This window comes from Chenopodium quinoa, unplaced genomic scaffold (assembly GCF_001683475.1).
Source record: "Chenopodium quinoa cultivar QQ74 unplaced genomic scaffold, ASM168347v1, whole genome shotgun sequence".
Lineage (NCBI taxonomy): Eukaryota > Viridiplantae > Streptophyta > Magnoliopsida > Caryophyllales > Amaranthaceae > Chenopodium > Chenopodium quinoa.
The window spans coordinates 328,812-400,900 of record NW_018744878.1 but is presented as its reverse complement, the minus strand read 5'-3'; the positions used below and the strand labels follow the sequence as shown (position 1 = coordinate 400,900).

Here is a 72,089-nt window from a genome sequence, read left to right as displayed (position 1 = left end):
ATAGTTGAAATATGCATTATTATCAAGCATGAAAATACAAGAAACTCAAGCACTATATAATATGATTTCAAATTTTGAACGGTTAATCAGGTTGATAGAACTTGAACTAGTTCTACAAGTAGTAATCCTAGAATTAGATAATTTGTCAAATATTTAACCCTTTTATCAAGCTAAATAAGCACTTTCAACAGATGATTTTGCCTCGAATACTAATACTATTGTGCATAAAAGTCAACATGCAGGTTGAACACTGCCTACTATATATGATTGTTAATTGTCATTAACAAAAGCCTACATTTATCTGTCAAGATACTTCATCATGTTTATTTCTTTTACCAATTAAAGGGGAAGATAAGTTAGAGTTCACAACACTAGCACTAACAGCACAATGCTGCAAATCAGCAAGGGAAAAAGACCGCCAAGGCGCAGGAGGCAGAGGAGATAACGGTGAGGAGGGGGAAGTGTTCCTCGCCTCGCTCCTCCCATTCGTTTCAGTAACCGAACCATCTTCATTGGCATAAGATTCACAATTTTTCATAGCGACAGCTAGTGCTAGTGTGCTCCGACTAGAGTTGGTTGGTCTTTTCGCTATGCCACCTCCAATCCCGGAACCTCCTTTCAACAACGATGTCCTGCCATTGTCACAGAGAAGATTATATGCAAGAAGGTTTTTACGTTTCCTTGAGTAAGCATTCTCTGGTTTCGTAATCTCTTTGATAGACGAACAAGCTGCATCACCTAAACTCGCAAATGACTTTGATTTACCATTGTAGAAATTGGATATTCCTCTCCTGCAAAATTGGAAAAATAATTTCAAACATGTTAGAGAATATTCAAAGAATATATACCATTCAACAACAGGCAACGTTATTTAAAACAAAAAAGAACAAAACACAACCAAATATGAGCAATAATAGAGCCTAAAATGAGGCATTGAAAGTTCTTTTCCTCAAAAATAATATTCTTTGAAGACCTTTTCTTAAGAAGGCATCATTCCTTGAAGCATTTTGATGGATGCTCTTCAAATTAGTAGTGACCATTTAGACCATAAATGGTCAGAATCAATGGATTAAACAATACCCAATATGAAATTATACTAAATCTTTTCGCCGCGTCGAATCAGAATCATTTAGAAGGATTCCTAGTAATTTTCATTTTCAAATTCACAAAGAAGAATCAAAATGAAGGACATTATCACTTCAAAGATCTCAATTTGATTGTGAATTCCCAGTCCAAATTCTGGGGTATAGATAGAACACCTTAGTACCTTACTAAACATCAATTAATTGATTATGTAGTAAAGTTGTCACCTTTATTTTGACTATTGTTATCAAATAGGTAAAATTTCAACCACAAAATTAACTATCAGTTCAACTTGTTCTAAATCAGCAAAATTCTAACTTCAAGTAACCCTTCAATTCTATCAGAATTTAACTCCAATTTCACAAAATTAACACTCAATTTTTCTAATTAAACCTACCCAATTGAAAGAAAAAGAAAAATAAAATAACACGACAATTAAAACAATTCAGCCCCATTTCAGATTCAGACCAGCAACCAAATTAAGAACTAATTGGAAAATATAAAAGGACAGCTTAATCAACTCTAATCATACAATAAAACTCAATAAGACAATCAATCAAACCAAACAAATCTAACAAAATCAAATCAAAGCAAATCACAAAAAATTAACTTTAATTCCAAAATACCCAGGAAAAAAAAATCACTTCAATTTTACAGGATAAACTTCATTCAATACAGTAAATTAATTAAAAAAATGAAAAAAGTACTGTAATAAACAAGCAAGATCAAATTTTTAACAAAACCCCAAATCAATAAAATCAAAATCAACCAAAATAAATAAAAAAATTAAGAAAAAAACCTGATGGGTAAAGCTTGTTCTAAAGCATCAACAGCAGAATCAAACGAAGTATTATTTAATTTACTTTCAACTTCATTTTCTTCATCAATTTCTTCATCATCACTATTCATTCCAATCGAAGAAGATGAAGAACTGCATGGATCTGAATACCCATTTTCTCTCTCCTCCTCTTTCACAACCACCCTTATCGCCGTCCGATCGCCGGAATCTAAAATCGACGGCAGATTATACGGCGGAGACATTTTGTTATTCCGCCGTAAATACCCACTTGAAATCTGTTCAACCCGATTATTACCCAAAGCAATTGACATGATTTTTTTGGATAATTTATAGATAATAATGAAATAATAATAAAAATAATTTTGGAAAATATAATAAAGTTGGGATTTTTATTATATTTTGGAGGAAATGTTGAAGAAGAAGAAGAAGAGTAAAGAAGAAAAGTTTACTAACATAATTTTATTTTTAAGAGAGAGAAAGAGAGGAGAAAAGTGGGATAATTTGAGGATAAATGTAGGGTGTGAGATATATTCTCAAAAAAAAAAAAAATATAGGGTGTGAGATAAAAATCCAAAAGATTTATGTAAAAGAAAATAAAAATGGTAGAAATAAATATTAATTGCAATAAAATAAAAAAAGAAAAAGGACACGATGTGGTGTTCTTATCCATTAGACTTATCCACTTGCTTGCCCCATGTTAGACGGGAATAAATTAATGATGATTTTTATTGTTTTTTTATTTTTATTTTTTGAGGTTTAATTTGATGGATTTTTTCTTTTTTTTTTTTTTTTTTTTGAATTGTTGATTTGGTGGATTAAATGTTAGGTTTAGGATGATTGATTGATGAGTCATTAGACACATCGAGTCGTTTTTAAATTTTATTTTTGGAAATTGTCTTAAGCAATTAGGATTATTTCTTAACATATCTTATTGAAATTATATTATCGACACGATTATTATATCCGTATATAATGGGAAGTTACATTTTTGGATTGACTTGTTCATATTGTAGGAGTATTGACTATGGAGTACATAATTAACTGATGATCCTAGGATAAAATTAAAAATTAAAAAAATATATTTTCTTGTGAAATATGGAAATTATTATGGATTTGAAAGTTATTATAGATTATTGATTTGATTCCAAAAATATCAAAAATTTATGGAAAAATATGATGGTTCGCATATAACCAAAGTTATTGATAACTTTTTATTAGGATATTTTTTTTCATCATATTTTAACTTAGGGTTTGTTCTAATAGACTGAAATCAGCTGAATTGGACTGAATTGAACTAAACCGAGCTGAACTAAATTGAACTGAATATTTTATAAGAGAAGGAAATTAGGAGCTGAACTGAACTAAACTGAGCTGAGCTGAACTGAACCGAACTGAACTGAAAATAAACGTATGAGAACAGACCCTTATTTTATCTTGTTTAATCCAAAGTATAAAAAAAATTAACATGAACAAGGGCTTGTTTATTTCACCTTTAAAAAACATTATTCATTATTTACTTAAAAAATTCAATTTAGTAAAAATCAGTAACTTTGAAGAAGAATATAATAGAGAATCAATAAAATAATTTCAATTTAGTAAAAATTATTTACGTGTAGCAAAATTAATTTCAATTTAGGTCCTGTTTAGTGGTAGCGTTTGAGGTAGCGGTTAGCGTTATGACTAGTCAAAACACTACTTGAGAAAATTTGAGAGTGCTTGGCAAGGTAATGATTCCAGTAGCAAATAGCGATAGAGGTAGCGTTTAGGTAGTTTTTTTCAAACGTTAAAAATAGTAGCATTTAGAAGTAGCGGGTAGCGTTTGGCAAATTTTTTATTACTTTTTAAATAATATTATATGATTTTTGATATATTTTAGTATTGCAATCGCTACTTTTTTTCAAACACTCATACTATCAACCGTTACTTTGACAGCTAGCCTCTAACCACTACTAATTGACAGTTACTCGCTACCTTAGCAGCTACTCGCTACTCGACCGCTAAAAGCTAACAGCTAACAGCTGCCGCTACTTTTGCCAAATGGGACCTTAAAAAAAAATAATTTCAGTCAGCAAAAATAAGGTGAAGTGAATAGGGCCTTACTTCGGCTAATTAAGTTCAATAAAAATAAATTAAGAAAAAAATAAAAATAAATAATCAGTAGAATAATTTCAATTCAGCAAAAATAATTTCAGGTCAATAAACATAATTTCAGTTCAGTAAAAATCAGTACCTTTGAGAAGACATTATAACAAATAATCAGTAAAAATAATTTTTCAGTTCAGTAAAAATAATTTAAGTTCAATAAAAATTAATTTCATTTTCTTTCAAAAAAAATAAAAAAAATTAATTTCATTTCAGTAAAAATAATTTAAGTTTAGAAAAAATAATTTCAGTTAAGTAAAAATAATTTTAGTTCAGCAAAAATAAGGTGAAATGAATGGAGCCTAAATGTAATAAGTAGTTCACCTTATTTTTACTTATTTTACTTACTTCATATCTGATTAGAAATAATAAGTTTAAATTATATCAGAAAAAACGATTTCAAGTCGATTAAATAAGTTATGATAGATTTTATCATCTTATGTGTGTTTTTTTATCTCAAAATATTTTTATTTATTTGTTTTTTACCTTATTAATGTTAATTGTCTCTTTTATAAAATTATACCTCGATTTTTTTTGGTTTGTATATTTTCCCTCATTATTGTCTTTAACAACTAAAGTAATGCATGCCATAAGAACAACTAATAAAGAGTTCCCTGGACATACCTTGCACGCATCACATGTTAATCACCCTAGTAATCTCAAGTTTTTGAGTTACAAGTACAATTCTTACCTCTATTAAGGAAAGGATAACATGCTAATTAAGAATGTTAATGAGGCTTTCATAAAAAAAATGTTGTAATAATTACAGTAGACTGTTACAACAAATTTGTGTCCAACTACCGCCACAAATTCTTTTAAATTTTTAAATTGACTTAGGTCATATTTGTTCACCTTATTTCCACTTATTTAAGGAGAAATAAGTTTAGATAAGATAAGTTTTAAAAAGTTCAGATTAGTTGTGATACGGATTAATCAGGGCTACCCAATGTCAATTTATAGTTAGGAATTCATGACAAAATCACGCGTCGTTCGGTGTAATTAATGTTAATTTTACTCTAATATTTACACTTTAATTCTCTAATCTAACGCCACGGGGGCGCTCATTAGCTTTTGCCTTTATAAATATATTAGCTATAATAAGGGCTAATGAGTTTAGATAAGAACAAATAAGTTCAGATAAGTAAAAATAAAAGGAATAAAATACACCTTATATTATTAGAACTTATTTAGTTAATACAAATATCTAACATAATCTAAAATTTGGTGATCGCAACAAATCATTTATAACTATTTTAATCAACTGTTCGGTTAAAATTATCACCTGTAAATATAACGAACATTTTTATTTTACATGAGATTAGAAATCAATTTACTTTTTATTTTTTTTTAATAAAGAAATAAATTTACTTTGAATATCTTTTATTGTTTTAAAAAAATATATATTATTTTTTTATAAATAAAACATTTATATGCTACACCCTTTGTGTAAGAATATATAGTACAGTGTCTATTTCTATTTAAATTTATTGTCATCAAAGCTTAAAAATTTTTAATAATGAATTCTCTTTAATAATAATAATAATAATAATAATAATAATAATAATAATAATAATAATAATAATAATAGCTAGAGGAGTGGGGGCCCAGATTGTATCTCGACTTCCCACTAATTTATTGTAGGTTGTATGACTTTTTGTTTTTGAGATATAATAATAATAATAATAATAATAATAATAATAATAATAATAATAATAATAATAATAATATATGAGATTTGTTATATATATGTTTTAATTAGATTTATAATATCAATATGTTAGAGTTTGTGTTAATATGTAGGGAGTAATTGAAGATATTAATAGTCAAAGAAATTAGCATTATATTATGGAAAGTTATAGGATGAAGAGAGTAATACAAAGTATTTTATACAATGAATTTCTTATGTCACTCTACCACATGCCATTTAATTTTTTTTTTTTTTTTTTGGATTGTGTCTTAATTATGTGATTCTTGTTGTCTTCCTTCAATTCTTAGTTCATCTATCTTCCTTAACCTTTCAATTCGAACTCGATCTCTTAGGGTTCGTTTGGCATTGTTGTGGTTTTCTGTTTTTTGGTTTTTTATTGTATAAAAGTATATGATATATGTCACATAATAAATCAAAAATTATTTAAACTTATTAAAATCATAATAATTTTGAAAACTGACAACAAAAAAGTGAAAACACCTTTTTTTTGTTTCCTTTTTTGATTTTTTGTTTTTTTTAAAAAAAAAAACAGGAATCTGAAAACCAAAAATGATGCCAAACAACCCCTTAAATTTTGGATTTAATTTGCATCTAATGAAATTCAAGTTGAGGAGTAATGATTTTATTTTATCCTTCGTAATTAGAATTAAAATTATATGAAAGAGAAAATACGCATAAAAAAAAATAAAATTATTGGGACTTTTCACCAATAAAATTCAATTGAAACCCCTCCAAATTAAGGAGTACAACATTAGAGGCTATACGTTAAGAGAGTGGAGCTGTGGAGAGAGTCATTTAAATTTTAACGGATTATTGTACATATAATTCAAGCTAATTTTATTTTTTAATATTGTGGCCTTTCTATTACTAATGTTCTTTTAAGGTTTGTTAAATGCAAGTGCTAAAGGGGATCCATAATTTGTTGTCCCTTTTTTTCGGTTTTGTAAAGATTATATTGTATGTGATTTTTTTTTTTTTTTTAATTTTTTTTTTCATAATAAGGATCAATCAACTTTTACAAATCACTGAAAACCAATGGCTTCCGCCCATCGGTATGCACTATGCAGTCATGCATCCAATAATACTTCCTATATAAATTCAATAATGTATAAATAAAATAATTGTTTTATAAAGGTACAACGTGATTAAGATTTAAGAAGTATATATAACTACTAATTATATTCAACTATTTCTCTAAAAAACTAAAAAAACCTATCCCTTTATATTGGTATGCATTAATTTTTATCAAAAAAGAATAATTCATTGTGCATTTGTGCCTTTAGTCTTTGTAGTCGAGATGAAAAACTTTTCATTATAAAGGTATATATACTACTCGTATATATATATTTTTTTCAAATGTCCCACTTTGATTAGGCACGTTGTCACGAATTAAAAATGATTACTTGTAAGTCATAACATACGAATTTATGTTGAATTCATGAGCAAATGTCCATACATGTGTGGAAATGTTATCCCATATTAAATGCGTATAAAAATAAGAGTGAGTATTAACATATGTATCCCAATTTCCACATTGAAGAATAGAGACAATTGTATTCACTTAATAAGGCTACGCATCCCGTCAATAAATAAATAAATAAATAAGGCTACACTTACTCCTTAATAAGGCTATGGAGCTACTTTATGTCAAATTGTTTTTGAGATGGAAGATGGTGAATCTTCTTAGATGGACACTTGATCTCGTTCAACAATTTACACTTTATATATATATATATATATATTAAATGTTTGCACTATAACACGAATGCGCAAAGTATTTACTTATTACACTTGTGGACAAATAGTAATGGTCTCACATAGTATAATTCTTTTTTAAAAATTAATTTTGGCACAATAAAAATTGATTTTCGTACACCCATTGAAATAGTAATATGTATATTTTTTAATGCTCTTCTTGTCTTTTTGCATGGGATGCCAATATACATTTCCTTTTTTTTTTCCTTCATATATATTTACTCTCTTAATTTTACAATCCTATTATTGGTTATCCTAAACTAAAATAGACACCAATAAATAAAATACTATCTTCGTTTCATATTATTTATAACGATTAGATATTTTTCTTCTCTACTCTACTTTATGTCAAATCGTTGCAAATAACATGAAACAGGTATAGTATAAAAAAATTATTTATTTATTTTTTTTAAAAAAAAAGAAAAAGGTTGAAAGGATAAAGTAAATGAGATTAATCATGATTAAGGTGGTCCCTTTGTATTATTGATGATAATTGATAAAATGGTAATTTTCGATGTAAACATTTTGGAAAGACATGAACAAAAGAAGCAGCCACCTGTCCCAAAGACTAAGGAACTATTCAACTAACTATCGCATATTCGTTATTTGCTTCTAAACTATTAGGTCTCTTTCCTACCTCTTCTTTTTGGCTTTCATTCATTTTCTTATCCCTTCTTTTGAAAGTTATTAGACATTGCTGTTTTTTCTTTTTTGGTGTTTAGGGATTGGTGTAGTTTTTATGTGGTTTGGAATCGAAGCTATGATATTGGAGAGGGATAATTAAACATGTTGTATACAAATATACTGACCTTGTTTGGGAGAAAGGTGAAAGCTAAAGCTGATTGAGTTAGCTGATTTTGACTAGCTGATTTTATTAACTGATTTGACTAACTTATTGTATTAACTGATTATATAAAAGTGTTTGATAAATAGTTGATAGCTTAAAGGTGATTGAGTATGTGAAATGACCAATAAGCTAATTGTGGGGTAGGTAGTTTAAATAGGATTTTAAATTAAATGAGGTTATAAATGTCATTTCACAATAATTAACGAATAAGCTAATTGAAAAAGCTCCTAAAATGAGCTTTTTCAAAAAGAGCTTATTTAGTGGAATAAGCTCTTTCAATAAGCTTACTACCAAACACTTGTATTAGCTTGTTTGACTAGTCAATCAGCTAAAGTTAGTCAAATAAGCTAATATACCCCCAATAAGCTTTCTACCAAACAGGGCCACTCTTAGATAAGACATCTGGATTGTATTGGGTTGATTATTGCGTCAATTATATTATATGAATACCAATTGATTTGATAAAGTAGGATAAAGTTTTTAGAATGAACCTTTTTTCTATAGTGATTCCTAATCTATGCAGCAAAACTAAAAGCCTTAGGAAAGATAGGAAAATATATTTGTAAATGTAAAATTGGGAAATTACAAGTTAATCTGTCAGATAAATGAATTTTTGTTAATCTGATGGCATATTTGTAAATATATTGAAAAAGCAGGGTCATTTATTCAGTACTTTTGGTGAGCTGTACATCAAATTACTATTTGCTTTTTGCTTTTACTGTTTGGTGAGGAAATTACACATGTACTCCTCAACTAGTACATGATGAGTACATGAGAAGACACATATACCCTCCACTGGTACTTGAAAAGACAATTATACACCCAGATAAACAAATTTTATTGGGCATCCCTCTATATAATTATAAAGGCATTATTGGGAATTTTAGTTTAATTTTCCTTGTAATTGAAGAATTCATTACTTTCCTATCTTTTCAATGATTGATACAAGAAAATATATTTTTCTCTGATCTTTAATATAGAGTAGGGAGTATCATCTTAATTCTCAAATATGTAACCTAGGTCTTGTTTGACACCATTTTTAGTTTTCGGTTTTCTGACTCTTTGAAAACAAAAAAACCAAAAAAAAAAAAGAAATAAAAAAAAGGTGCTTCCACTTTTCAATCGTCGGTTTTCAAAATTATCATGATTTTAATAAGTTAGACCAATTTTGTAGAAAATATATTGAATATTATGGTGAATAAAATTGATGAATTAGGCTAATATGGCACCATTGAATGAATGCCTCATCATATAATGACAACTATTTATTGTTTTCAATGGATCCTAATTTTCTAATGTCATTATTCTTCTTTATATAATTCAAAAATATAAAGTGTAAAGTTAATTATTTTCTATTTTTATCGCAATATCAGACTAACCATTTGCAAATGAGATATGGTATTGTAAATTTGTAATACATACTCTTATTAAAACCGCATTACCATCATACAAGTGATTTAACCACTTTTGCGAGTTGTTAGAAGCAGAGATAGATCTGTAGTGGGACTTGAGTGGCACAAGCCCTAGGTGCCATCAAAATCAGTTAATTTTATTTTATTTTATTTTATTTTATTTTATTTATGTAAGGTGCAATTCAATAGTTTAATTACAATTTCAATGTAATAGAAAACATGCTTTGGTTCACTAGTATTGCTCTTATCTTGCCTTTGATCTTCAGTTCAACAAGCATTTTACTTTACTTATTTATTTGCGTTTATTTATAAACTAAGTGCCTTCTCCAAAGTAAAATTTCTACAACTTTCAATTTAGCAAAAAAAGGGGGGGGGGGGGGAATTTACGAACCATACATAACAAGTACTTCCTCCGTTTTCTTTTACTTGCAACACTTTCCTAAAAAGGAAATGTCACAATACTTACAACACACTATAAAAGAAAAGTTATTTTAGGGAAAAACTATACTATATCCCTTATTAAAAACGCATGGCCCACTAAATTATACTTCTAACAACCACTCATCCTATTTTAAAGTTTATTATATCATGTAAACCCTACCTTTCTTAATTACCGCGCTAAAGGGTGTGTTGCATCTAAAAGAAAACGGAGGAAGTATAATCTTAGCGTACGAGTTCCCTAAAAATAAGATGCACCTCGTTCATAAATTTGTTTCTTTAAATTACCATTTTTTTTTTCAAGCAAATTGTGGGCTGGCTATTACACAAAAAGTATTTGGGCCAACGCTAGAATGATAAAGGGCCATGAGTTTTGGCAATGGGTCAAATAAGCAAGTGGCAGGCTTAATTCATGACATTTACTTACGTAGTATTTATTATTATTCAGAAAAGATGCCATCACAATGAGAGTCATGAGATATTCATAGAATTAGAGAGCTTTTAAACCACAATACCGCAAATCTGCAATTGGTACCAAACTAATTTAAGATTGTAAGCTATGTTTGTGTAAACAAGCTTCGTTTTATCCAAATTTCTCTAATTGCATGTGTACGAGCCCAAGATTATACACAAGATCTTGAAAAATGCATGCATATTATTCATTTTGTCCCGAATTACTCGCATTAAATAATCATCTTGTTTGAGTTATAAAACAAATTAAACAAGTGTTAGATTAGAGAAAAATTTAAGGTGAGCACGAGCTGATGCAAGATGTCTCCTTATTACGTACATATCAAAGCGCACATCATTTGAAAAACCCCAAATCGGGTTTAATAATGATAACTTAAATGTGGAAATTACATATTGAAAATTTGAAACAGAAATAAATTATAGTTAGTTTTTGAATGCTATTCAAACATGGTAGTCTCATTGTTTGCAATTTTGCACGCATTATCCATATTTTAAAACTCGTCTACATCATATGATTCATACACAGTATCATATTAATATACAATTTCGTGATACTTTTCACCTTAACATTTGACATATGTGCAAGTATACAACAACATTACAACAGAATATATTGAAATTTGTTGTGAAATAAAGGGAATAAGAGAAGAATTGAGGAGAGAATAAATCTGTGTATCTTATTCCATATGATAAGGTGTATATATACATACAATATATTAGGGTTTGATTGGATAACCTTAGATTAAGATTGTTTCGGAATGATACAAAGGAGGATAATAGATATCCACAAATATTTCATAACACTCCCCCTTGGATGTCCATTATCGAAGATTGTGCCTCATTAAAACCTTACTAAGAAAAACCCTGTGGGATAAAAACATAGTGAAGGAAAAAGAGTACATCATTTTTCGTAATACGCTCGAGATGCCGCCTCATTAAAAACCTTACCAGGAAAACCCAATTTGGGACAAAACCATGGTCAAGGGAAAAAGAGTGCAGCGTGTATTTTCTCCCCCTGTTGAATACATAACTGTACTTGAGATCTTCTAGTATCGCAACGATGAATCCAATATGTTTGGATATTTTCTAATATGTAGTAAGTAAAGTATCATCCGTTGATCTTCGACTCTCCTAAGTTGAAGTTGCATCTTCAATTCTTCAGGTCTTCACGTGAACATGTGAAGTGTCTTTATTTCACCATACTTGTGTTTATCTCTAAAAATTAAACTTATGCAGTTATGACTTCTTCTGGAAGTCGTTAATAATATAAATTGATAATTATTATTTGATCAAACATTCATTAATAGACAAAACTTGACATTATTAATGTCGTTCTTCAATCTCATATGAATTATAATATAACATATGCAATTATATACATTAATCATGGTTCTTCTGGACCATAAGAAACAGTCTCACGCATAAGTATCCCGTTTCTTTAGAAGTTTCATAATTAACTACACGATAATTTTTCTACGTATAGAAATAGTAAATCTCACTAACTCTTATATACCCAAACTTCAGGTTGAGATGTCAATGATGTAGTCACATAAAATTTTCAAGAGTTTGATAATTGTAATATTCAAAAATTTGTAGGGCCGATTATTTAAAAACGTCGTATATAAGTTCTTCAAGAACTCTTCTTACATGATTCACAACATGTTATTAAATCGACGTTTTCAATATTTTCATCACAAGTATAAGCCCATAGGAACATAAGTATTTCTTTCTAATTTTCCATCAAAGTTGTAAATATGTCTTACTATACTTTGAATGAACATTGACATACACCACAATTATTATATAGAAAATAAAGCATGCAATATGATATATAAAAATATGATAAACAACTTATTTAATGAGTAATTCATTTACAACTTTGAACATATGCAATGAATAATCCAAAAACCTAAGACTCACACATGCATATGAACATAAATAAGACTCGAAATAATGCAAGACACTGTACAGTGTGGATTTTAAAATTTCTTTGGACTTCTGGTCCATGATAAACTTTTATTATTATCATCGTGTCGACATTAAAATGGACATATATTCCAAATCCCTTATTCACTAGTCCATTATATCATGCATATGCATTATTTATCGATTCCATCATATACCGGTATCATCATATAATTCCTCAAGGTACAATTTTAATTTGCATGCTATTTTGACAATGATATCTGAATACATTTTTCATTGGTACCATCATAATTTTTCTTACATCATAGGTCATCTATAATAATAATTCAGATATATATACCACTTTTAGGGTATTTCATTCACTTTGGTATTTATATACTATTACACTATTAGTGTTAACTGCACTATCTTGCCAAATATCATATCTATTAAACATATTTTATTTTGGAACCGATCATATACAACCTACACTTCAGGTGTAGTGATTCAAGTACAATTGGCAAGATTTTATCTCAATGTATACACATAATTAATATGACCAAAATGTATCTTCAACGCTATGCAACATGAGTCATAACTGAATACAAATCAAATCATAAATGTGCAACATATCTTGATAGCATATGGATGAAAGTTGGCTAGAAAACATTTCAAATTACCATTATTTATATAGGGATCATCAGTTTAATTAATTTTTGCCAACTTACTCCAATTCTCCCCCTAAGTTGGTAAAATATCTCATATATAGGGGCATCACAGTTCTTCACCAACTTAGTATACAAATTTACAATAAAATTCATTTCATGGGAGGATCATAATCAACAAAATTTATCTCTCAGAATAATTATATTAAAACAATCTTTTATCTCTTCTAGAGAGCAATTTTAAATTATTTCTTCATTAACTATACATTGCATAATACATATGTATTTATTATTAAATCTTTCACAATTTGTTCTCTTCAGGAGATCAATAATTCAACATCAATGGGGAGACATATGTTGTGCAGTTGAATTTCCTTCTTTTCTATTTCTTATGTGCTGACATACAATAGCCCCAATCAAGAGAATTGTTATACAAATATAAACTTTTTTTTTTTTTTGTAATTTCACTAGGTGGTGATCTTCGGGATCAGCAGAAACATTGATAGTAACACTAGTTACTTAAAATTTTCACACATAATTTGTACGTGGTGAGCTTTTGGTCACCTAATATTTGTCAACATATAAATTATTCTAGTGAACTTCTGGTCACCAATTATTCAGATTGACCAATATATTATCTCTTGAACTTTTCTTTTTACACAAACTATTAAAAATCACAATCTAAATATAGCTCAATCTCAATGTTATGTATTGCCATTCAATTTATTTCATATATTTAACATGAGAGAGCGTCAGCACATTATTTCTTTCATATCAAATGAAACTTTAGGTTTTCATAACGGGAATTTATTAAACCCCGGATGGCCTAATTATTAATTATCACATCCAATCATTTTTGCTTTAGTATTTAAATTATGATCAGTTTTATAATATTGGTGATCACCTTATTAGAGATACTTTATGAATGGCCATGAAAATGATGTGATATAAGTACACCAGTGTGTTTCTTTCTACGATTGGCAAGACAATTAACTAATACTCATACTCCACTGGAGCATTGATTGTAATCTTGATACATGTTAACCTTGTTGGACAACATTTTATACTCTTCTAGAGTACTTTATATAATCATATCACATTTTAATGTATTATAAATGGTCTCTTCAGGATATACATAAAATGTGTCACTTAGCTTTCTCAAATTTGTCATTGTCAATTAGTGCTTCTTTCCTGTTCCAAGGATTCTTATCGGTGTAACCTTTTGCATTACCACACTTCAGGTGTGCTAGTTCAATAGCAACTGATCTTGTCCACCTAGGACATCAACTTAATATGTACATTTATAGCTATTATATAGGTAATGACATTTATTCATATCCATCTTCAGGATGGTATCATGCTAAATATTTGATTATCATGTGGCCACCTCTATTAAATAAATTATTGATGTTTAGGCTAGTGTATGTACCAAACTGACCATTAACATATTTAATTATTCATATGCAAGGATTACATAAAAACAGTGGAATAAACACTATCTCCCCCTTCTCCTTGCATATGGGGGTATAAAACTAGTCCAACAATCTTTAAATCCATCTTCTTCTCAAGCCATAAATTCTTTTAGCAATGCATGTATCAAACAAAGCAAAGTTATTATTTTTCTCTAGCCCAATTATATTAATCATATTAATCTCTTATAAGTGTGGGCATAATAAATATACTTTTAAATAAGTTGCTCACAAGTAATGTCGTGGATTAATTTCTTGAACTCATAACACTATTTCTTGCTCAAATAGCTAATATATGTAATCGTTTTGGTAATTCTCATGAATTTCCAATGAATTATATCAAAATAACATCATGCAAACATGCTTATATTATTATTATTGTTTCAATCTTGAGATTGCTCATTCACTTCTGGGAATGAGCTAATAGTCTAGTTGGGATCAAGGATCTCCACTTTTAACCCAAAGTTGGAATCAAGGATATCCACTCAAAGACCATATAATAATATATCGATTGTTCAAAGTATTTATTTATGTATTTATTTTCACTTTACATACATTGGTTTTGCTTACGGAGGATAATATAGCCAACAACATACCATAGAAACCATTGTTGGACATTTGTAAGTCATCATGTACATGTATGTTTTCATATTATACTTAAGGAAATAAAATTACTAGTAATACACTCCTTGTCTTATTATCCACTTCAAAGTAAATCATAAGTATCTCATATAATAGCGGTGTCATGGTTATTAACCATTATAATTAATTATCATATATAAGAATCTGATGTCATATATAAGAAACATCATATAATAACTTAATCATGCTTATAAAACCATCTATTCCGCAAACAATATACTTGCTCGGTTTTATTTATCTAATTTTTTTTTCCAATAATTTCTCTCTCTCCAATCACATAATCATGAATGAAAGTAATAGGTTTAATAGAGTACTATAAGTATAATGCTACTGCATACATGGTAGAATTATAAACAAATCGAATAATTAACCACATCAGGTACATAAGATCATGAGAGCAATGCTAAGTAGCCATCACGAGTCATTAGACATAGAATAAAATTGACACATAATGACATCCATAAAGGATTAATAATTGCAACAGTGTTGGGATATAGTTCATGATACATGTGTGTGAATTAAAGAATAATCAAGTACGAGCAACATAGGATACAAGTGTAGAGAATGTTTTATTGATGATTTCCTTCATAAAGCTTGAGAATATAAGTCAACATCAATCTAAGGAGTAATGGTAGCAACAATATATGTACATCTAGTTTATAGGAGATAATTAAGGAGGATAATAAAAAGATATTATCACTAAGATTATGTCAATCCTATTATCAAAATCATGACATGATTTGAAAGATACCAAACAAATACAGTAAATAAACATTGTCTAATATGAGGCTAAAGGCAAGCGACACGAACTAATATATATATATATATAAACTATTTAATCTTAAACATGGATCCAATTAGATATAGTAGATAAAATTTGTGCTTAACTATATAATATACTCTGGCAAAACGAAACAACAAACATACATAGATTATGAGGAGGCGTAATGGTCATTATTATTAATTATGCAATTTGAATGGATGAAAACCATTGTCAGCATATAATATTGCCCAAATTAAATCTGATCCAAAATTTTATCTTCAAGGATACCATCACTCAAGAAATTATTATCAATCAAGAAATTATTCAGAACAAATTAATTGATGAAATAATAAATCATATGTGGACCTTTGACTATCAGATCTAATACTCTAGGTAATCCATTCAATCAATTAATCATCAATAATCTAATTCTAAATTCTAATTGTGGCTTACATACAAAAGGTGTATAACTACTAGAGTATGATTTTAGCATGTCGTCAAAAACAAAAATAAGCGTACCTTTGGCAGCATTAATATTTGCGGTTAATCAATCAAACGAGTCCATCGTATTGAATTTTACGGTTACTTTGATTGCCAATATCGAGATTAATAATCTAAGACTTCCCTTGATATTATGCTCATTTGGTTAGATTTGGTGCTGATAACGTGTTGTGAAATAAAGGGAATAAGAGAAGAATTAAGGAGAGAATAAATCTGTGTATCTTATTCCATATGATAAGGTGTATATATACATACAATATATTAGGGTTTGATTGGATAACCCTAGATCTAGATTGTTCCGGAATGATACAAAGGAGGATAATGGATATCCACAAATATTTCATAACAAAATTAGCTTACCAATTAAGTAGTAAAGTACATGTTGATGCAACTTACCATTGGATATTAACGTACTTTAGAGGCAACCACAAAGTTAGTTTACTCCAAATTAATACTCAACTCTAATAAAGTTTAATATTCCCAATAACCTACTCTGTATTAGTAATATAATGAAACTTCTACATTTGGAAAGTATTGACTGTTCAAACAATCAACTTGTTCATTAAACGCTTAATCCTCGGGATTTTTATCATTACTAAAAAGATCTAATTTTAAGAAAGGGATTAATAAAAAGTACTTACGAATAACATTTCCTCAAAAAAAAAAAACATAAGAAAAACACCAAAGTTGCCGTTGAAGTTGTCGTGCCGTTGTGGTCTAGTTGGTTATCACGTCAGTCTAAGACACTGAGGGGGCGTTTGGTTTGTAAAGTGGAAACGGAGTGGAAAGGAAACAAATAAAAGGAGGGAAAGGAATCATTTAGCTATTACCTTTTCATTTATTTGGTTTAACTATAGAAAGGGTATTTGTTACTGTCAAAGTAGGGCTTAAATCTTACCCTTGTTCATTGATTGATCCTCAAATATATAGAGTACATAGTTTCCTAAAGCATAACAAATTAATATCTTCAAGATATATCTTAAGCCTATAAACTAGGAAACTAAGTATATGATAATAATCACAAATATATGATAAGATTTCCTAAATATATTCCTAACACCCCCCTCAAGTTGGAGCAGGTGGAGTGAAGATGCCCAACTTGCCAAGCAATATATCGAATTGAGCCTTGCCTAGAGCCTTGGTAAAGATGTCGGCTAGTTGTTCACGTGTAGTAACATAGGATGGATCAATCAAACCTTCAGAAATAGCATCACGAACGAAGTGACAATCAACTTCAATGTGCTTCGTTCGTTCATGATTCTTTGCAATGTGCAAAGCGGATTGACTATCACAAAATAGCTTGATAGCCTTCGGATGTTGTACTCCTAAGCTCAAAAGAAGTCGTTTCAACCACTTTAACTCCATTGTGGTAGCGCACATACAACGATACTCGGCTTCCGAAGAGCTTATAGAAACCGTCTTCTGCTTTTTGGTTTTCCAAGAAATAGGTGACTTTCCAAGAAATATTAGCCACCCAGTCAAAGATCTACGTGTCAGGGGACACGCTGCCCAATCTGAATCGCACCAACCCTGCAAGGTTAATTCACTGTCCGAGCGTAGCAAAATACCTTGACCCGGAGTTCCTTTATTTCAAATATCTGACAACTCGCAGAGCTGCCTCCCAATGTCCAGTCCTTGGAGCATGCATGAACTGAGACAAAATATGAACAAAGTATGCTAAATCGGGCCTAGTGACAACAAGATAGATCAACCTTCCAACAAGTCTGCGACACGGTTCCGGATCATCAAGAAGAGGACCATTAGCTAAGCCGAGCTTGTGATTCTGCTCCATGGGAAAGCCGACTGGCTTTGATCCCAATAATCCTGCTTCTGAAATGATATCAAGAGTATATTTTCTCTGGCATAGGAACAAGTCCGATGAACTACGAGCCACTTCAATTCCCAAAAAATATTTCAGAGTACCAAGATCTTTCATATGAAAACAATCACTAAGATATGCCTTGAAAGCCCTTAACGCAGCGGTATTATTACCAGAAATAATGAGATCATCCACATATACAAGAACATTAATTTGCACGGCACCCTTCGTATACGTAAACAATGAATAATCAGAATACGATTGTCAAAAGCCATACGCCTTCAACAATTTTGTTAGTTTGGAAAACCAACATCTAGGAGCCTGTTTTAGACCATACAAAGATTTCCGAAGGCGACATACCTTATTCGGATGAGATGATTCAAAGCCTGGGGGAAGCTTCATATAGACTTATTCTGCATGATCACCATGAAGAAAGACATTATGAATATCCATTTGATGTAGCTCCCAATTTTTCGAGGCTGCAATAGCAAGAAAAGCTCTAACCGTGACCATTTTATCCACCGGAGCAAAAGTTTCGGTATAGTCTATACCCTCTTTTTGATGATTACCAAAGACGACTAATCTGGATTTTAGCCGTTCAATGCTGCCATCGGAGTTATATTTGATTTTATACACCCACTGACTGCCTAGAGGACGTTTGCCAGGAGGAAGATATTCCATTGTCCACGTGCCATTTTTTTCTAGAGCCTGAATTTCATTTTGCATTGATCGTCTCCAATGTGCATCTTTCATGACCTCCTTAAAATACCTTGGCTATTTGCCAGAAGTAATAGCTGCAATATAATTTCTGTAATGTGGAGAAAAACTGTCACAATTAATATAATGCGCTATAGGATAGGGAGTACCCGAGGGATGCTCTGGAGACGAAGTGTTAGGAGAGAAAGTTGGAGATGAACTGTTTGTGATAATTGTATGGGTAACATAATCTCTCAATTTGATGGAGGGAATTTTCGGTCGCATGCCCCGGCCTAATTCAGCTTGTTGCTCGACGTTTGTAGGCGGCTGTGTTGCAACTGTTTGCTGTCGTAGGTCAACCGAAGGGGTCGCACCCCCCTTGCGATCAATAGGCTCCAGCCGTGGGCTTCCTGCGGTCTGGTCTGCCTGCTGTCGCAGCAAGGCAGGGGATGCCGCGCCCTCCTCGCGGCCAGCAGAGTCCAGCCGCTGCTTGCGTGCGGTCTGCTCTGCCTGGCCGTGGCTTGTCGCAGCTGACTGCTGTGTTGCGGGCTGCTCAAGCTCGTGGTGCAGCACATGTCCTTGACCCTCACTAAGGTCTTGTAACCCAATACTCACTTCATCAAAATCATACGACACATCCGTATATATCTGAACAATTTTTTCCGGAATGATATTGGTGGAAATAGGATCAAGGAACGGGAAGACATCTTCAAAGAATTTAACATCACGAGACACAAAAAATTCCTTTGAATCAAGATCAAATAACCTCCAACCTTTCTTCCTAAACGGATAACCAATAAAAACACATTTACGACTCCGACTTGCAAATTTATCACCCTTAGCTTTTTGGTTGTGTGCAAAACAAAGACACCCAAAAGTACGTATTGTAGAGTAAGATGGGTTTGTGCCAAATAAAATTTCATAGGGGGATTTATTTTGCAAGAGAGGGAAAGGAGTTCGGTTTATGAGATGAGCGGGCGCAAGAACACTTTCACCCCAAAAATACAAAGGCAAGCTAGCTTGAAATCTCAAAGCTCTACCTACATTTAAAATGTGTTTGTGTTTCCTCTCAACTCGACCATTTTGTTGCGGGGTTCCGACACATGATGTTTGAAATAGGATGCCAGTTGCATTAAAAAAATTACGCAAACAATTAAATTCGGTGCCATTGTCACTTTGAACTATTTTAATTGTTTAGGAAAACTGTCTATCCACCATTGCCACAAAAGACATAAACATACGGAAAACCTCCGTTTTATCAACTAGCAAATAAATCCAAACAACACGAGAGAAATCATCAACTGTAGTAAAAAAATAACGAGCACCACAAGACGATGCATGTTTATAAGGACCCAATAGATCACAATGAATTTTTTCAAATATTCTAGAGGCTTTATTCTCACTTAAAGAAAAACTAGACCTAGGGTGTTTAGCACGAAAACAGACGTCACATGCTTTATTTAAACTACCCTTACAATTATGAACATGAGGGAGAAGTTTTACGACTTTTTTCGACGGATGCCCCCATACGCTTGTGCCATAACTCTAACAATGCGGAAGACTCAGAAACAGCCACATGTTGCACCGAAGCACGTCCTTCGAAATAAAACAGTCCATCTCGCCTAACACTCGTTCCAATCAGCTCCCTCGACTGGTCCTGTATAGCACACATATTAGAGTTAAATTGGACAGTGTAATTTGTATCATCGATTAATTGAGATACAAAAATTAAATTGCAACACAAAATCAGGAACATATAGCACATGATGAAGAACGATTTTAGACGATAATCGAACCGAGCCTTCTTTTGTGGCGTTTACTATTTTGCCGTTCGGAAGTCCCACGGGACAATGAGAGATGGTTCGAGTATCAAATAACCATTTGTCATTGCTTGTCACATGTCTAGATGCACCTGTATCAACAATCCATAAATCGTTGTCAAACTCACCATTCAAGCAATCATCGGGAATTTTTGTATTACCAAGGAAACCGGCAATTGCTTTCCATTGCTCCGCGGTAAATGTTTGTGATGAACCACTCGAAGAGTCCATGTTGCTTGAATTAGACGCCCCTGTTGTTGTTGCATTTGCCTGAGCTTGAGGTCTCCCTTTAGCGTCGGACTGTGACTTTCCACGCTTAGAGGGATTCGGCCACCACTCCGGGTAGCCTTTTAATTCAAAACAGCCCGAAGCTAAGTGGCCTTGTTTCTTGCAGTAGGTACATAGGAGACTTGATCTGTCGGGTTTGTCCTCCGTGGCTGCGGACTTGGACTTCCCAGTGCTCGTTCGAAGCGCAAAACCAACTGCTTCAGGGGGTTGCTCGGCAGGAACCTGTTTAGCCAACCGAACCCGCTCATCCTGGGAGACCAATTGATATGCTCGATCAAGAGATGGCAGAGGGTCTTGAGACAAGATGTTCATTGATTGATCCTCAAATATATAGAGTGCATAGTTTCCTAAAGCATAACAAATTAATATCTTCAAGATATATCTTAAGCCTATAAACTAGGAAACTAAGTATATGATAATAATCACAAATATATGATAAGATTTCCTAAATATATTCCTAACAGTTACCCCAAGTTTTTGAGAGGTAACAAATAAGGGGTAATCATTACCCTTAGGTAATGGTAATTGTTACCATGCCTTCAAACCAAACACATGGTAACAGTATTGGTTTAATCGAATCCGTTTCTAATTCAAAAAATACACCAACCTACGCCCCCGAAGGTCTTCGGTTCGAGTCCGGGCAATGCCACTTTTATTTGCCTTTAAAAAAATCGTCTCATAAAATACTTCATAATATCAACTTTTTATAATTTTTATTCTTACACAACAAGTATAGATATTTAGCATATAAATTCTCTTTGGGATGTGTAATTTCATCCTTGTTACAATATTAATAAAATAGAAAAAGTACAATCCTGAAAGTCTAACTGGCTAATACAAGAGGGGGGGTGAATTGTATTTGAGGTGAAATCTAAAAACTTTTTGCGAAATTTAACTAAATGAAATAATAACGAGAGAAGATATAGGCTTTTCTAAATTTCCACTATGTAATCAAACTCTTTACAAGTGAAGATTCAAACCCGTTAACAAGTTCCACAAATCAGGAACTTGTTCCCAACTCTCACAGAAGACTTCAGCAACGAAGCTTCCTTGACCTCACTTTACAAAAACTCACAATCCCAAACCCCAAAGTACTTGACTACAATCTGTGATTACAAATACCTATTGCACTCAAGAATATAAGAAGGATAATAACTCTCTTTATGTTATTAGATGGCTACTGGAATTTTTATGCTCAAGAGTTATGTTTTACTGAGATAGTTTGCATGAGTATTTATAGAGAAGGCTTAGTCATTAACCTCCACTATAATCACGTCCACATGCCAACACCCCACTAACAACTTGTGGAGTTATCTTGACAGATGGTGATCATGAAGGAGGTTTCCTAGCCTTATCTCACTAATCCACTATCTCGACAACTTGATAAACATTAGCTATACTAAAACCGTATAATCAGAGATTTTCACAGCTTGCTAACTTTTTCAAAAGTTTGTTAAAGATTTTAAAAAGGATTTTATTTGAAAAGATAATTTAATTATTTATATTAAAACAACTAGATAATTATCTTCGATAATTATCTTTATTTGAAATTAAATTACTAGATTATCTTTTTCCTTAATAAATTATCTTTTAAAAATAACTTTTATTCCAGTAGTCTTTTTAATAACATAAGTCATTGAGTTCCTTTCCGACTCTATATTATTGAGTGCTCACAATTAAAACTAGAACGTGAGATTTGCATGAGGCTTTTTAGAGAATGCTACTCCGCATCCAAGTTCCTACTCCGGAACAAACTTTGCTTGAACCTTTTATTCACCAAAGACTCAAAACATTCATTAGTCGAGTTTGTCAATTTGTCCATCAAAACCAAAAGGCTCAACAAATCCAGAGGGCAATGGACTTATTATTAGAGGTTCCAGTCCAATAAGACCTTCTCCTTACCAAATAAAATAAAATAAAAATTAATAAATGAAAAAAAAGAGCGGACATTTTATTATTTTTACACTATTATAATGCTTATGATCACACTTGTTTACAAACACGAAACATCAACAATATTCCTCCATAAAAATGAATATCGGCTACATTTAAAAACACTTCATCAATTTACAAACACAAAAAAAACCTTACATAATTACATAATCATTATTATTCATATACGGAGTACTTTGTAATATAAATATTTCGAACAATTACAATAATTTAATACAAACATGAACAATAATTATGGATATTGAATGATCAAAGGGCGATTACAAAAAGAGCAAAGAAACTTGCGTTTGGTACGGGTGTACAAAGGGACGTACCATAAACGCCATGCTTTTTCAACATCTAAAGCCTGGACTTGACCACCGCAGTAGGGGCACGCGCCGCCTGCTGCGTACCGCCCGATCACCTTCTCGTCTTCGTCTACAATAAACACCAAACACATAATGATATTTGAATTTGATCGTCAAGTTTTGTTTGATTTATTTGAAGTATTCCTTTATGTAACGAGTTAATATATCACTGTTTTATTGAAGTTTTCTATATGTATGATATGATGGATTTGTTAATGGGAAGAAATAATCTGGAAGGTTTGAAGGTGAGTCTAGAAGATTCTCAATTCACAAAGATAGACACAAATTAGGATTGAAATTAAACTTGGAAGCGGTGTTGTTCTTATTCGTGTTGTAACCGTGTTAGCATATATTCTTATGCTGACTAGCTAATGATGGAATATGTCCAATTTCAACTATTTATTGAGTAAAACAAGGTGATTAATGTTTCAAATAAAAATAAGTTGATTAAGGGCTTGTTTATTTCAGTTTAATTTTATTTCAGATCAATTTAGTTCAGCTTTTAATTTCCGTCTCTTATATTAGTTCCAATCAGTTCAGTCCAGCTCAATTTAGTTCAGTAAATGTCAAGATAAATGAACAATTTAGCTAATATAATTTAAACATTGATAAGAGAGTCATGCTGTAAGTTGTTATAATTACTTTGTCCGATTACTTTATCTAATACATGGGTCGTATCTGTATCAAATATGATGTAGGAATAGTATCTTATGGTTATAAAAAAAAATTCGAAGAATTATGAAAATTAGATGTTGTACAAATGTACAATATAGAGGGAAAGAAATACTGATAACTTGTGTGTTTATGTACAAATACTACTGTGTAACATTGAAATAGATAGGTGATCGAGCTAGTATATAGGGGTGGCAAGAAAAAAATTACTAAGCATTAAATTTAAATGAGACGTTAGTGAATACAATCAATGCATACATTGTTTTTGACCATAACAGCATCCTAGCTTTGAATGTTCATACCTTTTTGTTTTCTTTCTTTTTTTTTTTAATTTTGATTTTGACAAAGATGTTCATATTTTAATAGAGTACATTGAAATCTTCGATAAATAAAATCTTTTGGGATAAAACAAAGGGATCACACACTATCTCGATCTCATGTTTCTTATTCCTCTTGCATTTATAATTGCTTTTATTCTCTACTTGATTGGATAAATTTATGGGCCGTTTGGTTGGGGGTAATAATCAAAGGAAAAGGGAATGAATAGGATTCATTCCCTTTGTAGTTGTTTGTTTGTCACTTTTTTTCATTCCCATTACCCATTTTTATTTTTGAGTTTACCCAATTTGATTCCCCACCCCCTCCTAGCCTTTTCCATTCCCTTTCCATGGCCATCACCTTCACTCTCTCTCCTCAACCCTAGAAAACCAGAACCACCGGCAGCAACCACTAAAGGCCACCAGCAGCGACCATTAAAGGCCACCGGCTCTGGCAGGAACTCTGATTAGCCTCCTTCAGACCAAACCCTCCGTCAATTTCACTTTTCCGACCATCACTACCACTCCCTACATGCGTATGTTTCCGCCGACCACCATGAATCGCTGCCCTCCTCTCTCCTCGAAAAGCCCCCCTTGTGAAACCGCCAGGGGAATCGCTGCCCCTTCCCCTCGAAAAGCCCTCGTAAAATCGTCAGGGAAGGGGTTTCTAGGTTTTTCGCAGGTGGTGAATTTTTTCAGGTGAGAGGGAAGGCTTTTCGGGCAGAGAAGATGGGCGGCGAAGGGTGGGGGATGTTCGACAAAGGGTGGCGAGTGAGGTTGGGAGGTGGTTGGGTGGTGGGTTGGCCGGGAAAGGTTTCAAAGTGAATGAAGTGGTTGGTTCTATGGTGGTGGTATGGTGGTTCGATTGATGGTTTGTTTCTTTCTATTTTTTGTAAAACAAACAACATTGTTTATGGAATGGTTTTTCATTCCATTCTCTTTCTTTCCCTTTGTTCATTCCATTCCGTTTACCCCGTCCAAACCAAACGGCCCCTTAATGGATTTGATGGAATTGATAAATTGTCAAGTTTAAACGATTTTCATTTTTACAATTATTAGAGAGATAGATGGATTTTTGGGTGTTATTTAGAAAAAGTTGGTTATTATAGGAATATATACTTAACTTCTGGCAAAATGAAGCATGCATTGATGCAAAAGAAAGATTATCACTTTATAATAATTAAGGTTTTATCATTTTTTTTTCTCACAAAAAAATTTCAAATGTAAAGATTAAAAAGTGATAGAGGGAGTATTTAATAATTAATTATAAGAGTTCATGACCATAAATAGAAAATAGTGTGATCATGAATTCTAAATTCAGTAGAGTTATTGTCCACTTTGTTGTGAGAAAATCATCTGTCCCATAATTTGTGTCCCACTGGTGTTCCACTAAATATGATTGGTTCTTCAAAAATTTATTTGCCTTTTAAAATTTGAGAAGTGGGACCTTGTAATTATTACAACCAATAATATTAAGTGGAACACAAATGGGACAGAGGATTTAAACCCCCTTTGTTATAGAGGTTGAATTACATACAAGAGCATGATATGTCGGATTTTACATACATTAAAGTAAGGATCATTGTTTATATCTGATTTTCAATTTAGGGGGCATTTTTAACATATCTGATTTTCAATTATCCGAATTGAATTACATACAACAATTGGACTTTTTAACTCATATTGGTTTATTTTGAATGTAAATAACTAAATAAGCCATTGCTTATATAAGTTAAATAAGTCATTACCTAAATGAATAGAATAAGCATATATGAGTTAAGATAAAATAGGCAATGTATATCTTACTAATCTTATTTTTCTATATAAGCAGGCAAAAATGAATAGAATAAGGTAAAGGTTCAAAATCCTTTGATTTATACTTCATAAAGCATAAGGGATTGGAAAACTCACCTAAATTTTTAACATTTTTCTCACCACATCTATATCTATATCTATATTTAATATTTAAAAAAGAAAACCACAATCACCTATATGACACATGTCATCATAATTCACCCATATGCCACATAACACATCCATTAATATTTCTTCTTTATACTCTCTTTTATAGTAAAAGATAAAATAAAATGTTATTGAATGGTAAAGTCTTTATGCATTCCTAATAACTAGCAAATTTGAGTAAGAAAATGGAGTGTTGCATTTTCATTATAAAAAAAAGTTGTACTCCTCTCTATACCCCTTTTAATGTAAAAGTTAAAATACAAATTATTTAATGTTAAAATATTTATGTATTCCTAACTTGCAAATTATAAGTAAGAAAATTAAGCAAAGTATTACGAGTATAAATCACCGACAGATATAACACAAATAAGCAACACATTTCAAGAAAAATAAAATGAGCTACAACTCGTTCATTGAATGGGCCAAAAGGCTAGTTATCTATTATATATGTACTCGGCATTCACATTTACACTTTTTGAGATTTAACTCCTCACGTGCTCTACACATGATGACATGGAGGGGCCCTGTTGCTCAAATGGAGAAACAAAAATTACTACCTCCGTTATAGGTTATGTGCAACGATTAGACATTTTCCCTCTCTGCTTTATGTCAAATCGTTGCACATAACCTGTAACGGAGGTAGTATTTAATTTTTCAAAAGGTAATTAAGTAATCTCAACTAATTATTGAAAATAAATATGTAATTTGCTTTGTACTTTAGTTAACATTATGAAACTCAAGCTAACTTGCTCCTTCTTCCTCAATCTCCTTTCTTCACTCACACCGTCAATCTCCTTCTTCCTCCTCCTTGCTCCTCCATTGAAGCTCCCATCGAAGGCAACGAACACCATTGAACACCACTGAAGATGACCCTATCCAGCGTCGATATAAATGAAAAATCCTAGAAAAGGGGATGAAATTAAGGGCATGGTCAATTCCAAAGGGTAAAGGTGACCATGCCTTCCATTAAAACTAAAATTGAGCTTGAAGTTTGTTTTTCTCCATTATAATTACCTAAAATTTCTCCATTACAAGTAGTTAAATTGAATAAACACAATAACTTGATTCTCATTAATGATGGCCATAGCCAATATATAATACAAGCAGTGGCGGAACCAAAAAATTTATATAGATGGGGCCATAATTATAAATTTTAGTTATATTTCCTACCAAAAATAAATAGTTCATGAAAATAAAAAAGAAAGATGAGAACATGAAGACAAAATGAATTAAAGTTTTGTTTAAATCCAATGAAAACAATGTAAATGTTCTTTGCAAGGATCGAACACAGCTCAGCAAAAAAGTTCAAAACTAATTGAACCCCAAAGAAACCAACTTTGCCAAGTTTACCACTACATTTTATTCAACAATTAATAAACTTTACCATTTACAGGGGTGGCCATGGCTACCCCCAGCTACCTCCTAATTCCGCAACTGAATACAAGAATACCCTAATAAGATAGAATCAGGAAAGTAATCAAAAATACCCCAAAAGATATTCTAGCCATAAAATATGGTCACAAAATATATCCCATGATTTCCTAAATATATCCTCAATACCCCTTCAAGTTGGAGCATAGGGATAAAAAATGCCCAACTTGGAAAGAAAAGTATCAAACTGAGTCTTCCCAAGCGCCTTAGTAAAAACATCCGCCAATTGCTCCTTAGTGGAAACATAGGATATGGAGCAATTAAGCCCTTTGTAATAGCATCACGAACAATATGACAATCAATCTAAATGTGCTTCGTTCGTTCATGAAAAACTGGATTTTTGGCTGTATGTAGGGTAGATTGACTATCACAAAACAACTTGATCGCCTTAGGGTGTTGAAGCCCCAAACTCAATAGTAAGACTTTTAACCATTTCAACTCATTTGTGATCGATGCCATGGATCGATACTCGGCCTCGGCAGAAGATGTAGATACTGTAGGTTGTTTCTTGGTTTTCCAAGAAATAGGAGAATGACCAAGAAACACAAGCCAACTTGTCAACGAATGACGAGTAAGAGGACACGCTGCCCAATCTGAATCACACCAACCCTGCAAAGTCAGGTCACTATCTGCACTCAACAAAATACCTTGCATTGTCCCGGGGTGTCCTTTAAATAACGCACTACCGTCAGAGCTGCCTCCCAGTGCTCACTGCGAGGCTCTTGTATATTCTGCGAGAGAATATGAACATAATACACCAAGTAACCGAGAGATAAATAAACCACTCTACCAGGAGTCGCAAGTAACTCACCACTAGCAAGACTAAGCTTGTGATTTTGCTCAATCGGAAAACCACTTGGCTTTGCCCCTAATAACCTTGCTTCTGAAATAATATCCAATATGGTCACAAAATATATCCCATGATTTTCTAAACATATCCTCAATACAAATTTATTAATTTTCTAGAATTTTCACCATTATACATACACTAAAGTGTTGTCGGAGATTGTTCCTCGCCCGATTCAAAAATCAATATTCACTTGCCGTATCGAGCTACTGTAAAAAAAAATACCTCGGCTACTAGCTCCTTCACTGCTTTATCAAGCTTCAGACTTGGTTTAGCTCTTAACCAAGGTTACCCTGAGTTACTTGCCAGTAGCAATTTTTTAATTATTTTTTTCGTTTTCCAAAGTAACCAATTTACACAAATTGCCACTTGAGAAACATGTCTTATTGTATTATCACCTATTTAAATATAAACAAATGACTATATGATGGGTCATTAACATATTTTATTGGAATTACTTGAACAGAATTCTTCCAATCAAACTACTCCACTCAACAATAATAAAAAGTTTGACAGTTACTTGAACATAGTTGACATTACAGCCTAAGGCATTTCTTCAATTTATTTATTTAAGAGTGGTTTTTCCCAACCAACTACTGTCTTAGATCAGACACACCTCATTAGTTTTGTTTGAATCCTCTTTCAAATTATCGTTTCTAACTATACGATTTTAGGTTGGATTACATAGTTTCAATATTAAAATTACGATTGTATTTTATAATTAAATATAAAATTCAACAAAATAACATACTTTCTGGAAAAGAAACTTTTATTGAACTAAACAAAAAAGGAATACTATGCCTAAAATTTACTCTATTTAGATATCTGATCTGATCATAATGTCATTTTTATTTTTTATACAAAGACGACACAAAATATATAAGCATCAAGTTAAATTAGATAATGTAAGAATTTGGAGAACCTAATACTAAGAATGTTAAATCTAAGTGTGTGTCTATTGAGTAGTCTTCCCTTTGTCTTTGTTTAAATTCTAATAAGCTAGGTTGAGTATTTACTTTATATAATTGTAATCATTCTAACATGATTGATATATTTTTATCTTATTTGATTGGTTGTATAAAGTAAATAAATGTATTTGTTTCACATCTCAATAATAAATAATCTATTTTATTAATTGTCCATCGACTCAAACTTGTGTGTAACTCATGTGATTTTTTATAAGGCATGATCGAACTTAAAGTGGATTCGATAGTGCTGAAAAAAAAAATAAGACTTCATAAATTTTAGACATTATGAAGCTTTAATTACAAGTTTAAATTACGTGAAATTTCTTTAGTATTTGTTTATTGCATGCTACCTTAAACATGCAATTAGAAGACCAACCAAATTTTGCCTTCATAGAAAATGATTCCACTCAAACCCGAATTGCTCTACAATTTATGTATCAAAATTGGCCAAAATAGATGAACTTGGCTCAAGGACAAATCAAACATTTTATAAGAAACTAGCTAATAATAGACCAACTAAAAATGGTTTTATGTCGCACTTTGTATCTCTTATCAAGTTTAGATGTCTTGATGCCTAATAGGCTCGGTTCACAATCTAAATTATTAAACACATATCATACCGTGAGCAACTCAGATGAAACTAAGCCTCAAGCATGTGAAACCTGGTGCTTTCATCAAAGCCAACTTTTAGTTATTTCTACGTGATTTATCATCTAGCTCATGTTGCATCATACGATCGATCATAGCACAAGTCAGTCCAATCGAGTGCCACAAGCTAACACACAATTAGTCAATTATTCAATGTATTTCATTCCAAGTCAATGATATCAAATCCTACCCAAACAAATACTAAACCAATTGACTATCACTTACTACAATCTAAACTAAACTCAATCTAATCAACTATTACTTGAGATAATTCAAGCCAACATCAATCCAAACATCTCATTTGCAAATTTGGATAACTTCTTTCAATTCATTCCTCCATTATAAAACCAAATTTCAGCAGAGCATTCTAGTTGAAATCAAATGTCTGTCCAACTTAATCATGGAACTCATGTTATTCAACATTCAACCGACACCCCATTCCAAATTATTATGAGCAAAAAAGTAACTATGCACATGTTCACATGCCATTCCCTTGAATTTTCAGTCCTAAATCCTGACATCATAATTCATATCTTCATTAATTACTTTACCTAAATATAACGCCAATTTAATGCAACCAAAATCCATTTTCATCCACCAATTTTTCCCAATTTTACTAATTTAATTATGTAAAAAAATTCACTAATAATCAAGTAATTAATCAGTTATATATGTAAGTTAAGAAAAAATAGCAACTTTTTTCTCTAACATGTTCTTTCCCATTTTATTCGCTCCCTAACATGGGAAATTGGCTCATTTAGCAACTAAACTTTACTCCATTATTATTATATAAACCTTGATTACAACTTGCTAAATTACAATCATTTCTAACCTCAAATTCATTAAAAAAACATTATTTTCCCAATTTTTTTTTTTTATAAAAAATCATAGAAATTCCACTATATATATACCAAATTTGATAATCAAATACCAATATCAAAACCATAAAGTAACACACATTATTCTCCTCTCAATTTCCTCAACCAATGGTAGCTAAGCTAATAATTGCTTACTTTTTCTTGGCAACATTATTAATATTATTTTCATTGCCTAAACAATGTTTAGGCTTAGAAAATAGAAGGCTTTTAACAACTTCTAAGGATACAATAAACCATTACTTAATACCACACAACATTGTTAGAGCAAGACTAGGCTTGCCACCCTTAAAATGGAGTGAACAACTAGCAAGCTACGCCCGGTGGTGGGCGCACCAACGGCAAGGCGATTGCGCTATGATACATTCGGGTTCCGATTACGGGGAAAATCTCTTTTGGGGGAGTACCGGGAGGCAATGGGGCGCCGAAGACGCGGTGGCGTATTGGGCGGGTGAGTATAGATTCTATAACTATTACACTAATACATGTGCTCAAGGGGAGGAATGCCTGCATTATACACAGATTATTTGGAAACAAAGTAAAAGAGTTGGTTGTGCTAAGGTTATTTGTTATAATGGGTATACTTTTATTGGTTGTAATTATGATCCTCATGGTAATATTCTAGGACAAAAACCTTTCTAATAGTTATATGTATGTATCATGAATTCATGATCCTCTGTAACAATGTATCTGTACTGTATTAGATGATTTAGATCCGCTCTGATCATGAGTCGTGGTGATGATGCTTGTAGTAAAGATGGGTAAAATCGATCAATCTTAGGGGCTATTCTTTGAATATACAACTCATCACCTTTGTAAAAGGTTGAGAATGTATGTTATTTGTATTTGTTTGAGATGGGTTTATTATCATCCCTGTCTATCCTTTACCATGTAAAAGGAGTTGTCTCAAGCATGAAAGTAAATTGTTACCTCAACTTTTGTCTATAATTGATAATTACTGAACATCCGTTATAAAATGACAATAAAATGTGCAAAAGTTACACTAAAACGCACAAAAGTTACCGTGACATATATAAGAGTTATTTATGCTTTATTGATAAATTTGACAAAAGTGACACTAAATTTGACAAAAGTGACACTAAATCTGACAAAAGTGTACCCGAGGTACAGTAAATTACTGAAAACCGGGTGTATACAAAAGTTTTCAATAGCGTTTTGTTTATGCAATATTTAAAGTTTCACAAATTAATTAACTATAATTTGTAACGACCTGATATGTTGAAAGTATATATATAAAGAGACAAGCTAATAAAATCTCACGTGACAAAATAATTCCGTGCGTATAAATCATAAGAAATAGATGATCAAGGGATGTTGGATGAATAACGTAACAGCTTGAATGTGCAATTAAAAAAGATTAGGGAAATAGAAGATTGTAGAAGCCTGTAGGAGTGTATGATGAATATATTGTACTAGCCTTCTTAGCATTTATCATTCTTCAATTTAAACTCTAAAGATTCATACAAATCTAAGGAAATCTTTGAGCATCAACTATCTTTTTTCTATTCAATGCTGTAAAAAATCTGCTTTTAAGTTCAAGCAACAGTAACAATTAGGCATTCTCACAGGGTAGGCAAATGGCGCTCATAAATACGAGCTTAATATTTGTGATGATTAACATAGGCCCGGTCCGCTAGCCCGGCCTAAAAATAGGGCGGGTTTGGCAAGTTTAAAAACACAATTTAGTTAAAAAGCCCAAACTTAGCCCAAAAAGCCCCCTTTTTTTTGTGGGTTTGGGCACGAAGAATTGTGTTAAGGCCCAGCCTGACCCAAATTTTGGTCACTTCTACGAATAGAGCTATTAAAACCACCACCTACTTCATAAATTTTTGGAATTTATAAACACTTAATAGGTATACATATAAAGAAAAAATACAGCATCAAGTATTAAGATGAGTCTAAAGTTGGATCTTGAATTTTCAAGACTCCATTCAAGACTTTGCTTCATAAATGCATAAATTTTCTTAAGTCTTGTTTTAAGACAATTTAAAAGTGATTGCTGATGTCATGTATAGTATTAAGACCTAGGGCTAATATTGCAAGGCTTCATAATACAACGACTATAATACGGAGTATTGGAGTAATTTAACTAATAAGGGCAGTGGGTTTTTGGCCTTTTGGTTTGTCAATTTTCAATTCTATTCCATGATTTCCATCTTACGTTTCCTTTTCAATAATTTTGTCCAAAAAATATCATATATGTTGAGTGCATATATAACAAGATTGGTTAGTTGAGAAATGAGCTAGTTTTTTAATAATTTTGCTTGAAAATTTTAATCACTTGTTATCTTAATTAACGCAATCCTTTCACTAGGTCACTTGTAATATATGTAAGTCTGTAAGCTGTAACTAACAGTCTAACACTTTAATTTATGCACGTTATACTTCCAAAAGGCTGGTTTCATATGCAAGCCTCCCTTTCTTTGGGGAAAAAATAGCCTACCTTCAAAGGTTTAAGCTTCATGTTTTTCGTGATATCAAGGTTATAGGATTAACCCCTGACGTTGCCTTATCTTTCTATATCGTCATTCTCAATGCTTTGACCTGTAAAGCTAAATTGAATTAACAACAGTGAAAGGTGTTACTTTAATAGGATATTCTTTACCCACAAATATTCATCAAGCTAAATTAATTAATCTATGAAATGTGTCAATTTAGTAGTAAATATTCATGTGTGATTTTAGTAGATTAATTTAAGTGTATAACTCCAAAATATTAGGTAACCTTTTAAAGTTTTTTATAAATAATCATATCTTATGTTGCCGATAAGACGTGGAATATAAACTACTCTGTACAAAAAGTGACAAACACTATGGAGTGGAGGTAGTTATTCTGAATATGTTGTATTGGTTAATTTGTTTTTTTTCCATATTAAACGGACATGTAATAATGTAGCTCAATCACATGCTAGTAAGATCGGTAATAACCTTAAATATATACTTCGTAAGTATATTGGTTCGTTTCCTCGAACCTTAATGGCTTATTAATTTTTTCGTAATAAAAATCTTGAATTTTATGGTTCACAAAACATCATCACAATTCACAAAGCACAGTAGTCTGTCTCTAAACAGTAAACAGTAAACAGTAAACACTACACTCCAACAGTTGAGCAAAGGTGTTTTGGACCCCACAATTCCCCGCCAATTTCATCAGCATTATCTTCTTCTCCAGATTCTCTCTATCTCTGTTTCTGTTTCTCCAAACTTCTTCAGATTCCGATTATGGGTAATGGGTTAGCTTCAATTTCATAAAATGCATTCTCAAATTTCCAAATTTCCAACCCATAAATTCATTTCAATTTCTACCCATTTCCCCTCTATTTCTTCCCAAAATGATTATCATTTTTATACCCATTTTTCTCCAATCTTCAATAATCTTTCTCCTAAAAAACCCCGCAAATCCAATCTCAAGCGTCTTACTTCTCGCATTGTTCAGTTAACTCGTCGCAGGCAACTCAATCAGGTTCTAATTTTTGTGAATTTCCCATTTTTTTTTTTTTTTCTGGTATAGATGTGAATTTTGAGTTGAAAGTTAAAGTGGGTTTTTTGTAATTTGACGTGGGTTTTTGGTAATTTTTGTGATTTGGGTTGTTTTTTGTGTAGGTTTTTGAAGAAATTGAGGTAGCGAAGAAAAGATATGGAGGGATTAATACAATTGTGATGAATGCAGTGTTAGAGGCTTGTGTTCATTGTGGTGACATTGATTCTGCACTTAAGGTGTTTGATGAAATGTCCAAGTCAAGGAGTTGCCGTGTTGATAGTGTCTCTTATGGTACTTTGTTGAAGGTATTGAATCTTACTTGCGTAGTTACTTCATATAATTTTATGGGCTGTTTTAGTTGCTTCATCAAGGTTGATCATTTCATGGTTGTATGTTGTATACCAATTGACCTATAAAGTAATTTCCTTTTATAGAATTAGTACTAATTATGACTTATGAGATGATCTTGTTAAGTAACTCTATGGTTCGAAGTTTAAGGATGGCGGCATGTAAATAAGCATGATACATGATACCAAATCATGGAATAATAATTGAAGTCGATTGATGGATAATCTACCTTAGTCTGCCTCTCATGCCATTTGATTGAAATCCATTCTCTTACCCTTGTTCCTGATTAAAGTGTGGTCAGCGAGATATTATAGGGAAAAAGCCCTTGACCCTATAATCCCATATGCATGTATACTTCATACAATTTGTAGTTACATTGTAAAGGGGTTAGGGTGCTTGAAGTCCTTCAAACGTACAGGTTAGGTAGTAGGAGTATTGTGTTGTTTGATGTCTAAACCATACATGCATGATGCATCCAATGGTTTTTTTGGAGGGAATCAAGGGGTCCCCCCTCCTTTTTTTGATGGGGAGGAGGGTGGTGGAAGTGGGAGATGAAGGTTTATGATGTGACTTTGTCACGACTCATGAGGTAGGCATAATTTGAAGCATATACCTTGATCGTGATTACATGTTAAGCCACGGCCCACAAGTCTGTATTAGGACTCCGACATGGGACCTAAGGTATCTGATATTTCAGTCTTGACCACTGGGCCGAAACTTCTTTGGTGAGTTTGGTCAATGCTGATATATACTACGTATATTTTTTGGAATTGACGTCTCTAGTGAACTGTGTGTCTTTACACACTTGTAGGAAGTTTTAAAAAATAAAACATGAAGAACCGTTATTTTAACTTTGATAAATGAACAATCTGAAATCCTGAATGTCCCAAACTTAAGCTATTGCTTAAATTTATATATTTGGTCCTTTGGGAAATATAATTAAATGATGGATTCATGGTTTTCAAGTGTTTGAGTTTTGGGGAAAATTTTCAATTAGATGTGAGACAGAGCTGATTTAAAGATCTGAAATATGATTGAGGGATTCCTTAACAAACCATTTGTATATAACTTATCAAGCATGGATTCCCTAAATAAATTTTGATGTAACTGAAGGGTTTGGGTAAGGCTCGACGAATTGATGAAGCATTTCAACTCCTTGAAGCAGTGGAGCGAGGTAGTGCCATTGGGAATCCAGAATTATCAGCATCACTTCTCCACGGTTTGCTTAATGCTCTTCTTGATGCAGGTAGTATTTCATGCACTAAATGATATTCAACTGTTCTTCCCTTTATTGCTCTTTTAAAATTCTTACCTGTTACCCCCAAAGTTGGCCTAGCGATGGTTGATGTACCTGTAGTTTTTTAATTTTTGTATGAGTTTTAGTCTTTAACTTTCTGTAATCCATAGACAGACTTATATACAAAATATTTTGTTACCGATTGAGACGAGATTATAAAGTTTTACTACACCAAGTATGAAGTCATTCAGTGTGATAGATATCTTCTGTGATCAGTGCTGGAGGCCTCAACCGCAGTCACTATTGCTGTGAAATCAACAAAAATATTACTTATACCCCTTAGCATAGAGGGGTTTTTTTTTTTTTTTTTTTTTTCCTTCCTTTTTTTTGCAAAGGTTTGGAAGGGTGGGTGCTGTCTTGTTTGGATGTTGCTGAAATTCACTGCTTTATATTTCTCTGACCATTTCAACTCTAAAATTCTCAAAGGTTAAAAATGCACTGTATGATTCCTCTTATGTAATTTTTTCTGTTATTAGAGCATAGTTAAAGTGGGGATACATTGAGAGTTTCAACCTACAGAGATATTACTTTGCTTGTTTTCTTCTTTTTGTGGAAACTTACTCATATTTGTAGGGAGATGTGACAATGTGAGTGGGTAACAATGGCAGCTGGTTTAATGGAGCACCATTAAATTTCTAAATTTATGTTTTACTCCGTCAACTCTTCCCAGTTGAACTTGAAAAAATGACATGCTATAAGTTTGAATTAAGAATTTCCTGGACAACGTTTTCATGTTCGCAATAGTTTATTGCAGGAGACTTACGCCGTGCCAATGGTCTTCTTGCACGCTATGGATTTGTGTTCCATGAAGGCGGGAGCCCTTCAATCTTGATATACAACTTGTTAATGAAGGTGTGATACTGAAATTATCTTCTTAATCAATAGGAATATATACATTTGCTTTATGTTCCTTCTTTTGTTTCTTTATTGTTTTAGCACTCTTTACTTTTTTCTATTTTAACTGGACAATGTCTCTGATATATACAAAGTACATATAATAGTCATAAACTTATTAATAAATTCCTGCCTTGGCAATAACCATCCCCTCTTATTTCAGGGATACATAAGTTCAGGCTCTCCCGAGGCTTCATTTACTGTACATGATGAGATGTTACGCCAAGGCTTAAAACCAGATAAGCTTACCTATAATATGCTTATCCTTGCTGCAGTGAAGACAGAAAAACTGGATTCTGCAATGCAGTATTTGGAGGAAATGAAGGTCTTAAGAAAGTGTTGAAAGGCCAGTTTAGAGCTTCAATATCATGCTGAGCCTGAGAGTATGCAACCAGTTACTCATATCTCCCCTCTTTTTCAGGATGCTGCACTGAAGTACAATTTCGATTATCTTTTTCCGGATAATGTAACATATACTACTCTATTGAAGGTCAGTGTACTTATCTTTTTATTTATTTATTTATTTAATTTTTTTTTTTTTATGCCAAGTATACTTACCTTATATAACCTTTTCTGGAAGTTCTCCATGCTGTCTAGACTGTAAGTGTTGTTTGTTCTAGTTTTGAATTGTATCTTTGCTACTTACAATTGTTGTTTACAGGGTGCTGCACTTGCTAAAGATATCCATCTGGTTCAGAAGATAATGCTGGAAATGCAAACTTCTGAAAAGTTTTCTACTGACCGAGTTGCCTATACTACACTTGTTGATGCTCTGCTAAGCTGCAGTTTAATCAATGGTATGACCTAAACCAAATTTGAAAAGTTCTGCTGATGCTAGGCTTATTGATAATACTTAAAAAAAACAGGGTTTGGTGACAAAACATTAGCTTCTGTTCAACAACTTTTAAGATCTAGAGTGCCAATTTATGTGATACTGGCATACTGCTAATTTTCCCTTGGTTGATGTAAATTCCAAATTTATAGTACTTTTTTACTGATCTAACATGCAACCTTTCGCTATTACTGTATATTGGGAAGTGAAATGTAGGGTAGGGAAGAGGCTAGACAATTTCTCCAATATGCACCTATAATTTTTACTAATTTTCTTCCCTTAAGATCAATATTTCATGTTGCTCAGAGCAAGCCCAGTTTGTGACCTTGCTGGAAATGGTATGAGATTTCTCAGAATTGCACTTTGAGTAAACATAATTGTTGGGATGATTGTTTCTTTATACAACTTTTTTTGATTTCAAAATGGATTACATCTGTTCATTGAACTTAGGTAAGAGTATTGCTTCAAGGGTAATGTAATAATGCTATTTAATAACTAGTTTCAGTTCTGGGCTTGTTGTAGTTACTAGAATGTATCAACCTATGCGCAATGGTCTCTTTCATCAATGCTCATTTTGCTAGAAGGCCTAGGATCCTATCCTACATATATCGTTAATGACATTGAGGCATGAAAGGATACTCCAATAATTTGATAGAAGTCTCTGAATGTTTTTCACTTACTTTGTGGTCTCTAATCTTAATCAAATATTGTTGATCCTCCCAAGCCCTGCAGTCATTAAGTCTGTACTGGGCTGTGGTAAGCATTGCTTGTGAATTGTATTCAGATTGTCTCATAAAGAGTGAAAACTGTAGGATCTAGGATCTGTTATAAATGGAGATATGGGACAGGAATGTGAGGAGCCAAGTAACTAAGATGGATAAATCCCTTGCCCCAAAGCTTAGAGGCTTATGATGCTATAATTGCTATACCTTAGCCACCGTCCAATTTCCTGTCATATTGGTTTTTGATAGTCTTATAGGGTTGGTTATTCTTTAGTCGTTGCCCTCGTTGGACCTTGTAAAGTTTTCCAACTATACTGTTTTCCAAATTCTGCCATGTGACCTTGGCTGAAATTTTTCAGTGGTCCCCTGAATTGGACTATTTCTCAAGCTTGAATCTGATAGAAACAGGAAAGTTGCTACAGCAAGACTCGTTAGACAATGACAGAGAGCTTGGTTGGTGAATAAAAAGCAATTGCAATGATTTCACCATGAATCCTTGTAGAATTTGAAATCATCACCTTCTGTTGTGATACGGAGTTAAATACATCTTCATTCTTTACCAGATTCATTGATTTTTTTTATTATTTATTTATTTATTTATTATTATTATTTTTTTCTGCATGGCTTGGGGTCGAGGGAGAGAAATCTTTTGTTTGCTGAGCAACTTTATGTTGTTCCTGCCTTCCTGGTTTTTGGGTTTCCTCCAATGTGGAGACATAGTTTCCTGTTGTAATATGCAATTAGTATGTGACAAGTAAACATCAATTGCTTTCTCAGATGCTCTATGTGTGTTCGGGAAGATATTAAAGAAGGCAGGAGAAAATTCAGAACTGCGGCCAAAGCCTCACCTTTATCTTTCCTTGATGTGTGCTTTGGCTCACATTGGTGATTTTTTTATGGTGAAGAACTTACACAATCGCATGTGGCTGGATACCTCAGGAACCATCACTCCTGCATCTCAGGAAGCAGCTGATCACCTTCTAATGGAAGCTGCTTTGAATGCTGGCCAGGTTCTTATGCCCTGTTACTGATCTAGAGTATTTGTTTTGCTCTTACTGAGAAGAAAGTTCCCATGCGTAGAGTTTCTATCCTTTTTTACCATCCTACAAATAGTTGTTTACTCTGCTACTGTTTTTTTGTATCTTGCCAGGTTGAAGTTGCTGTTCAGATACTTTCAAATGTTAATGCTAGATGGAAAGGGCTATCTTGGACAAGTCCTGGTGGCCTGGTGAGTATTACTAACATTATATTTCTTTTGTACTAATTCAATCACCCAACCCTATATAGATAAACAGGGTTTTTTTACTAAAGAGGGATTGCCTAGGGGGCGGGGTGTATCAGTTAAATTTTTGGGCAACCATGTCTGGGATGAATCATTTCCTGCATTTTATTAGTACCTCGACTAGTGTGTGGCCATTGGCCTAACATTTGGAGGTCATATTATTGACTTTGGCTTATATATTTTGTTGATCATTATCCAAAGTATATATTTATCTGTTTGAAACCATACAGTTGCCAAGTTATTTGCTAACAAATTTATGATGTCTTGCAATCAATATCTAGTTGAAATTACCATATAGCATAAGAATAATTGATGAAATTAGTGCATGATTCATCTGTTTATTCTTAGTTACAACATTTCAACTTTCACTATTCACACACCTTGGTTTGATTGTCTTTGATGATTAATCAAAGTTATTAATGCTTGAAGTTATGCATTGACTATCGTGAAATTAGAAACGTTGCAATGAAAAATAAACAGAGGATGTAATTAACACTCACCTAGCATAGCGATATAAAGCTGATATGGTGAGACTTCTTATTTAGGTCTTGTTGGCCAGATCCCATGTTCAATTCCTACTATAAGAACGTTTTATTGTCTGTTGTAGCACATGTCTCTTGCTGAGTGAATGACATGGAAAATTTCAAGTGAATGAGGGGGTTCCAAATGGCATGCATATATTGTTCAGAAACAAATATTATATATATAGATTAATATTTCACATCATAATTCCTATTTTCTTTCTGTAGAAACTGTTAAACTAAATATAATTAGAAGTCTCAATTTGTTGCTATTACTTTTCTTATTTTCTAGTTATGTTGATATGTCTATGGAAATGCAGGCAGCTTTACGCCTTGAGGCTTTGTTGGGCTTTGACCGGTCCATATTTTATCCCTATATTCTGCCCCAGGTATGTTGTGCTTCTCTGCTTTACACATTCTTGGGAGTTGGGAATCTTGGGATTACTAGATTTGGGTATTTGACTCAGCCTTCTGCATTATTGATTTTTTTTATGAAATAGAATAGTATTTCTTATAGTCTAATATGATTGCTATGATTTTTTTTTTTGTTCCTCTTCATTGCTGATCGTAGGTATTATTTATACAAGCTATTTATGATACTGGCTGTTTAATACTCTAGAACTGTCTTAAGAGTCAGTGGTCATAATGATATGACACGGAAACATTATTATATATTTACATATTCAAATGAAGAAACTTGTACTTTTTTGTTTGTAGAAACATATGATTTGTACCAAGTATAAAATTAAGGAGAAGCTCTACAGACCCAATACATAAATTTAGGAGATTGTACACTTTTTTGACTAGCTCCTCATATCCATATTTCTGTATGATCACTTGCCACGCCTATAGAAGACAGCTGCCACGAAGTATCAACATTCATTTTAACAACTCAGCCAAATCCTTAACTTGAACTTGAAGAGACTAGAATTTATTTACTGATTTGTCATCTTTAACTTGTGTAGGTTTTCTGTTTTTTTTTTTTTTTTTTAATTGCTTTTGTTTCTACTGGTTAATGGCATAGATTTAGTTGTGTTTGCTGTACCTTTTGATTGGTGATGCCCTTGGTCACCTAAATGGATGATGAACATGAATGATTGTGATAGTTCACCGTTCCTGTACATCAATGCCGGTAGCTAACTCACTTGTGCTTCATGTATTTGAACTTTTTCTGCTAATAGGTATCAGTAGATGATACAGTGGAAAGCATCATGATTCCATTTGAAGAAGCTCGTCCTCTACAAGCTACCTTAATGCTTAAGGAAGTGACCATGCGTTTTCTGGAGGAATCAGTTGTGCCCATCATAGATGATTGGGGCAATTGTGTGGGACTACTGCACCGCGAAGACTGTACAGATGTATGTTTTTTTGTGTGAAAAACTTTCACTGATTTGCCTATCTGCTTATGCTCATCCATTCTAATCATATTTACTTTTGGGTTGGGTCATCCAGTTTCGGGTACAATTGGGTTTAGGTCAGGTAACTCAGGTTGCTTTGTGACCTCTCAAGTACTCTGTATGAAAGAGTGAAAGACTTAGATATGATGTTGTCCTAAAATGCTTTATTAGCCTTGAGTCACTTGCTCTGAACCTGTCTACTGGGAAGTCTACAGATAGTATTCATATAGTGTGGATGTGTGGTTCTGTGCTACTTTCAGAGTTCGGCATTGTTAATTTTGATTTGTGCGTTTGATATGATGGTGCAGCTAAATAAACCACTATCAGCAATGATGAAGAGCCCTCCTCCTTATGTGGCAGCCTCAACCTCCGCTGGCCGTGTGATCAACCAAATATTGGAGAAACGGTACAAGATGGTGATAGTTGTAACATATAGCAACATGTACAGTTCTTCCGGCTCTAGGCCTGTTGGAGTGTTTACTTCTGAGCAATTACACAAGCTTATTGATAATAAGCCTGCTTCAAAATTGTCAGGACAAAATTCTTCACTATATGTAAGACCTTCATAAACTCATAATATACCTCACTTTCCTGTAACATTTTGCAATCATCTACATAACTAGTAGTTCAAACTAAATAATTTTAGGAATCATTGGCATAAAACAAAAGGTTTACCTACATTGGTTACATATAGTAATAACATTTCAACGTGGTCTAATTTTATAATTAAAGGGTGATGAAAAGAACAAATTAAGATTTTTTTTTTTAAACAGAAATCGGACTAGTTTGATGTATGATTTTCAGCAAAATCTAACAAGCAATAACTTATTGTGAAAGGAGGTTTTTTTTTCCTTTTTTTTCCCGTCCTTTTTTCTAGGATGAAATGCCAATGCATACAATAACACTTGATATTTAACCTTTTTAATAATAAAGAAGCAAGTAATTTTTTCTTTCCAAAAAAAAAAAAAAAAAAAAAAAAGGGATGACTTGGATATTTGATTCTTACAAACATAACCAAAGTATGAGAATGTCTTGCATGGTTGTCCATATGTCTTATTTTGCGTACATCTCGTTCAATCAAAATCTTAAGCAAAAAATGAAAGTTATTGAAAGAAAGAAGGAAAGAAAGAGGGGAAAGTAGCCTAAAAGGTAGTAAAATATGTTGTTATCCAAACAATCTTGGCGGTGTTAGCCATTAGTTTTTGAGCTAATTTTAGTCGATCAATATCACCATGATGTATTGATTTTCTTAACGGCTAAGGTATATCATACTACTATGTATCATTCATTCTGTTTACCCTTTTTTTTTTTTTTTTTTTGGGGGAATTTTATCGTTAATTAATTGTCACGTTGTTTGAACCACTAATTTTAAGAATACAATATGTTAATCAAATTTTTTAAAGTCGATAGAGTGTAATTTATTCAATTGCCATATTTTGTGAAAACTAATCACAAAATTTTCAAATATTCTAGAAGTATATGAAATTACGAGTATTATCTGTTTACATACACAACAAGAAAAGCATTTGTATTATCTTATTATTCTTATCTAGAAGTAATTTACAACTTAAGACCCTAAATAACACGTCGCATTACAAATAAGTCCGTCTCAAACTATATTGTGTCACTCCCACAGTTTAGTTACTTAATCTCTAAACCTTTTCACTTCAATTCCTTACAATTAAACCCTCATCATATGTAAGATTGGTTACACATATTGTAGTTTTACCAAACAATCAAACAGTAATTTCGCAAATCAAGGAAAAAAAATGAAAGATTTTGCATTGAGATTAAGATTGAAACTTACAAGGCTCTCAATATAAAGAAAATGTGGCAACCCTTTATTTATTTCTTAACGTTCACTTTAATAATCAGTTACACATAAATCCCTCTTCAATCTAAGTACAACTTATCTCATTATTTTATCAAAGAATTTTCAACACGCTTCTCTCATTTAAACCGAGTAACTTCTCTCACAAACTTTTTCTCTTTCTTATTTATGTAGTAATCCTATATATATTCCATCACTTCTTAGCTTGTACACAAATAATTCCTTTACAAAAAATGACTCATAACAATGCTACCAAGAAATTGTCTTTGCTAAACAAGCTAAGAAGGGCTGTTAAGAAGCTTAATGTTATCTTAAGTTCGACGTTTAAGTATAGCCAATGGAGCTTGATCTCGATCCTACGAGCTCCATCGAGTGCTAGAAGACGTTACACACGTCATTTGAGCTTTAATGATGAGTTGGGAATATACAATGGATGTTCTGAAGATGTGTTATTCAATGGAGAAAGCAATGGTTGTGATAATAGACGCGATTTGTGTTCGTTTAGAAGTTTTGGAAGGATGAGTTATAATAATAATTATGGTACTGAAGATATTGATAGAAGGGCTGATTTGTTTATTGAGAATTTTCATCGTCAACTTCGGATGGAAAGACAGATTTCTTTGGAGCTTAGATATTGTAATAATAATGACAATGTTAGTAATTTGGAGAATAGTGTTACAAACTCTAGGATATGAATTTTTGAATTTTTTTTTTCCCCTGAATTTTATGAGAAAATACAGTATTAGATTATGCCTATAAATAATGTTATATTAGTAAATGGATCTATATAAATATATGTATGAATGTATGATGTATTATCTGTTTTCACCTTATGATCTTTTGTCATTTTTTTTATGTCATCCTTATATTTTACCCTGTGTTGATACATGCCTTAAAATTTTGTTTTCCGCTGTATGTAAACATAGCTAACACATTGTTGGTGAACCACGTGTATATGTTTTCTGTTTCTTCATTGTTTCTTGCATTCGATTTTTCTCTTTGTTTCTTCCCTGATCCCGTTGTTTAAATAATTTTGTTATTTGTCTTGTAAATATATCATAACTTCATCCCTATACTTTTAAGCTGAAATTGCTAATTAATTTCAAAGGAGGAGTTAAATCTGAGTCAAGGAGTTGCATAATCACAAAAATGTTTCATTTCAACTGATCATAATTCAAACAATACATCGATACAAAGACTAGTAAAAATTTCTGGACTCTTCACTATATATGAATTTCTAAGTTGTTTTCGCCTTTCCTTGAAATAATCTATGAAAAGTTTTTTTTTTTTTTTTTAACAAAACCCAAGATGAAAAGAACAAAAATTGAAATTAAAAGGAAGACATTGTACAAAAGCAAAGCAAACTGTTTCCCAATTAATTCCAACCTCAAAGAACAGCTGGTCTAATCCAGTAAAAGAAAAACAATAAAAGGGAAAATGTAATAGACAAATTAATTAATGAATAAAACCAATTCTCTTCTTCTCACCCCGAGCAACTCGAAATCGACTCCAATGTATAAGTAGGATGATGATCAGCCCTTTTTAGTGTCTTGCAAAGAAATGACAGTCTCAAATGCACCAGCTAAGGCCAAAACCTTGTTCGGCCTCTTTGAGCCGCTGGTTCCCATAAGCTTAGATGCAGTCTCTTCAATCACATCATTATAATCTTGCTTTTCTTTCTTTTCGGCTGCTGCAGCCTGTTTTTTCACAGGTGCAGCAGCAGTGTCTGCAGGCGGACTGCTGACAGCTTCCTCAACCGGCTTCTCATCCTTTGCTTCTGTTTTTTCCTCTTCCTCTTTCTTTTCGGCTTCTGGCTCCTTTGGTTCCTCTACTTCTTCCTTCTTTGTTTCTTCCACTTTTATTTCAAGGGGATCCACTTCTAGTACCTTAATGTCAGAGTCATCTTCGTAATCCTCTGCATCCTCTGCCAGATTCTGTTCTTCTGCAGGCTCAACCTTTGGCTGATTATCAACTGATACTTCTTCGACAGTCTGATTCTGATCTTCGGATTTTTCACTCTCCTGTTCTGCTGCAGCTTCCTCCAAGACCGCTGCAGGCTCCTCCGTTACCTGTTCAACAACTGTCAATTTATCCTCATGATGAGGCTGATGATCTTCCTCTACAATGCTTTCCTTTGGATCCTCTTCAACATGTTCGAGTTCCTTCATCTCTACATCAGTAGGGTCAGCAAGCTCACTATTGCTGTCAGGCATCTCTGACATCTCAGGAAGAGACTGAACCTCACTGTCATCAATGTTCACAAACTCATCCTCAATAACCAAACGATCAACTGATCGACTCTCACAGTCTACACTTGATTCAGAAGTCACACTTCTAGGAGGCTTCTTAGTAGAAGAGGAAGATGATGATGTAGGCTCCCTTTTGGTACTTGGTGATGACAATGTACTCTTTTTGATACTCCAAGACTTAGTCATCTGAGGTCCTACCTTCCTATCCTTCAAACTCGAGGCCCTAGCATAGCTTTTCTCTGAGGATGACTTTGTAGAGGAGGAAGAGGACTCAGAAGGAGTGACTGTTTTATTCGAGAAGGAAGTTGATCGTTGAGGCTTAATGTCACGAGTCCCTGCAGGAGGACCGCAAATGGCCTTACTGACTTGGGATGCAGGTGGGGGGCGCTCAAAGGACCTCCTCCTATTGAGAGCCGGTTTTTGGGCAGAGGCCTCTGTGCTCGATTTCTTAGGAATCCTCGAGAAGTCAAGACTCGAGCTCATGGTAGGTTTGAGATAGTTAGGGACAGGTTTGCTGGTGTCTGAAGTTGAACTGGTTTTTTCATCATTAGGATTAGATGATGAAGGTTTAGGAGATTTCTTGATAACAGAACTTGAAGGAGATGTTCCTCTCTTTATTTCCTTTCCTCCACCACCACTTCCCCTTAATGTTGCCATGAATTTTCTCTTTTAATTATCAAATTCAAACTCAACCTGCATATATATAGTAGCTTAATTTATTTTGTAAGAAATGTTTTATAAAAGAAGAAGAATTATCAGTATAATAAACCAGGTTAAATATATTAATGAAGGTAAATGCAGAAATTTGGAGAATAAGGCAGACATGATCAACATTGACATTCATTTTTCTCCTGAAAGAATATATATATATATATATATATATATATATATATATATATATATATATATATATATATATATATATATATATATATATATATATATATATATATATATATATATATATATATATATATATATATATATATATATACACACACATGGTTACCACTACTATGCTTTTTGACCAATTATAAATTAACAATCAAGTTCTTAAAAATCATTTTTTGTGATTTTCAAATGTTGGTTGTTAGTTGTTGTATGATGACCAATTATGCATAATCATGCTTCACACCTACAAACAGAACTATAAATTTAAAATGGTATATATTCAATGGGCTATGTAATCTTCCTTTTGTCCTGAGAGTATAGGTTGCACACTTGCACGCCTAGTCGCTTGCACATAATTATTTTCGAGCATGTATTATGCAATTGGGTGTACCTCGCTCTAGCTTTCTAAGTGTATTCCCTCACATTTATTTACTCACATATCATTCAAGAACTCAAGACTTTTTTTTTTTTTTAAATTTAAATTAGAGAAACTGCACCTAGCTTATTCCCAAATGTATATAATAATTTTATGACTTTTATGGTAAAATCTTGCTATCTTGAACCATGTCTATATAAATACGTACTAATAACTTTGTCTGAAGCTCCCGACCTAATAACTAATGTGAGAGCTTAAACTCTTACGTTATATAGCTCATATGTATAATTTTTTGAAACTCACAAGTAAAGACGAGGAAATTAATAGGAAAATCTTTTAATACAATGAATGAAATCCTACACACTAATGATCAATTCATACTATAAACTCAGTATATTTCTTTATAAGGAAAACACTTATTGGCATTATTGCACTAAAACAATTGTTTAAGTACATACAAATAACAATCATGTATCAAGAATTCAAGACATTGGGGAGACTTTTCTTTTTCTAGAGACACCAATTTTCTTTTAATGTCATTGTAATTTATTGTGATTTGTTATTAGTCCATTTTCTTAAATGGCACAAACATCCATCATAACATTTTCTGATACCATATAAAGAAACAAATCGGTTAGCAAAATTTTGTTTTCATTGCAAAAATTGCACCTTTATAATTGAAATGATATTGCATCACTTTTTATGGAATGATGAAATTGGTGCATTTTTAATATAGTATATATTATAGTGAAAGAAAAATCTAAAAAAGAGTAATCAATTTGTCAAAGTCAAAAAAGAGGAATAAGTCATGCACAAAGATATGATCCTGTTTCAGCATTGGTCTTTTGGTATGGAGGAAAAAAAAAAAGTAACAAAATCAATGGAATTTAGGCCATACAATTGATACATAGTTGTTACATTTTAACATAAAATTCAACATTTAATTGTAAAATGTTTTTTTTTTAATAAAAATAAAAATTGTTCCATAAAATAAAGAGATTAATGATCATTGTATCATTTGGATGTTATTAAGAAATGTTATTCAAACAACAACCTTATTCATCAAAACATATCACAACAAAACGTAATCTTCTTTAAAGGATAATATTAAAACAATGCAAAATTTGCAACATACTAAAAAGAGCTAGATCCTCCTTGGTAGGCCTAATTCTCAAAAAATGGAAGAATAATGTGCCTGAGGAGATGAAGTAGGAGGTTAGGGGATAAATTTTTTATTTCATACGACGTAACAGAGTTTTAAGACATGAATGCAATGAACAAATGGATAATAAAAAGGTGTTGCGAAATATAAGTACCTCTTATCTCAAAAATTCCTTGGTTTTGCTGAGATCAACAAGATAATGAAGCTCTAAATCTCCATCGATGAAAAGAATAACAAAAATAAGAGATGTATAGAGAAATGAGAAATATATGAAGCCAAACAAGAAAGGTGGGAGAGGTGATTGAAAACAAAGAAAGAAAGAGGGATCAGAGAAAGAATATTTGCTGTCTTTTGATTAATTAATACCTTAAATGTTGTAGTAAATATTATAATTAAAATAAATCTAATTCTTAAAAAAGTAGTGAAAATAGGTGGGGAGCAAAATACGCATTAGGTTATCAACCAATAATATCTTGCCACCTAGGATAGGAAGAGGCGTTGACCTTTTCAACTGTATTTGAATTTTTTTTTTTTTTATTTGGATAGAATTTAATTAATTGGTTGTTTCTGGTGTGTTGAATTGTTGTGTTGATAGTTGATTTTTATTTATAATAAAAATTACGTAGGCCTTAAAAGTTAACTCCGTCTAATTCAATGGGCTATACATTTTGCAATGAGAAAGGTAAGGAAATTCACCGTTAAAGTGCTTCTAATGAAAAATGAACTCAGATTGGAAAGTAAAAATTCTTACAACAAATAGGTCGTGTTTGGTAATGAGTTTTTTAGAGAGCTTTCAACTTACTGAAGTCTATTAAAGGTTTGATCAATTAATAAACTAATTTGAGTGTTAGGTCAATTACTTACTGAAAATGTCTTTTGGACTCAAAAGGCTCTTTTTGAAAAATATAAAAATAAAAACAAAAGATAATAAAAAGCTTTTTTAATTAGCTTATTTAATACATAGTATTTAGCTTTTTAGCTATTACATACACTGAAAGAATTACAAGTAATAATTAACGGTTATTTACCAAACACTTTTACACAACCAGCTAATCACAGCTAGCTACACAAACCAACTAGTACAACAAGCTAACCAAATCAGTTAATATAATCATCTATTAACTAATTATTACGAGAATGGTTTATGTAAGACCGGACTCACCGTGAGTCCAATATGTTTGACAATAAATATTCTAATATATGACATTAATAATCTTATATTCTAATACACGACAATAATATTCTAAATCTTATAGAAGTAATAATATCTGACATTAATATTTTTAGTGGCTTATTCATTTAATGGTGTTTTGCAAGAATTTCAATGCTTGTACTCAACTTAAAAGTACAAACCGGCCGAAGCTCCGATGGATGTCTCCCTCATAGCTTGTAAAGATCAATCATTCGATTACGTCACCAATTCCCTGAAAGTTTCAAGGTTTTTTAAACAAGCTGCTTGTGTTGAATCTGCTAGTGGTCGGCCTGGACAGTATATGCCGTCGCTTCTTTAGCTGGTGTTGAATCTGTATTTGTGTAGGCAGACTCACGATGAGTTCGTTCTACCCAATTTTTTTCGAATTATTAAACAATTTCATAGAATAGAATGAGCTCTATTTACACTCTCAAAGCTTGGTCACATTAGCAAGCATACCAAATTTTAATGTTTATGTACGTTTTGGGGCCAAATAGGTAATTATCAAAAAAAATGAAACAACATTACAAGTAGAGATGGCAATGGATAGGATTCGGATCAGGTGGAGCTTCACCCACATCCATCCATTGTTCTAATCGCTTCCATCTGTCACCCGCTTCACCCATCATCCATATATGTTCTTCCATCATCTACGGATAAAACAGGTAAAGCGGATGACTAATGGATGAGTATTAAAGTGAAGAAAAAAAACACTCACATAAACTCTAGTTTTTGGTTATATATACAATAATTTTTTAAATTTTATTAATAAAAAAAAGGGGGTGTAATATACCGCCATCTAAAATGATCAAAACCGCCAACATTTAGTTTGAATGGACAACCATACCCTTAGTACTTCACAACTATCTTCCCTCTTGCCACCAATCACTAACACCTTGACACCTCCACCCCAATTGACGACTAACACCACCACCACATTGACCGGCGACGATGACGACCACCATCCTCACCGGCGTTGACCACCACCACTACCCTGATCAGCGACCCACCACATCCCCCTTAAAGACAACCCACCACCTTCCCTCTTTGGCGAAAAGGTGGTGGTTTTTTTTTTTCTGGCAACCGTACCAACCGGAGCCTAAACCGGTTACCAGGCACGATAACCGGTTTTGGGCTCCAGTTACCATGGAATCGGTTAAGGTGCACGGTAACCGGAGCCCAAAATCGGTTACCGTGCCTGGTAACTTAAGCCCAAAATCGGTTACCGTGCGCGATAACCGTAGCCCAAAACCGGTTACCATGCACGGTAATCGATTTTAGGCTTCGATTACCGCGCATGATAATCAATTTTGGGCTCTGGTTATCGCGCTTGTCTTAAATAAAAAAATATATTAAACCATCATCTTCCCGCCGGCGAGGGGAGGTGGTGGGTCGTCACAGAGGAGGGTTTGGTGGGTCGCCGGTAAGGGAGGTAGTGGTCATCGATCACCGATCAGAAGGGGTTGTGGGTCGTCGGGAGGATAAGGGATGATGAAGTAGTAAAGCCAGGGTCGATTGTCCATTCACACCAAATGTTGGCGGTGGTGATCAATTTTGTTGGCAGTGTTTAAAAAAAATTAATTTTCTTGGACATTTCATATTTTATTATTAAAATTCTTAGATTTAAAATTTAATATATGTTAAACAGGTGGGCGAATGGTTAGCGGGTGAAAAAAGTATCATCCACATCCGATCAGATCCATCACCCGTTTCATCCGTCACCCGCTTCATCTATTTAATTCAAATTTTCGTCCATTTATTTAAAGCAGGTATAGCGGCTTAGCGAATATTCACTTAATATTAATTACCATTTCTAATTACAAGTTTTCAACTGTTTTATACAGAGAATTAACAAATTTAAATTAAGTTGAAAATACAGTTAACTTATTTTATGACTTTTTCATACTTGTGCTAGGGCATGGCATCACTTCTTAGTTAGCCTAAGTTTGTGTATAAGATACATTTAAGGGGGGGTGTCAGTGGCGGATCAAGAATTTCTGAGGTGTTGATTCATCATCAATTAATGATCGCTTGTGAAAGTACAATTTTTTTCATTATTAATTTCAATCCAAAAATTATATTTAAAAACAATGGTATTTTACCAAATTGATTTAAATCCAAAAAAAAGGACACAAAAATCCATACTACAACCAGATAATACTTAAAAATTCAATCTTACAAGTGTAAAGTACTACAAATAACATGTAACCAAAGTTATCAGAATTGGGATTCTACTTTGAATCGGTGAGTGGGGTAGAATTGAATCGGTAAAATCGAATCGTAGAATCGTACGATTCTACCAAAAATGTAAAATTGGGCTTCAAAATGTAACAAATGACTACATACATAATTTTATAGCAATGAGAATGATAATAATATATATTGTTAATAACATAATATTAACATACAAACATAAAACAGTTTTTCAAGTAATTTCGCACGCGCATAACTCAAACAATACACTATAAACTATAAAGTCGGATTATTGGTACACATTCTTAACCATGAGAGTACACGACAATTGTTGTTAAATTATGAAAAAAATAATGTTGTTGACTCGTAAAGTTGTTTTCCCGAGACCCATGCATGATAAAAAAAAAATCCAATAAAGATATAAAACTAAGTGTCAAATTAGTTCATTTAACGAGATAGCTAAAGAATGACAACTACAACAAACTCATGTTATAAAAGTGTTTTTTATATGACCAAAGTTGAGTGCATGAGACTCATGAATACATTCTTATGCCCATAAAATTTAAATGGTTGGATAGAATCTTAAAAGTTATTTAAATTGATGTTTCATAAGCTTTATTATGATTTAGATTGAATAATATGTAAGTCAATGACTAAATTAAAGTTAGGTTCAATCATGACACCCTTACACTCTTTACTTTATAACATAAAATCTATAAATGATATAGGTACGAAACCAATTCTATCAGAAAGCAGACTTTAAGAGCTTTCCAATGATATATTATAAGCCTAATTCCGACTCTAGAATCAAAAGTTATGGGTTCCAAAAATCAGGTTTTTTGCAGGAGTAGAATCGGTATAGAATCGTAGAATCGGTACCGATTCCACCGATTCTAACCGATTCTACCGATTCTATGAGCGATTCTACAACATAATGATTCTACCAGCGATTTACATCTTTTAGGTGGATTAGGATCGTAGAATCGTACGATTCTACGATCTGAATTGTACGATTCTACGATCTGAATCGCAATTTTAATAACATTGCATGTAACAAACAAATGGCGCTATAAAACTATTACATTTTAACTTTATGATTTTTTAATTAATTGATAAGCTTTGGGGGAATATATTAAAATTGGTTACACACATATTGGATATAAATAGAAGCAAAAAAATATTAAAAAAAAATAAAATAAGTGAGATAACTTAAGAGACAAGTTCTTAAATATAACTGGTCTCTTTACTTATAAAAGAAAGCAGCGCAAAACTCATGAAATGCAATAAAAGCATCAAAGAGACTGATTATCTATAATAACGGGTCTCATTGAAAAAAAAAACTAAAACAAACTAAACATCAATTTTTTTTTGCTTTTTTTAATTTAACGAGTGATGAGTCACGTGCACTACTGTGCACATGAATAAGTCCGCCTCCCAGGATGTTCAAGCGGAATAGAAGGATGGATTATCTTTATCGTATGATTAATATTAGTTTTATAGGCATAAGCCAACAAGGGTAGATACATGAAATTGATTGAATAATAGTGTAAATTAATTTCAACTTAAGATATTTTCAAGGTTTACAAACATCATAATTTGTGTATAGTATTTCACAAGAGGATGTTTCAGTTTATCATCATGATAAATGAAATCGTTTATCAAGTGGTATTTGTATAAATAAATGAACAAAAAAATCCTAGTTGACATGACATATTTGCAAATAAATCAAGAGTCCCACATTTAACAAAGTTGTTGATTTATTTACGAAAATGACATTGGATAAACGGTTTTTTTTAATCATGATGATAATCTTGTATATTTCTGATTTTCAAAACCTTTTATATACACTCGGATATATATATCAAGTGTATATAAAAATTTTGACAGATTTTTAAATAAAATTTGTTTATATGCACATGACTAAGGACCTGTTCACATTTACTTCAGCTTAGTTCAGTTTAATTCAACTCCAATCAGTTCAGTTCAGTTCAGCTCCTAATTTTCTTCTCTCATAAAATATTCAGTCAGTTCAATTCAGTTCAGTTCAGTTCGGTTCAACTCAGTTCAGTAAATGTGAACAGGCTCTAACTAGATATGTCTAGGAATTTTATATGCTCTTAAAGTCATAAATAATAACAATAAGAAGTGTGGGTTCATATATATACACACACACGCCTAAGACACTAGAATTACTCATACCAATATCATTTCTTATTTCTTTGGGAAATTTGTTAGAAGTAACCTTTTAAATGCCTCATTTTGCAAAAAAAAAAAAAAAAAAAAAAAAAAAAAACCTTTTAAACGATTCTTTGCCAAAAAAAACACCACGATCACTTTTTTTATTTAATGAAACCTAACCCCTCTTTTTCGGCATTGACTCCAACTTTCAAGCATTGACTCAAGATTTTCCCTACTTGCAGGCCCTGTTAAGCGTTTTTCCCTCTTTTGTTTTTGCTCCATAATTTTCCCTCTATAATATCCCCAAATCAATCCAACGAAAAATCAGGGCAAATCATTCCAACGAAAAATTAGTGCAAATCTCCCCTAAATCATACTTCCTCTGTTCTTTTTTACTTGACCTATTTCTTTTATCACGCTTACCAATGTAAAACTTTAGCGATCAATATAATAACTTTAGTTCTCCATAAGTAAAAATTATAAAAGTTGTATATTATATGATAGTACTTATTGAGACAAATTCAAAAAGATCTCATATGAATATATTTTTCTTTATATATCATTCACAAAAGACGGTCAAAGGAGAGGTGATAAATAGTGTAAAAGTCAAAGCGGGTCAAGTAAAAAATAACGGAGGAAGTATCAATTAATGGTAAATTAGCACTCACTCTAGTTCTCCTTTGTCTTCAACAATTTGTTCAACAATTAATAGGTAAATTAGCACTCAATTAATAGGTAAATTAGCACTCACTTAATAGGTAAATTAAATTAGCACTCACTCTAGCTCTCCTTTGTCTTCTCTAATTCACTCTACCATTAAACTGACAAACATTCCAACGCAAACAAAATTGCAGAAATTTAACAAATTAGGGCAACAATTGAACAATTCTAAAGAAGAAATTCAACCATCCAAGCAAGTTTTTGTGTTATACTTAAGCACCACGGTTTAAAATCACTAAACAACCAACAACAATCCCCTTTCTCCCTCCTTTAGCCATTGACAACATCAAGAATGTGAGCTTTTCAATTGTCTAAAAAAAGCCCCAATTTTTTTAAATTTTTTTTAATTTTTAATTTTTTTTTTACGATTTCGGGTCCAAAATTGATGAATTTACGCTTACCTCATGTTGTGGTTGAAGTAATAATGGCGCAGAAGAGGAGAAAGAGAGAGAGAAACCCAGGTCAATTTGATGTGATGGTGTTGCAGAGCATCATGGAAGAAAGGAGAACGAGAATACATGGGAAAGACTTTAGAGGGAAAACAAAGAGAGGGTGCAAATATAAATACAATTGGGTGTAAGTAGGGAAAATCTAAAGTCAACGCTTGAAATTTGGTGTCAATGCCGAAAAGAGGGGTCAGGTTTCATTAAACAAAAAAAGTGACCGTGGTGGTTTTTTTTAAACAAAGAATCGTTTAAAAGGTTTTTTCTTGCAAAATGAGGCATTTAAAAGGTTTTTTATGACAAATTTTCCTATTTCTTTATTCCTATATTTACTGCTTTGTCGTGTTATACAACTACGTACCTATACATAACAACACTAAATCACTACTTCCTCGTAAAAATATAGAACCACGAACTCATGAAATTCATACTTAGAGCATGTTCTCTTTAGCTTAATTTCAGTTATGTTCAGTCTTTAATTTCCTTCTCTCATAAACAATTCATTTTAGTTCACTTCAATTCAGTTCAGCTTCAATCAGTTTAACTCAGTTCACTTCACTTTAGTAAATCAGAACATGCCCTTAGTTATATGTACATAGTATTATTATTAACTTTACTAGTGGGGCCATCAAAGATCTATGCCCTTTCAATTCGTATCTTGAATAGAGATCGATATAACTCAAGGAGAGCAATATTTTTGGTTTTATTATATGAGGCTATCATAACTTTAGGGTAAAGGTTGAATGCTTTGATTGAAAATAAATAATTCTATGTCATCATCATCTCTTTAACTATAATTTCAATTCAATTGATTAAAATGGGATTATAACGATGCAACTATATATGTAAATCTTAGTCTAAACATCAGTTATTGATAAGCCCTTTTGTCATAATTAATGAAAGCTACTAGTTGAGATAATATTTCTTCCAAGACTTTATTTTTAAAAACAAATGGAACTATCTTAGTGGACTTTTAGCACTGAAATGACTCAAATAATTTAATCAATTATACAAACCCTTATCAAAGACATCGTTCAAGTTTGATAAGTTTGCTGTTGATAATCTATTATTATTTTTGCAAATTTTATCTATTCTAATAAGAAATGAGATAGAGTTAATCAAGTACTTGTAGTCTTGTAGTAGTCAAGCTTCAATTCTATGTCACATAAGTTTTATCAATGATACGTATATAAAACACTATGAAATAGTATTTTTTATTATAGGCTCTAAGGACATGTTCTTTTCAGCTTAATTCCACTTCATTTCGGCTCCAATCACTTTAATTTAGCTCAGTTTAGTAAATCAGAACAAACCCTAAATCTTGATAATTATAAGAGATTGTGAGAGAATTACATATTGAAGTTGGGATAGGACAGATGAAAGCAAGGAATTTAACTTCTGATTATGTTATATTATACATAAAATGTTATGTGACCAAGTGTTAGTTATTTAGCCTTGCTCATAAATTTTGAAGGGAAACTTTGAGAGAAGTTTGACAAAGTCCTTACCTACAATTTTCAATTGGTATGTAAAGGCTAAAAGCAACATTCAACTTGGATTCTTTTTAATTTCATCACGTTTCTGACTAAAGCAAAGTATCCAATTTTACAAACTTTTTTGGAAGACAAATTATAGTGGTTTGAATATCTCACAATCAAGCAAAGTTATCAAATTATAGAACTTCTCAAGATTCAGGGTAAGAATACGACTCATCAAAAGTAAAATTCTTCCTCCAAAGTAGTTTAGTTTCTATTTATACCTTCCTCTTTTATCAAAGAAAATACCGAGTACACTTTTGTTGTGTTAAAATAGTTGCTATATTTGACTTTGCACAAATTTAATGTATAACTTCAAATTTTAATATCTTGGTAATAGTATGCCCTTCCTTCGTTTATGAAGGAATGCCTGCAACAATTTGACTTCAAATTCTAATTACTATTAATATATTAAGAAGACTAAAAAAGTTTATTGATGTGTAAGCATGTTTCTAGTCTTATAATTTGAAATTTTGAATATCAACTTCTTATATTTTTCACTAAAATTACATTTATTGATATTGATTGTCAAGATTACTCATTAGCAAAATTGAATACCAAAATGTTGCATGTATTTATAAGAAATATGTAGCATATCGGTTCTCAAAAAAAAAAAAAAAAGAAAAAAAAAAAGAAATATGTAGCATAATGAAATTAAAAATTTTAATATTGAAGCAAATCTAAGGAGATTCACATAATTGTATGTTCACTTTCTTTCTTTTCTTTAAAAATTTTCAATTAGCAATTTTATAAGGACACTGTGTTGGGTTGGAAGGGTAGTTTTTCAATTCCCATTGATTAATAAAAAAGTATGAGTGGTTGACAAGTAGCAACACCAATTATTGTATGCTACATATAAGGATTGAATTTAAATTGTTGATATTCTTAAGAAGAAATCTAAATTGTTAGTTATTTTAGCATCATAAAATTGTTAAAATAATACAAATCTATGGCTGTAGACTTTTTTGTATTGATTTATGAACATTAATTTATACAAATTAGTTTATATTGATTTATGAACATTAATTTATACAAATCTATGGCTGTAGACTTTTTTGTACCTATCAATTTTTAACAAGTATATTGGTATACCTATTGAATGTTTTCATGACTTAAAGAATATGTAGTTAAAAATAATGTTATAAAATTATTGAGTCATTTTTTTATCAGTATAAAGGACCTGGAGTAATTTTGATTTAAAACAATCAAAATTTGACCATTTGGTTTTTAGATATGATTGGATTTTTATACTATCAAGACCCTTTTTGCTTTTTATTTAATTTGTTTTCATACTAATTATAGTAGTTTTTAAAACTTTTTTTTTCCCCTTATGACATATAAGTGTCATTTAAGATAAATAAATAATTGGACTAATCAAACTATTACTTTCATTTCCTATTTGAATTTTCAAGAAATATCAAAGCAAATCAAATAAAATAATCCTTTAATTATAAATATTCTTCAAAACATAGTCAATCAATCACGTGCGATTTTGTTATAAGCATCTTGATTTTTAGTTTATAGTTTAATATATTAAATTTGTATATTTTTTGGGAAAATAAAAGTTAATCAGCTAGATAAACGAATTTTTGTTACTCTGATGGCATTTTTGTAAATATATTGAAAAAACAGGGTCATTTATTCAGTACTTTTGGTGAGCTGTCCAATTACTGTTTGCTTTTGCTTTTACTGTTTGGTGAAAAAAATTACACATGTATCCCTCAACTATTACATGAAAAGACGCATATAACCCTCCACTGCAACTTGAAAAGACAATTATACCCTCAGATAAACAAATTTTGTTTATATGGGGAATTGACTGGGTATCCTTCCTTTTTTTTTTGTGGTACTTATTTAGAAATATTGTTATTACACATTAAATTAGTAAGTGTACAAGTTTTTTTAACGAGACAATTAAACTAATTAAACATAGGAAGTAACTTACATAATTCGAGATAAATACTACCTAAGTTAAGTATTGGACAAATTAGATCGGTTTTTCTAAGACGGGACGGGTTGAAGTTAGTCGTGGAATTGGAGCTAGTCACGACTACCCACCAACACAAAACCACATACCACGTCCAACAACTACAATACCCTCACTATTGTATCACCACCACAAATTGCCTAACTACATACAACTAAAAAACACCAATAATCCAAAATGAGTGATGAACACAATCCCACTAATTTAATTCATTTATAGTTTTATACCAAACTTTTGTTAAGTAAAAGTACCAGAAAATGTCCACACTATGCATGCCATTTGGCCAAAACTCCCTCAATTTCAGAGAGAATCTTTTCATTAAACTCTTAGTTTAAACTTGAAAGTGCAATTCACAACATAAATATTATGTAATGTCACAATCTAAAGAATCCCAATTTTTTAAAATTTGTCACCCAACAAAGACTTAGCAATCCCCCAATTTTTCTTTTCTTTTTTTTTTAAACTAATTGAACTTGTATATTAAATTGATTAATCAATTAAAGATAACAACCTTAAGATAAAGTGGGAGAAGTTTGGAGCAATGGAGGACAATAAACTTTGGGTTAGCTGTCATTGTGGGGTTGGTCCAAATATTTATAATTTCTTAAATGTGTTGAAGAATATTTATTTATTATAATATGTTTATAATTATTCTTTATTATTTATGTGGCTTTTAGTTTTAGCTATCTTAATCGATACTTGTAAAATCTTGAATAAACGATATCTATTTTGAGACAATCAGACAATCCTCATTTAAATTTTGTTGAAATTTTTTATAATGTTATTTACGTACGTAGTATCGTATTAACATAACTTTAAAAAAAAATCCTAAGAGATTAAACTTTTACCTAGGAGTCACCATCTTTTTAAATTCAAAATAAATTAAAAATCTCTTATAGGAAATAAACTAAACTTGTCAAAATCAATGAGGTTAAATTCGTTTTGGGGAATGATATTTTTTATGGTGTATCTTTTATTTTTATTGTTTGTTTCTATATTATATTTTATGATTTCCTAGCTAAATAAGGTTTTCATGTTAGCCTATAAAAGAGGATTAGGCTTACTAATGGTTTAATGAGGAGAATCGAAACTTAATTATTTGAGGGAGGATATTTCCTCATGTATGTTGCTATTTGTGTTTGAGGGTGAGTTCCCAAATGGTTTTCATGGAACATATTTCATAACAATTTGTACTCTCCATTTTCATTGATGAATATGATGAGATTGTTATATATACTCGGAGTTGTACTGTATAGGAGAGAATAATTCATCACACGGTAGAGTATTTATACAAAACCTACGAACATAAGATAAAAAACAATATTCCTAAAAGATATACTCCGTACCATATATCCTAATGATATCTAAGTAATATCTTAACATGAGATAATACTAAATATATTATTCTCTGTGGAAAATATATCACATATATTTTCCGATATCTCATATCTCTAACATCTACCAATGTTTTCCAAGTTTTTTCAATTTGATTTTATTATTTTCCATAATAAAAAGAATAAATATACTAAGTACTATTTGAGTCCACAAATAACAACATATTACATGGTTATGGCGTAATACCACAAGAATAAGAATTTATCTTTCTTTGGTACTTAAAAATGACGTAATAGTCATCAAAAAGCCGTTGATAATTGACGTCCAACAACATCCAACGGCTGTGATTTCACCAAACTTCATATTTTTTGGTAATTGAAAGAAACCTTTTATTAAATTGTTAGGCCTTGGATCTTACATCACACGTCTCCCTCTCTCCTCTTTCTTTGTGCGTCTCTCTATTTTACACGCTTTTGTTGCTATCTACCTTCTTCCCTTCTTGTTTAATGGTATTTTTACACAGAAAAATACAACACAATTTTTTAAAAATTATTATCCAAAATACCCAGAAATTCTTCTCAATTATTACAAAATTTCATTTAAAATATTCTCTTTTCTTGTTATCCAGCTATTTTTATGAGGTGGGCCTTTATTTCCCATGTAATTTCATTATCTCAAACTTTTTTATTTTATTATTACAAATTAGGGCAGTCATAAAAATCAAATCTTTTTTAGTCGTAAAATGTCAACTAGTTTAGTCATTACAATTTTAAAGTAGTGTTGAATGTGGGGATCGAATCCGGTCTACATTATTATTATTGTGCGTCGTCGTGTATTACTGTACACCTAAAGTATATTATCTAGTGAATTAGGTGATATGGGTTTTGTTTAATTATCAACATTTTTCCTTTTTTTGTGGTTTTAATGTTTTATTTGTTTGTGTTGAAGAAAAATATTTAAGGTTGTGAAGCTTAATAAGTCCCTGAAGTTGCGGATAAAAGTGATCTTGGTCATAAATAGAAATTATATATAAATTGATGATAAAAGAGATTGTCTAAAGAATTGTTCAAAGAAAGCTTCTTTACCTGTCCTTCAATAAAGGTGGTGAACAAGTTTTAGAGAGAGAAAGAGGGAGATAGTTAGAGAGAGAAACAAGGCCGCCTTCTTTTTTGGGTGGAATACATGAGTTGCTGACCATGTGGGTTTTTCCTCTCCTTTCTTCTAATCTTAGTTTTTGTCTTTAATTAATTTTTAAGATTAAGATGATCAGAATTTGTCAATGAAATTTTTAGCTTCTTTTTTGTCAGAATAAATTTTGTGTTTTTCTTTGGTGATTTTGTTATTGATTACTGATTACAGGTGCTTAATTAATTCTTTGATATCTATTCTTGTCTTTTGATTGGAATTTGTAGTTGTAACTCATGTTGTTTGATTGTGTTTAGTTTATGACATGGGTGCTTTATATTTGGTTACATGTCAGAAAACCTTTTGGTGGGAGGTTTCTATTTTTGTTTGGTGTGACTTTATGTTATGAAAGGTTTTTTTTTATGGTTTGTTATCTATTTTTAGAAATTTTTAGGTAGCTACCAAATGAGTTTCCTTTGTGTAGGAGTTTTTTGGGTAATACAAAAGAAGAAAGTATGATATGATTTCCTGTTGATTATGCCTTGCAAAATTAGTATGAATTAATAAGCTTTTGAAGTTTTGAGGATATGGGAATAGCTTGTTGAGATTGGTGGAAGAATTTGAGGTGATTGTTGCCTTGTTGGTGATACCTTTGTGCACTTGGCTTTTGCTGCTGTTGGAAGTAATAGTTAGGGACACATATCTTGAATTTCTATGATCAAAATATGGCCTCAACCTTTAGAGCCGCGTTGTTGTTGTTAAGGTAAGGAACTTAAGAGCCTCTTAGGAAGGAGTCCTATTTCGGGCAAGGGTTTTCTTTGGAAACATTGGAGTTTTTTTCATGTTGATGTTGTTAATACTCCTCCGTCTGGTTGAGTACTGGGCATATGAGAAGAGAAATGTGTTGAACCATTTGAAGTGGTGAAAATTTGAATTTGTTGACGATTTTCAATGATTATCAAATCAGTTGGGATAGTTTTGACTGGAGGAGGAATTGTTTGGCCCGTCATTTGACTATTACTAATAAATTTTGTGCTGATTGATATGTGGTGTTTCTTGTGAAGGCTTATAGTGACTGAGTTGACTTCATTCATTACCAAAGTAGTGAACTAGAGACCGAGTTTGTTTTCTGAATGACACATAAGTAAGTTTGAGCAATGTTGAAGTGGAATGGAGTGGCTCACTTGGTGCCTTTTCTGTCTGATGGTCCCGGTGAAATCTGTAATCTGTGATTGGCTGCCTTTTGGTGGTGACTATCGAACTTTTTCTGAACTTTTATTGGGAGTTTTTATATGTGGTCTGAATTCATCAACCGTTGAATTAGATTGCTTTATTACCCTGAAACCAGCTGAAATTCTATTGAGTTCATAAATCAAGACTATCGCCTAATTTGTAAACTTGGGATTTTCAACTGTTTTTATGATCTAATACTGTTATTGATATTTCTTTGTGATTAGTCAGTGAATGGAAGAGCTTGTTGCAACTTGCAAGTCCATGAAACTGACATATTTGAGGCTGCTTTGGTTGCAAGGTTTTTTTTTTTTTTCCTTCACGAAGATTAACAGCTCTTTCTTGTTCTGGTTTTAGTTTCTTTGTTTCCAAGTTAAGAATCTGTGCTGAAAGAAAGTTTAAGGGTATTTTTTGGTAAACATGATGACCCTTGTGGCCTTGGGTGTTCCCCTCTTGATATGTTCTATGAAAGGAGTTTTTTCCCTCAATTGCTCATTGTACACCTTTTCTGAAACCTTGTGGTTGAAAGCTACAAACCTTGGTTTTGTGGGTTGGACTTTACAGTCGATAGGAGAATTTTCTGCTCCCCATGTTTGATATTGTTTATGAGGCAGTAGCAACACTGCTTTTCATGTAAAACTTGTTTTGAATTTCATATAGATTGTAGTTGTACGAATGGTTTCCATGCTTAGTAATTGCTACTATTAGTGGACATGATTTACATGTCTTGAGAGAACAGAACTTTTTTCTGTTTAATGTCAGAGTTGTTATGAATCCGTTCTTGTTATGCGACTTTTGTGGATTGAGATCCCTGTTATTCATCTTTACATGTGATACTGTTATACTGAGAGCTTATTCATAGTTGATGAGATAGAATGTTAAAAATTTCCCTATATGCTCTTAGCTGAGATGTAAAATGCCTGAATCTATTTTCATGCTATCGTGCAGAACTGAAACTTTGTAAGTCTACTCATGGATGAATATTCCAATAGAAGATCTTCTGGGGGACTCGCTGTCTCTAGAAGAGGGCCTAGCCATGCTTTGAGAGAGACAGCTCAGAACAATAGAGATAAAAATGTTCAGGTTTGCAGTCGAGTTGGATGTGGTAGCAGGTTGAACTCGATGAAGGATGCACAGACTGGCTCTCCCAGTAAAGTCAAAACACCAAAAACTCCTTTTCGTTCATCTGCTCTTAGAAAGGAAAGCATTGGCAGTTCATCCAGATCTCCCGCTTCTCCTATTACTCCCAAAAAGCCAGTCTCAGGCTCAAAAAAGAAATTGCCTTCCCACCTTGACACTGATTCAGAAACGTGCAGTCTACAACAGGAATCCGAGAAAGTTTGTGGAAAAACCCAGATGAGGGTTCATCCTGAGCCAGAAGATCATGATCATCCTGAAGCCACATCTTCTGAAGCTGGGAGTTCTAATTCGGGATCCACTAGAAAACTTGCAAAAAAAAGTGCTCCGAAATTTGGATTGGGGCGCCAAGATTCAGCTGCAAGTTCATCTACCTCATTTGGTTTTAAACAGGCCAACCAAGGGGCTAGAAATGGTGGGGCTAGTACAAGCAGGTACAATTTAAGGAATTTAAAATGCAACTCAATCTCTGACGTCGTACCATCAGGTTCTTCTCTCTCTCCTGAGTCAAATGTTAGTAAGAAGAGGGACACGAGTGGTAGGAAGAGGGTTGGTGAAGCTGAGAGTAGTTTACCTGTGAGAGGAAAGAAGATGAATGGAACTATACTGGATGATCGAAAGAATGAATCTTCCAATCGTGGAATCTCAATCTCTGATTCAAGACGTACCAGAAGCTTGAATCCTGGGAATAACGACTCTGCACCAGTTAGGACTCAGAGGTCATCTGCTAGAACAAGGCTTTCAAATCAGGAAAGTCGGGACAGATTGCCATTGGTTGAGTCACCTCGAATGAGCCCATCTTCATCTCAACCTGACTTAATAACTGATGAAACTGATTTTAGTTTGGAAAATCAGTTCTCTGTCCAAACTTCAGCTGGTTATTCAAATTCCCTGGTTAGACCAGGTAGCGGCATCGAACACATGCATCCTAATAGGTCTAGTGACCCCTATGATGCTGGCCTTGCTCGTTCTTTTATGAATCGTGATGCTTTAAGACAGTACAACTTAGATGGGATTGCAGAGGTATTGTGTTGGTAGTATGCTCATGTTTCAAGTATATTATTATTTAGGAATTGATTGTTTGATATATCGCTCTCTGGTATTATGCAGATGTTACTAGCACTAGAGAGAATTGAACAAGAAGAAGAGCCAACATATGAGGTAACTGTCATAACCTACTTCAAGAATCTTTAGAACTTTCTATTTTTATAATGGACTGTTTTTGTTTACTGCTTTCACCTGATATTGCAGCAATTGCTTGTTCTGGAGTCTAATCTTTTCTTAAGTGGACTTTCATTCCATGATCAGCACAGGGACTTGAGGCTGGATATTGACAATATGTCATATGAGGTATATCTTTGATTTGCATCATTGCATTATTACAACTTCAATGTTTCCTTGGATAAAGAAACCCAGAATCATCTGACCATGACCTGTAAAGTTAATGAAATTAGGTGTCTCCTTGTGTGTGATTTTGGATAAGAACTAAGAAGCTTATCTTTGCTATTTTAACAGGAACTATTAGCCTTGGAAGAGAGGATGGGAACCGTGAGTACAGCCGTGCCAGAAAACGTTTTGGCTAATTGCCTTGAAAGAAGCATTTACCAGGGTATTGCAGAATGTAGAGAGGATGAGAAAGATGTCAAATGCAGTATATGCCAGGTTTCAACTCTTGATCTTTTTTTGCATTTCCCTTTTTACTTATCTATTGACTGGTGATCAACTTAATTACTGAAAGGAAAGAAAACAGAAAACTCGTTACTGTGAAAACTACATGTTGCTTGAACTTGTGCATGGCGTTCTGAAAACTACTTTAATGATTTGGAGCATCTTAGGTGTTTTTTGCATAATCAATTCCCTCGATCTATTTCCCTCTCTCTGTGTTTCTGAAGTGAAAGAGGATTGTCTTTCACTCATTCCCAAACACCAAAAGGCAGTGCCCTTGCTTTGACTTTTCAACACTGACTAGTTGAAGGAAATCCTATACTTATGTCAACACCAGCTTTATTTTCCATCTTAATACCAGGACAATTTGGCATACATTCAGCCAGTGAAGGACTCCGTTGGAGCTTTAGGGATCTATCACCACATATTTGATGAGCCTGGCTGCTGATACTATCTATTGCCATCCCACCAGAAATTATGAGTTTCCTCTTTCTTAAATATATTCTCCTTAGCTTGTGTTGAGTCCATACCCTACAGAACATGAATGCTACTATGCTAGCTGCAGGTTTTCCTTGTAGAAAGATTTTAGGAATTGCAAAACGAGCTGCAGAAGAACTAATGTGATAGTCAAATAGGGCTGCTAGACTGTGGAGGCTATTTGATCACGTTTGTTGTACCCCTGGGCAAAAGAACAGTGTGATAGGGTGTCTTTCTAGGATTTTTGTCAAGCTCTTAATTTCAAGATTTGTATATTTTATGAGTAATTTATGTGCTGAAGTTATGTGCATACAATAAGGTAGTTTAGAACCCGGAACCCTTTTGCTTTTCAATAGTTTCACTCCTTGGAAGATAAAATAAGTGAAAACCACTCACTTCTACAGTTTTGCTTTTCTACATATATCCATAGTTTTACCTTTTCATGATTTTCCTACTATAACCGAGTTTCCAGACACTATGAAATTGTACTAATTTATTTGAACAAATTGTTTGGTGCAGGAAGAATATGCAGACACAGAAGAATTGGGAAGACTTAGTTGTAATCACAGATACCACTTTGAGTGTATAAATCAATGGCTGAAACTCAAGAATTGGTGCCCTGTCTGCAAGAATTCTGTAGCACCTCCACCTTCAGCGTCCCTGCCTCCCTGAACTCCACCAATATGTTCTTCCATCGTTCTCTCAGTTTGTACAGATCAAATTCGGTCTGCCTCATTTGTTCATCAGAAATTTGATTATATTTTTTTTCCATAGTTCGCCACTTTTCCCACTCTTTTGTACATAGAAGTCTCTTAAATCCTTCAACTAATAATCCTAGCCCTTTTTAGAGGCTCCATTATGGGAATTGGTTGATTTCTCCTCCTTATCTATCATCAAGTTCTCAAGTAAATATACCCCCTCCCCAAATTTCTTCTCTACTTGCGATGAACATCAGAATGGTTCTTGGTATATGTATATGTATCTCTATTTTCTTAGCGATTACTTCCAATCGTAAGAAGCTTGAGCGTATCGAGCTAAATACTGATACATTCGATAGCAAAATGGTCTCATGAAGCATGTTACAAATACATGCAAGGAAAGTGTTTCAGTCAAACACTACAGCACTATGTGATTTGATTGAGATTAGTGAACAACTTTTATAAAAGTCCCACATCGGACAAAAGAAACAATGGAGTTGCCAAACATTACTATAAATAAAAACCAGCTGATAACATTAAAAATTTTAAAGGGTCGGTTGGCTAAATATGCCATGCTCGCCCTGAGATAAGGCGAGTGCTGTATGGCTATCAAGACATATGGCCGACATAATTTGTGGAAACTCTTATAGGGTTGGCTCGCTCGGCCGACCCTGCAATTAAGGTTTTAGTTCTCTATCACAAGGTGGTTTACCTCTCTTAACTAATACGGAGTATATTTATTGATAGGGCAATTTTTTAATGTTGCCACCGCGTGGGGCTCGAACCCCCGACCACAAGGTTAAGAGCCTTGCGCTCTACCAACTGAGCTAGACGGGCTTGTTGTACCTTTAAGCAGCTTATTTTATAATTTAGCGTTATTCAATCCTAAATTCCGTATAAGCTAGAGTAACTTTATTTTTTTTGAAAGGATTTTAAAGTTAGATAATTACAAAATCAACTAAATATTTTCAGCAATTTTTTGAATTTTTTTTTTTATTAAATATAATTTCATCATGGTAATATTAATTATTAAACCAACCATGGGCGGCCACGTGGAAAAGACTATGTTTGTACCTCGTAATGCTAGCATGGTGTGGTGTTACAGTAGCAGCCACCCTCATGGCCATGCCCCCAATCAGGCACCAAATGTTGCACCCTCGTCCTTGACCTTGTCCTCTATTGCCCTGCCCAAGGAGCCCATTGGTGGTGTAGGTTGCATTGTGGTTGACAAGTAATCATATCAACTAGAACACCTAAGGCGATCAAACTAACACAAGATTATTGGAGAAAATCAGATTACATTGATGGATGACATTGGTGGATAACACTCATTGTTTCATTTTACCCTTGAATGTTCGATGCACCCGCATTTGCTTAATTTGGAGAGCTTCAAATTAAGCGAGTGTGGATGTTTTGTATGCATGGTACATCCAAGTGTAGAATAGACACCCTTATATTAGTAATTGTTATTCTTAAAATTCAGAATTGCATGTACATATCTTCATTCCAACATAATTTGGCCACATATATTATTTGGGTTTCATTTGTAAAGGAATTGAGTTTAAATTTCATACATCTAAACGGGCTTATTTGTCTTTTAACTTTATTTTATGATAATAATAAAGAAACTCGTATGTAAGAGTATGTAAGATCTTGCACCTGTATTTAACATTTTTGTAAATTTTATATGCAGGATACTTCATATCTGTTTTGTTTAATCTATGTTGAGTTACATTAATTAAGAGTGGTGTTAAAATGCAGCTGTAAGTACTCGAGCATTGCATCTGTAGGTTCTGTTTAAGGTCTTCTGTTTTCACTTCATCATAATTTCAAGCTTTTTTAAATTTCAGAACAAGATACGCAACTTCTTGATTCAACATGTATAGCAATATCCATTTGTTGGCTTGTTACAGCCACAAATGACAAATATACAGTACCATACCACTGAGAATGTTGCAGCGATATAGTAGCTGCAAGCCTGCAATGAATCAAGAATGTCGTGGCTGATCATTTTGGCGCAACAACTACAACAGCAGATAGGAACCTTAATTATCAGATCATAGATACCAAAAGGGTTTCAGAAACTCACAAATAAGTACTAATTTCTGGTTCAAAGATCATTATACAACAGTTGATAAGACCTTAATCATCACATCGTAAATATCAAAGTGCCAAGGAGTTTATCAGATCATGATAATCCAAGTTCACAAATTTCTTTGCTTTATAATGATGATAGGAATCACGAACAGTAAACAACGCCAACTAAATGCATATGTTATATGCAAATTAACTTCAGAAGTACAAGATATCAGCAACATCACAACAAATCATGTGAGAAAATTCCACAAAAAATCTAACAAGTCAATTTATATCCACAATCAATTTATGACAAGAAATTGTACCTTTAGATATTCAAAATGCTTCAACGATATGTTGAATTCTGGTAACTCTAAAACTAATCATATTAAATCGGAGATGGGACCATTTTCAATTTTTCCTTCATCCTTGCCTAGGCTCTAAGTCTCCTGGCAAACTTAAATCTTGGTTGCTCAACATAGATTGGTGGTGATGTTGACTGCCAGCATTGCTGAATACCTTGAATCCGGTAGGACTGTAGGAGCGAAGGATTGCAAACATTTTCATCCAATCTTTGGATCAAAAGATGTAAATAGGGCAGATGACAATTAGAACAAGTAGATTGCTTCATCAGTTGGGGATCAATGCAGGAAGAAGGCAACTGTAACCACATCTGGGCATTATCTTGAGAATTCTGTTTCTTGATGCCTCACAAGCATATCGAGCACCTGATCACAAAAGCAGAACTTTAATAGTATTCTAATGCAGAGGAGAGTCTTGAGTATTTTACAATTCCATTGAAACAGTTAACTCCAGATCACATTCCGCTTGTGATTTTTTTCAGTAAAAAGTGTTCTTAGCTGACATGAATTACTGCTTTGGGCCTTTGGCAATGATACTCATATAAAGAATCTTCCTTGAGCTAAAAGCATCTCAGAGAAACTTCATATTAGGTATTGCAGGCTTGCTGCAACCACAAAGAAATTAAGACCATCAGTCTTTTGCTCTGCCTATCAGCTAAAAGAAAAGGATAGAAAGCACTATACCAAGTACTTTATAGACCTTCCAACTGATTGAAATTGACGCTATAATTGTTGCAAACATTAATCTACTTGGTCAATATAAAAAGATTTGAAATCACCGGTTACAAGTCCCAAGCTCATAGAAGCAGCCAAGTAGGTACCAGTCGTAATTATGAGCAAATGTGCAGGCACTGGTCATCAAACAGAGACAGAATGAGAGGAAGAGCGCAAGGGTTAATGTTATGAACTCGGCTCTCTTTGTCAAGGCTGCTAAAATCAGAGACAAAAGCTGATAGGGTCAACAGGTTTAAGAATCAACTGGGTTGAAAACAGCTACAACGATCCCAGCAAGAGGGCATGCTTTCAGCTGGACTTATTTTTACAAAAACACAAGGTAGGATATAGGGACTTAGAACAAAGTGCATGTGTATCACACTATACCAAGTGAGAAAAGTTTTTGTGTGATTGTGTATTTTGTATGGAGTAATTATTAGGAGTGAAAGTAAGAACACACAATATTCATCTTAGCTTTTATATGCATATAATTGCACCAAGGTATTCAAATGACCTATGTAGAACACAAAATTTATCTTGTTCAGACCTTGTATGCATAAGATGGAAAAAAATTGTGGATTCGGATCAAGAATTACTACTAGACCTCTGAGAAAAATTCCAGGCAAAAAACCCTAATCATTCTTTTTTTAAATATCCCCCATACAGCTGGTCTAAACAACATCCTAAAATATACACACCCTAAACATTATCAGATAATAATGATAGTCCCAGGGGAAAAAAAATTCATAGGTACTCCACTCTACAAAATTCAAAAGTCTGATAAGAGTAGCACATTGACATAGGTGACTCCACTCTACAAAATTGTCTCCTTCTTTCTTTGAGTATACGCATAACACAGCCAAACAAGCATTCTTCCACATCAATCTTTCTTCCAATAACACTTCCAAAACCTACAAATCTGACCTCGAAATAATTAAGAGCTCAAATACAACTGAATTCAACATGGACTGGGTTTTACACGCTCGATTACAAATTTCTGCAAAAAGGCATGTGTATTCTCATACCAAAATAAATACAAAATGAAAGGCAGGGGGGTGCATCAAGGCCTTAAAAAAGAATAGCACTTGAATTAGAACACAGGAATTTTTATTAAAAGAGAAAGTGGAAGCTTGAGACATTCCAAATAAGAATCTCATCTCTACATTGGAGAGAACACCTTCCAAAATAACAAAAACCCAAGACTCAAGACTCAAATTCAATACATCTTATTCTTACAATTAGGAAGGATTTTTCAAAGGGGGTGTTTGGGGAAAAAAAATTAATAAAAAAAAAAGATAAAAAAGAAAAAAGAAAAAAGATAAAAAAGAAAGAGAATAACACTTACTGGAGAGCTCAAGCTGATAACAAGAGGAATGTTAGCTGTTTTAAAAATTTAAGGTGTTTAAAAAAGAGCTTTTCAAGTACAATAAGCTCTTTTGCAATAACCTCAAATAGTAAGGCTTACTGAAAGAATTGTTTTTTAGCAGAAAATTGAAATATCTACAATATGTATTTGACCAGCTATCAGGTCATTTTACCAAACAGCTATTAATCGGCTAATAAAACCAGCTGAATAGCTGATCAATTACCTTACAAGAAGTTTGAATTAATAGCTAAGCTAACAGATTTTTACTTTAACAAACATGACTTTGATCAAAAACACCTCAAACAATCTCAGGGAAAACCTACACCAAAAGGTGCAAGGCATCTCAAGAAGACATGGATTTCCAAAATGCCATACCCTTGAATTCTTCCAAGTTGCTCCATTATATAAATGCAGCCACATCAGCACACACCATATACCAAATACGGGTGGGAATGCCTCTCTTGAACTAGATCTAAATATCCATATGCCAATAGTAGACAGAAGGCCAGATAATAAAATAAATATAATTACCAGACATGAAATGCCTATAGTACAGCAATTACCTGCAATTCACTTACCCTTTCCTCAAACTTTAGCAAAGGCTTCTTCAATTGGTTGTTTGATTGATGATTTTGACACCCATGTATTCTTCAATAAAATGGCAGAAACTAAAGCATTTGCCATTTAACCATCTCCAACATGATAGTGCAATCCTGCAAGAAACACTAAAAAACACAACAAAATTTTGATCTTTGAATTTTGGAGGCAGGAACAGAGACTAGTCTCCTAGAATTCCAACCTTCCTAAATGATAGCTCTTATCACATAGGGAGAGCTAAGACATTCCCCCTTCTTCCTTTCTCAAAGAGTAATACAAAAAATAACAAAAATGGTCAATACTTTATGAATGTGACTTAGTCGCACACAAATTCTCTCTCTTTTAGCGCAAATGAGGGCAAAGCCCCTCTTGACTGCACTCTCTGAACATAGTATGCTACTATAAACTTTTGAAAGAGAAGCAGAGCAGAACATGGGCCTAAATTAAGAGTCAGAAGACTGCACCTGCATCCTCTTGTACAATACCCTGCTCTCTCAACCTCACTAAATATCT

The 72,089-nt window shown here is 32.7% G+C and overlaps 7 protein-coding genes and 1 non-coding gene across 8 annotated transcripts; 3 read left to right on the top strand and 5 right to left on the bottom strand.

The window, feature by feature from the left end:
- Positions 1-218: 218 nt before the first annotated feature.
- Positions 219-2,293, bottom strand: LOC110705367. Its single transcript, XM_021883215.1, has 2 exons — positions 1,883-2,293; positions 219-791 (listed from the first exon to the last, which is right to left on the bottom strand). Exons 1-2 carry the CDS (start codon positions 2,191-2,193, stop codon positions 305-307), a joined length of 798 nt encoding a protein of 265 aa, XP_021738907.1. The 5' UTR covers positions 2,194-2,293; the 3' UTR covers positions 219-304.
- Positions 2,294-18,185: 15,892 nt separating this feature from the next.
- Positions 18,186-18,821, bottom strand: LOC110705810 (uncharacterized mitochondrial protein AtMg00810-like). The gene is made up of 2 exons (XM_021883742.1): positions 18,780-18,821; positions 18,186-18,644 (listed from the first exon to the last, which is right to left on the bottom strand). Exons 1-2 carry the CDS (start codon positions 18,819-18,821, stop codon positions 18,186-18,188), a joined length of 501 nt encoding a protein of 166 aa, XP_021739434.1.
- Positions 18,822-23,153: 4,332 nt separating this feature from the next.
- On the bottom strand, positions 23,154-23,874 carry LOC110705283. Its single transcript, XM_021883123.1, has one exon. It carries the CDS (start codon positions 23,613-23,615, stop codon positions 23,409-23,411), a length of 207 nt encoding a protein of 68 aa, XP_021738815.1. The 5' UTR covers positions 23,616-23,874; the 3' UTR covers positions 23,154-23,408.
- A 10,241-nt stretch (positions 23,875-34,115) lies between these two features.
- On the top strand, positions 34,116-43,332 carry LOC110705365 (pentatricopeptide repeat-containing protein At5g10690-like). Its single transcript, XM_021883213.1, has 12 exons — positions 34,116-34,726; positions 34,867-35,049; positions 36,206-36,338; positions 37,144-37,241; positions 37,447-37,608; positions 37,705-37,773; positions 37,945-38,080; positions 39,615-39,847; positions 39,988-40,065; positions 40,961-41,029; positions 41,822-41,998; positions 42,346-43,332. The coding sequence occupies exons 1-12, from the start codon at positions 34,517-34,519 to the stop codon at positions 42,604-42,606; spliced, it is 1,809 nt and encodes a 602-aa protein (XP_021738905.1). The 5' UTR covers positions 34,116-34,516; the 3' UTR covers positions 42,607-43,332.
- A 769-nt stretch (positions 43,333-44,101) lies between these two features.
- LOC110705808 lies at positions 44,102-44,563 on the top strand. Its single transcript, XM_021883741.1, has one exon. The coding sequence runs from the start codon at positions 44,102-44,104 to the stop codon at positions 44,561-44,563; it is 462 nt and encodes a 153-aa protein (XP_021739433.1).
- A 652-nt stretch (positions 44,564-45,215) lies between these two features.
- Positions 45,216-49,586, bottom strand: LOC110705366 (nucleolin-like). The gene is made up of 2 exons (XM_021883214.1): positions 48,701-49,586; positions 45,216-46,810 (listed from the first exon to the last, which is right to left on the bottom strand). The coding sequence occupies exon 2, from the start codon at positions 46,772-46,774 to the stop codon at positions 45,401-45,403; it is 1,374 nt and encodes a 457-aa protein (XP_021738906.1). The 5' UTR covers positions 46,775-46,810; positions 48,701-49,586; the 3' UTR covers positions 45,216-45,400.
- An 11,219-nt stretch (positions 49,587-60,805) lies between these two features.
- Positions 60,806-66,701, top strand: LOC110705364 (probable E3 ubiquitin-protein ligase RHG1A). Its single transcript, XM_021883212.1, has 6 exons — positions 60,806-61,327; positions 63,433-64,644; positions 64,732-64,782; positions 64,873-64,971; positions 65,137-65,283; positions 66,283-66,701. Exons 2-6 carry the CDS (start codon positions 63,457-63,459, stop codon positions 66,433-66,435), a joined length of 1,638 nt encoding a protein of 545 aa, XP_021738904.1. The 5' UTR covers positions 60,806-61,327; positions 63,433-63,456; the 3' UTR covers positions 66,436-66,701.
- A 523-nt stretch (positions 66,702-67,224) lies between these two features.
- Positions 67,225-67,298, bottom strand: TRNAK-CUU. Its single transcript has one exon. It is a non-coding gene; the product is annotated as a tRNA-Lys (tRNA).
- Positions 67,299-72,089: the final 4,791 nt, after the last annotated feature.

What these genes read in the sequence shown, in the direction of transcription:
- LOC110705283 (XM_021883123.1), bottom strand. Translation starts at nt 23,615, where the DNA reads ATGTGTTTGGTGTTTATTGTAGACGAAGACGAGAAGGTGATCGGGCGG.
- LOC110705810 (XM_021883742.1), bottom strand. Translation starts at nt 18,821, where the DNA reads ATGAAGCTTCCCCCAGGCTTTGAATCATCTCATCCGAATAAG. An exon ending in AATCATCTCATCCGAATAAG is followed by an intron (nt 18,645 to 18,779) that starts GTATGTCGCCTT and finishes ACGTATACGAAG; the next exon opens with GGTGCCGTGCAAATTAATGT.
- LOC110705367 (XM_021883215.1), bottom strand. Translation starts at nt 2,193, where the DNA reads ATGTCAATTGCTTTGGGTAATAATCGGGTTGAACAGATTTCAAGTGGG. An exon ending in GAACAAGCTTTACCCATCAG is followed by an intron (nt 792 to 1,882) that starts GTTTTTTTCTTA and finishes CCAATTTTGCAG; the next exon opens with GAGAGGAATATCCAATTTCT.
- LOC110705366 (XM_021883214.1), bottom strand. Translation starts at nt 46,774, where the DNA reads ATGGCAACATTAAGGGGAAGTGGTGGTGGAGGAAAGGAAATAAAGAGA.
- LOC110705364 (XM_021883212.1), top strand. Translation starts at nt 63,457, where the DNA reads ATGGATGAATATTCCAATAGAAGATCTTCTGGGGGACTCGCTGTCTCT. An exon ending in AAGAAGAGCCAACATATGAG is followed by an intron (nt 64,783 to 64,872) that starts GTAACTGTCATA and finishes CTGATATTGCAG; the next exon opens with CAATTGCTTGTTCTGGAGTC. An exon ending in TTGACAATATGTCATATGAG is followed by an intron (nt 64,972 to 65,136) that starts GTATATCTTTGA and finishes CTATTTTAACAG; the next exon opens with GAACTATTAGCCTTGGAAGA.
- LOC110705808 (XM_021883741.1), top strand. Translation starts at nt 44,102, where the DNA reads ATGACTCATAACAATGCTACCAAGAAATTGTCTTTGCTAAACAAGCTA.
- LOC110705365 (XM_021883213.1), top strand. Translation starts at nt 34,517, where the DNA reads ATGCATTCTCAAATTTCCAAATTTCCAACCCATAAATTCATTTCAATT. An exon ending in TATACAACTTGTTAATGAAG is followed by an intron (nt 37,242 to 37,446) that starts GTGTGATACTGA and finishes CTCTTATTTCAG; the next exon opens with GGATACATAAGTTCAGGCTC. An exon ending in CTGCTTTGAATGCTGGCCAG is followed by an intron (nt 39,848 to 39,987) that starts GTTCTTATGCCC and finishes GTATCTTGCCAG; the next exon opens with GTTGAAGTTGCTGTTCAGAT.